The sequence below is a fragment of the Silurus aristotelis genome (genome assembly GCF_946808225.1).
Source record: "Silurus aristotelis genome assembly, chromosome: 16".
Lineage (NCBI taxonomy): Eukaryota > Metazoa > Chordata > Actinopteri > Siluriformes > Siluridae > Silurus > Silurus aristotelis.
The window spans coordinates 17,108,373-17,162,465 of record NC_139589.1 but is presented as its reverse complement, the minus strand read 5'-3'; the positions used below and the strand labels follow the sequence as shown (position 1 = coordinate 17,162,465).

At 36.3% G+C, this 54,093-nt stretch overlaps 2 protein-coding genes and 1 long non-coding RNA gene across 3 annotated transcripts; 1 reads left to right on the top strand and 2 right to left on the bottom strand.

Annotated features, from left to right (window-relative positions):
* Positions 1 to 7,008: 7,008 nt before the first annotated feature.
* Positions 7,009 to 12,447, bottom strand: otpa (orthopedia homeobox a). Its single transcript, XM_083565369.1, has 3 exons — positions 12,002 to 12,447; positions 11,139 to 11,536; positions 7,009 to 8,404 (listed from the first exon to the last, which is right to left on the bottom strand). The coding sequence occupies exons 1-3, from the start codon at positions 12,039 to 12,041 to the stop codon at positions 7,883 to 7,885; spliced, it is 960 nt and encodes a 319-aa protein (XP_083421495.1). The 5' UTR covers positions 12,042 to 12,447; the 3' UTR covers positions 7,009 to 7,882.
* An 8,954-nt stretch (positions 12,448 to 21,401) lies between these two features.
* Positions 21,402 to 41,456, bottom strand: tbca (tubulin cofactor a). The gene is made up of 5 exons (XM_083565318.1): positions 41,250 to 41,456; positions 27,133 to 27,238; positions 24,568 to 24,654; positions 22,225 to 22,538; positions 21,402 to 22,161 (listed from the first exon to the last, which is right to left on the bottom strand). The coding sequence occupies exons 1-4, from the start codon at positions 41,300 to 41,302 to the stop codon at positions 22,458 to 22,460; spliced, it is 327 nt and encodes a 108-aa protein (XP_083421444.1). The 5' UTR covers positions 41,303 to 41,456; the 3' UTR covers positions 21,402 to 22,161; positions 22,225 to 22,457.
* A 9-nt stretch (positions 41,457 to 41,465) lies between these two features.
* On the top strand, positions 41,466 to 47,445 carry LOC310739406. Its single transcript, XR_014537385.1, has 4 exons — positions 41,466 to 41,666; positions 42,635 to 43,102; positions 43,432 to 43,826; positions 45,102 to 47,445. It is a non-coding gene; the product is annotated as an uncharacterized lncRNA (long non-coding RNA).
* Positions 47,446 to 54,093: the final 6,648 nt, after the last annotated feature.

Below are 54,093 nucleotides of genomic sequence, written 5' to 3'. Positions count from 1 at the left end.
TTCCTTTCAGCAAAAATTACACTTTTGGCTCGTCTGGGCTTCTCCAGTTTTGGCACTGATTATATTTCAGTTTTGCACAAATACAAGGCATTCATAAAAGTTAATTTTGTAAGTGAAAAATCAGTATTTGCTTCCAATATCGTCATTTATAAGCAATTAGCCTGACTGATTGTTTCACTGTTTCACTGAAGAGATAAACATATGCATCTGCAAGTCCTGTGCTAATATGATGAAACAATTCTCATGAATCCCAAACTTTAAACATAACAATTGAAAATGGAAACTTTAAATTCTTCTGTGTCTCCTCAAAGTGTCCTCCATTTGGTGTGAGTTTTAAAAGAACCCATTAGCAGTGTTTTTTACAGCAGTGGCGGACAGTAACTGAATGTATTCTGTTTGGGAGACTTTTACTTTAACTTCCCTACATTTCAAAGACAAATATATTAAATTTTACCCAACTGCATTTTGCAAAATCAGTCGTTCCTTTTTGTTTATAAGTGAATACAAATTTTATAATGACTATACATTTTTTTTTACATTTTATCAATAGTGAAGCGAGTGAAGGTTCAAGTCATCGAAGATGTACCGCGGCTTTAAATAAAAGCCGGAAGAAATACCGCGAGAACTGCGCCACGCGATTTGGAGTCGCGGGACAGGAGAGAAAACTCTTTAAGTATGTCTTCTCAAGGGACAATGCTGAAGAAATGAAACGTGAATATATTTTGGCGTAGTCAATGTGCAGCTTGTATAGCAGTATAGATTCACTGTCCTCTGAAAATAACTCAATATAGTAACAGCCATTATTGCCAAAATAGCTGGCAAAGTGAGTTCACCCTGTACGTGATAACAGCTGTATGTCTTGTAACCATGCAAAGCCAGATGTCCTATTCATCATGTTTATATTTTTGTCTGTTTAACAGGACCATGCAAATTTATGTATCTTGTATTTAATCAGTTAAAATGTGGTGCTTTGAGTACAATTCTCTCATAGTGACCACTGGATGTTCAACATGGCAAAAAAACCCTCTGAGGATTTGAGTATTAGAATTGTTGTTCTCCACAAAGATGGCCTAGGCTAGAAGAAGATCAGTAACACCCTGAAACTGTTACGCTACTGTGGCCGGGGTCATACAGAGGTTTAAATTTATGGTCCTGGAACTCAAACTAATGTGTATCATCCTTTAGTAAAAGGATAATGGCTGATGGTCACTCTTTCCTAGGTTAAAGTCAGATAACTGGACTTCTGTAAGTGTCAAATACAAAAGTCTTTTTCTATTTTGTTTGCATTCTGTCTCCAATGAATCTCAAATGTTTCTCCCATTTTGTTTTGCATTTCCTTTACATCCTTGCACCTTCCAAAAAATGCCATTGGGTGCATTGGCTTTTGTAGGGGTGTGTGTGGGTGTGTGGGTGTGTGTTGTGTCCTTGATTGGTTTCTGGTTTCTCTTCCAATGTGTATCCTGGCCTTAGCCCAGGTTTCATTATGCTCCAGATGCACGTGTCTCTGACCAGGATAAATTGGTTACTGATGATCAATGATATTTTTTTAGATTTTACAATTAAATTTGTAATTGAGTTAAATTTGCTTAAATTTGGTTAACACGGTCAAATAAATTGTCCCTTTTCCTTAATAGCAAAACACAAAGGCACACACAGTATAGCAAATATAACTTTAAAACACTCAAGTTAATCAGTCTACCTATAAATACCTTTAAGAGTAGTTAATAGTAATTTATGCTATTTGATGTGAAAAGCCATCCCTGTAGTATTATAAGAACTTTAGGTAAGATGTACTGAACATCTTGGTTAATCTGCCACAGTTCATATTTTACTGTCTCTTACATTTTATAGCAGTTTTCATTATGATCTGAAAACTAGTCAAATAAAATGTCATAAAAGTCATTAATATATATATATATATATATATATATATATATATATATATATATATATATATATATATATATATAGTCCTATTCCTTGAATGATTTTTTAGTAAAAGGATAAGACAGATTAGTTGTTAACTTCCTTGGACCACACATTTGCCTATTTTTCCTGCTTCCAACACGTCATTTTTGAGAACTGATTGTTTATTTGCTGCCTAGTATATCACTTCAGTGTAACAAGGTAATAAATGTTATTCACTTTACTTGTCATTGGTGTTAATGTTATGGCTGATTGTTGTATACAGTCATTGGCTTGAGCCGGTGGTGTCCATACAGGGCCAAAGTGTTTGCAGATTTTCATTACAATTACAGGAGACACACCTGATTCTACCTGTGTAATAAGATGATTCTGGCTTTCAATAAAGTGTAGCTTTTCTTTAATTGGAATGAAAACTTGCACCCAACACAATTAATTTGTTTTGATTGTATTAAATTGGAGCATTGCTGTTTATATAAAACTTGTAACAACTTATTATAACTGCTGATTTTATAAACATTATAAATATACTGTACATTTATAAATTGATTAAAAAGCTTGGATAAATTTTTTCAGAATTATAATACATTTAATTAAAATCAATTATATATATATATATATATATATATATATATATATATATATATATATATATATATATATATATATATATATATATATATATATATATAAAGACCAAAAGTTTGGACACACCTTCTCATTCAAAGAGTTTTCTTTATTTTCATGACTATGAAAATTGTAGAGTCACACTGAAGGCATCAAGGGCTATTTGACCAAGAAGGAGAGTGATGGGGTGCTGCGCCAGATGACCTGGCCTCCACAGTCACCGGATCTGAACCCAATCGAGATGGTTTAGGGGTGAGCTGGACCGCAGAGTGAAGGCAAAAGGGCCAACAAGTGCCAAGCATCTCTCGGGGAACTCCTTCAAGACTGTTGGAAGACCATTTCAGGTGATTACCTCTTGAAGCTCATCAAGAGTGTGCAAAGCAGTAATCAAAGCAAAAGGTGGCTACTTTGAAGAACCTAGAATATGACATTTTTCAGTTGTTTCACACTTTTTTGTTATGTATATAATTCCATATATAATTCCACGTGTTAATTCATAGTTTTGATGCCTTCAGTGTGAATCTACATTTTTCATAGTCATGAAAATAAAAAAAACTCTTTCAATGAGAAGGTGTGTCCAAACTTTTGGTCTGTACTGTATATATATATACACACACACATACATACATACATACATACATACATTGTTGAGTTGGAGTTGAGTACCCATGCTGTGCATCAGGTGCAAAAGCAGCATAAAAAAACATGCATGAGTGCTGCTAGCATTGGTTTAGAGGTTGCAGAAAGGAAAGGTCGCACACTGTAACAAGTCGGTTTGAATGGCTGTCATCCCAGAAATAAGCTTTTTCTAAAGGTGGCTTACAAGAAAGCCTGCCAACAGTTTGCTGAAGACACACTGAGAATTGTACTCAAAGCCTGAAAAACTGCTCAAATACAACATACACAAATTTTTATGGTCCTGTCATGCAGACAAAAACATAAACATAATGAATAGGACATGTGCTTTGCATGGTCATACAACATACAGCTGTTATCACTTAGGGTTTAGTCACTTTTGTTGTGAGCTTTTATAATGGCTGTATGTGTTATTTTCAAAGAACAGTAAATCTGTACTGCTTTAATGTACATGCTGCACATAAAGTATATACTATCATATATACACGTTTAATTTCTATATGTTCCTTGAAAAGATATACTAAAATTATATATATATACAGTACAGACCAAAAGTTTGGACACACCTTCTCATTCAAAGAGTTTTCTTTATTTTCATGACTATGAAAATTGTAGATTGACACTGAAGGCATCAAAACTATGAATTAACACATGTGGAATTATATATGGAATTATATACATAACAAAAAAGTGTGAAACAACTAAAAAATTTCATATTCTAGGTTCTTCAAAGTAGCCACCTTTTGCTTTGATTACTGCTTTGCACACTCTTGGCATTCTCTTGATGAGCTTCAAGAGGTAGTCACCTGAAATGGTCTTCCAACAGTCTTGAAGGAGTTCCCCGAGAGATGTTTGGCACTTGTTGGCCCTTTTGCCTTCACTCTGCGGTCCAGCTCACCCCTAAACCATCTCGATTGGGTTCAGGTCCGGTGACTGTGGAGGCCAGGTCATCTGGCGCAGCACCCCATCACTCTCCTTCTTGGTCAAATAGCCCTTGATGCCTTCAGTGTGACTAGTCATGAAAATAAAGAAAACGCTTTGAATGAGAAGGTGTCCAAACTTTTGGTCTGTACTGTATATATATATATATATATATATATATATATATATATATATATATATATATATATATATATATATATATATATATATATATATATAGTGTGTGTATATATATATATATATATATATATATATATATATATATATATATATATATATATATATATATATATATATATATATATATATATATATATATATATAGTGTGTGTGTGTGTGTGTGTGTGTGTGTGTGTGTGTGTGTGTGTGTGTGTGTGTGTGTGTGTGTGTGTATATAAACTAAGATTAAGATAAAAGATTAAAAGCTTTAAGATTTAGATAAACGTGTTTGGCTCAGAGGAGCAGCAAGAAAATTATGTCTTGCCTACAGTCAAGAATGGTGGTGGTAGCATTATTGTCTGGGGCTGCATAAGTGCTGCTGGTACTTGGGAACTGTGGTCCATTGATGGAAACATGAATTCCAACATATACTGTGACATTCTACAGCAGAACATGACACCATCCCTTCAAAAACTGGGCCAAACGGCAGTTTTTCAACATTATAATGATCCCAAACACATCACCAAGATGACAACTGCCTTGCTGATGAAGCTTAAGGGGAATTCTTTTTTATTTTTTTTATCCATCAATGAACAAGTTTCCAAAGAAGCGAAGCAGGATAAAGTGTTGTTTGTTGTCAAACAATATATAGACTAACAGACAGCCTGTATTAAGTGTATTAATGATTTCAATGTAAGGAACTATTGCTAAAATTGGAATTATATGTAGTGAACACAGTCAAGTGAAGTAATACAAACAATACAATGTAGCAGTGCTGTTACATTAAAATCATCACTCTTGAAAAACTGCTTGTTCAATCAAATTAATAAACCCGAACCAACGGTTATATTTTTTCGTTCACAACCTGCACAGGCACACAAAATTCACTCTTCAGAACAGTGCTAACAAATGTCAATAATTTAGGGAAACAAATTTATTTGGCCAAACAAATTGTAGATAACCAGTCATCACTTCACCTGATCTGCATGGTGCCTCCTGCATTGTCGGTGAAAGGAAAAGTGAGGCAGGGTGGGTCAGTTTTCACCTCGCTCTATAGCATGTGACAAATTAGATAATGAATATTGGCCTTTGCATTTCCAGAAACTAATTAACCCACCAGGTACTGAGACAAATTCTGATATTCATGTAATAACGTCTCACATCTGTTTTGCAGAAAATAATGTCTCATTTTATTGTATTACCTATCTTTTTCTCAAACTCCTGAATCCCTCATAAACATACACACTTTGATTTGAGCTGATTGATTGCCTTTATCCTATATGACTTCTGTCCTCATGGAAGTGGTCTCTCCTAAAATGAAAACATCCCTATATACACTGCATGGGGGTCACTGACTCGTTTAGATGACAATAAAAATAATAGCCTTTTTGATTGCCTGACCTCAACCCAATACAATTCTTGCTAGACAACGGATAAACAACTGACAAAATATATTTTGGACGAATAGTGTTAGTGCATCCCTCCAGGACAGTTCCAGAGATTTTAAGAATATATACTAATATACATTCAACTTTTTCTAATGACTTGTGCAACAGCACCTTACTAAAACCAGTAACCAATTTTGTATGCAACATTTTCTTTAAGGCTTTAATTAAAAGAAAATTCTTCTTTACTACCAAGCAAATAAAATCAGAAACATAATAGTCAGAAATGTTGCTGCATCTCTGTTTTCTAAATGCACATATCAATTAAGTACATTTTATGGAGCTAATAGTCTGAATGGTGTGTATTTTGTGTATGCTGTATATAAATTCTTATTAATAAAGCAACCCTTTTAACAATATTTTCTCAGCATTGTTAAGAAATAGCACGTTTGTACGTCGCTTTGCACAAATTACATTTGTGAAGTTTAAGAACTAAACAATTTTATTAAATTCCCTTCTCTTGTTTTCTTTAAATAGATGCCACCGGGTTAAAAGGCAAATAAAATACAGTATTTACTGCAGCAAAACCTTCCCACAAAAAATATAATAATAGCATTAAAAAATCCACAAATTATACAATGTAAATAGTATATAACTCAAAGTTAATCTTTATTTAAATGCTTAATTAAAAGAGTGAAACATAACATTACTGTATTATTACGATACCATGTGTTTACTTTGGATGTAATATAATTTTGTTTCTCAGGTGGGAATAGGTAAGAGCTTTTTATTTTATCAACGCTATTAACGTATTATTTATTGTTAATGTTTTTTTCTACTGTACAAATTTTAGTCATTTTTCAAATTGAGGTAATTGATTCAGTTATATATATATATATAATAGTATATTTTACAATAGTATAATTTACAATTATTGTGTCTGTTAAAGGTTAAACTAAATGCACAAGCGCTTCCGTAACTATTGAAAATGTATAAACTTTTATCATTTGAAAAGCCATCACCCAGCATCACCTTGTTTACATAAAAATAGGCCGATTGTCTCAACCCAACACACACACACACACACACACACACACACACACACACACACACACACACACACACACACACACACACACACACACACACACACACACACACACACACATATATTGCATGTTCAAATAGTAACTATGCTGATACATTTAAAACTTAAACTATACAAAATGTATTTGTGCCTGTGGACAAATTATAAAGTAGGCTTTACGTTCACGAGATGACATTCAAAATTATTTTATTTGACATTACATTTAATCGATATAAATATGTCCAGGAAAGCATATAACGATTAAGAAATGTAAGAAATCTGTATTGTATACGCACAGACAAACATAGAACATATCACAAATCAAAAGCAATGTAAGAATGCTTTGTCTACACAAAACATCCTGTAGAACAGCATACCCTAAAACAGTAAAATCATTTTTTTTTTTTTATTAAAATAAATAATAAATAGAATAAATGGTCAGTTGGCCCTTATCGGATACTGGCGTCCACACATGCATTCGACGTTTATTATTGTGATTTTTTTTTCTCTTTCTCTCTCTCTTTTTACATCATTTGCCCTTTAAATTCTTCTGTTTATTTACTCTAAAAACAAACAAACAAAAAAGATTCGTGATCCGCAATATGCAAGTATTTGTGTCCATAAATTAAAAACTCACAAGGCAGGTAGCGTCCCGTGAATATTGCAAATATGCGCTTTGCATTCTGTCTGTAATGTGCAGCGTGTTTTGTGTACAAGTCTCAAATAACGGGCCTGATAGATAGATAGATAGATAGATAGATAGATAGATAGATAGATAGATAGATAGATAGATAGATAGATAGATAGATAGATAGATAGATAGATAGATAGATAGATAGATAGATAGATAGATAGATAGATAGATAGATGTGTGTGTGTGTGTGTGTGTGTGTGTGTGTGTGTGTGTGTGTGTGTGTGTGTGTGTTTGTGTGTGTGTGTGTTTGTGTGTGTGTGTGTGTGTGTGTGTGTGTGTGTGTTGTGGAGGGAGGTGTTAAATTAACATCCGGGTCCATATGCTTTAGATTTCAGTAGGTCAACAAATTTAATGTCAGGGCTTTGGGAGAGAAACAAATTGTGTAAAAGAATAAAAAAGAAATCGACAAAGGATCGCTCTCGAAACCCATTAAGTGAAACTCATGGAGACTGTGTGCTCGAGCGCTTTGCGACGCAGTGACGCGATGCTCGTGCCGCGCCACACGTCACTATCTGTCGATGACGAGTTGCACAGTTGCGTGGAGCCACTGGCGCTTGTCGGGCCCGCGAGTGACGCGGGCACCATGCCTGGAAACGTGGGCTGGTATAGATGATGCGACTGCAGGGCCGAGCCGTTAGACGCCATGTTAGACAGACCCATGGAGCCAGGACCCGCCGGGCCCGCGCCTCCCAGGCTGCACTGCGACAGAGACTGCGCCATGCCAGGCTGACGTCCGAGCGCAGGGGGAAGCTGGAGCTGAGAGACACTGGGCATCCCGGCCGCAGCCCAGCGCGTGTCGTTTGCATGAAACGAGCATAGGCTGTCGTTAATAGCCGCAGAAGGAAACTGCGGTAAACCGTGATGAGTCGGGAGTAAGGTTCCTGGCGCGCGGAACACGTTAGTGGTCTTCTTGCGCTTCTTCCACTTGGCACGTCGATTCTGGAACCAAACCTGCGACATTCAAAAACCACACACCTGATATTACTGCTAAGTCCAATACTGTCACATCTGCAACCTTTTATAGATACACACGAAGCAACTTTCTTTCTTTCTTTCTTTCTTTCTTTCTTTCTTTCTTTCTTTCTTTCTTTCTTTCTTTCTTTCTTTCTTTCTTTCTTTCTTTCTTTCTTTCTTTTATTTCTGTAATATTGGAACATTGCGATACCTTTGTGCAATGAGTATGATTTACAGTTTCAGGATTATATTTTTTAGTTGCATGATGTGCTTTTTTAAATTTATATATATATTTAATGGAAAAAGTGTCATTAGGCTTTAGAATAACTTTATAATAATCTTAAATCTTGAATGCGTTATCATAAAGCCTTGTAAAAAAAAAATGTTTGTTAAATACGATTTAATTTGTATTATGTTGGTTATGTAGTATACATTTTTATAGTACATAATATGTATACTGCATAATATACTATACATATATACTACATAATTTCACGAACAAACAAACAAACACACACACACACACACACACACACACACACACACACACACACACACACACACACACACACACACACACACACACACACATTTTCCGGGTTTGAAATGTAGCTTGTTTAATGTATTCATTTATTAGATTAACATTCTGTAAATATTATTATTTTTATTATTTTTATTAAAAAAAAAGTAAAATGTTCGCAAAATGTAATGTGTACAGTGGGCTATATTAAAACAGTGTACGATTTTAAATGTATTAAATTATTAGAGCAATGTAAATTCAGTTATTTGAATTACTTTACCCATAGAGTTAAATAAAACAATTTCCAACCTAAATTGATTTTATGAATTGCTTTTTAATTGGTACAAAGTACCCCCAAAATAAATAAACACTATTCATCCCAAATGTCCTTTATGTGCCCTCGGTATATTTCATAACAACCGACTTTGGAAGTGACAGACTCTTGAATCTCGGACATTATGGACTTGTGAACATGTCCTGAAACATTTTTTGAAAAGCACTTTGGACCATCTGAAGATGTAGATATCCTTTATCCTTTAATATCTGTAGATATCCTTTATGCACCCTGACACCGAGGCCATTCATTTAATGGACGGTCATGAACAGTTTATGATTTTGCTCTGTGTTTATTTCCCAGACACTCGAGGTTTATAGAGACCTCATTCACGAGCAGTGATTAATGGGAGCTTAATGGTTTGGAAAAAGAGAAAATTACAAATTACGTTCAGTGGATTAAAAATGAGTGTGTGTGTAAGGATAAATGTAGGCTATCGGATTAATATGACACTCGCTCAGTGATCCGGTAAATCCGACCTGAGACCTGCTACACATTATTTTAGCGAATGCTGTAGAATCACTGTTTATGGAGATTAAATAATTGAGGTGCATCATAGCTCTTGCAAATAGCTTTCTATTGGGTTAAAAAATTACGTGCACCTTAGAACGTTTTTTGGCGATTTTGATAATAATAATTTGGTAATTCTAAATTTATAGATGTTTATAGAAATTCACAACATTTCAAAATACGCCTGTAATGTATCTGCAAGTTTAAGGATAAACGTTAATTAAAATAAGCAACTCACATCTGTGGAAACGGTTTGGATATATATTATAAAAGCTATTATATGGATGCATGGTCTCACAATCAGATTCATAAGCGCATGCGTAATGAATATTATTGAATTAGTGTATAATACAAGGTTGTGTTTTTATAGTTAACGCGAAGGATTTCACGCCGTACTGCTAATGTCACATTTTAATAAAGCTGTACGAGCGCCTTATTTAACACCACCCTGGGCTAAACGATAACCAAACATAACCGGATTAATAACTCACAGGCATATACAATTTATCATCTCTGGCCTGAGTATTTATTTATTTTATTTTTTTTTATTTATGGAAATGCAATTCAATTCTTAACTTAGAAACAATACAAACAATTGCGGTGTCATATGCAATAAAATAATGCCAAAAGCACAATGTTTTTATAGTGTTTATAGATTGACTCTGAATGTTATGTCCCACAAACGAAGAATAAAAATAACCACGAAGCCTCCAGCCAGTTATTGCAAACTAAATCGCAGAAATATATTGCGAATTACCATAACATATCTTTTTCACCTATTGATAGCAAAGCATCAGTGCATTTCATTTAGACACATTTATTATTATTCAATATTTCCGATTAAATAAGAACCTTGAAAGTGTTGCCACCGGGTACCAAGAAACTTCTGGATAAAATGTCTACAAATATGACCCTTTTCTTTCTTGTGCATTTTGCCCTTTTAAAGCTACTATATAAAATTGCATACATCACGATCTGATTTATAGCTCCCAGCTAGAATATTATCAAAAATGAATTGGAGCGTTTAGAGAAGGCCCGGATTATTGCTGTGTTTTTATGTTAGTTACATTTTGGAAATATTGTGGCGATATTTTCGTATATAATTGATTGATCTTTACTACTACTACTGCTGATAATAATAATAATAATAATAATAATAATAATAATAATAATAATAATAATAATACGACGATGATGTTCTGATAATCAATATTATTATTATTATTATTATTATTATTATTATTATTATTATTATTATTATTATTATTATTATCATTATTGGTGTTGTTATTTTTGTGATATTAGTTATTGCAATTAAATAAAACTTTAAGGTAAAAAAAAAAAGTTATGTCCATTTCTAGACTGACCTGCACGCGCGATTCCGTCAAACCGATGCGTAGCGCGAGCTCCTCTCTCATGAAGATGTCCGGATAGTGCGTTTTAGCAAAACTGCGTTCCAGCTCGTTGAGTTGCGCAGGCGTAAAGCGGGTCCGGTGGCGTTTCTGTTTCTGCGTTTGTTGACTTACGGCCTGCGCTGAGTTTTGGTTTTGTTGCTGCTGCTGCTTGTCTTGCTCTTTGCCGTTCGGAGGATTGGATCCAACGTTGCCGAGCTCGTCCCCGGGAAGATGAGTCGCGCCTTCCAGGGTTTCTGTACTCGGGCGTAGTTCTCCGGTATGTCCGGGCTCAGACACCCCGCCACCGACCCCCAGTCTGCACTTTAGTGCCTCTCTGTGTCCCAGGAGCTCCACCGCAGCATCCTTCATACCTGCAAGATACACACATGGCCCCATACATGCAACCAGGTCAAACTCCTGTTTCTCGCCTGCTCCGAAGATAGAATGATCTCCTCCAATTATATTCAAAGAGACGGGTTACGGTAAAGCTCACAATTTTAGCGCAAAAGTGCACACTGAAGTGTGTCGAAAGCATCCCAATTGCTGCTACGCCGTTGCAGAACAGGAATAATACGAGATGAGCGCACACACACCCCTCAATTACGCATGATAAAAGTGTCTATTCAATGACATCAATATATTTAAATGACTTCGTAATTTAATAATGATGATTACCTTTTTCTTTAAGTAAATTAGATCACTTTAAACCGTATTAGAGTCAGGAACAAATTGTCAGTTCTCACTGACTGGAGTAGACAGAGCGATGGAGAGAGCAAGGTGGAGAGAGAGAACGTCCTGAGCGCTTTCAGTCTGCACACCGAGCGATGGATACTCACCAAGCCGAGCGTCCAGCAGGTCGACGTGCGAGAGCATCATGCTCCGCTCCAAGGTTGATGTTTTATTTTCCTGAAAAAAAAATCACTCTGAGATTTTAACCTATTTAATATATGTATATATATATTGGGGTTTTAAAAAGGAGGTCCCCTGCATTATAATGCCCTTTAGAGCAACGGGGAGGTGCTTAATAGTTGTATAGCCCCGTAAGAGGCTTCAAATGAGAGCCAATCAGCTTTTTGAAGCCGACCCGTGTCAGCCACTCACATGCGTTCATTTCTCATTTCTCACCCAAGGTTATTATTAGGTTTTTATCCCAACTTCCAAATTCCAGAGCGATTTGGGGTTCCGGAAAAGCTTCGACCTCTTTCAAAACACACACCAATTATTGTTACAGTTGTTTCAGACAGAAATAGTAAACAAGTGTCCTTTTCCCTCCGCGTGATTCGTTTGATCTATTATTATTATTATTATTATTATTATTATTATTATTATTATTATTATTATTATTATTATTATTATTATTGGGTTGAAAGAGGCAGATGCAGAGGACAGGGTGGGAATGGAGACGGATGATCCGCTGTGGCGACCCCTAATGGGAGAAGCCGAAAGAAAAAGATTATTATTATTATTATTATTATTATTATTATTATTATTATTATTATTATAATAATAATAATAATAATAATAATAATAATAATAATAATTATTATTATTATTATTATTATTATTATTATTATTATTATTATTATTATTATTATTATTATCATCCTCCTAGTCTGCACATCACGCGCAAATAACACAAGCACATGTTCACAAAACGCGTTCAGTATTTTCAGTTTCTTTCTTTCTTTCTTTCTTTCTTTCTTTCTTTCTTTCTTTCTTTCTTTCTTTCTTTCTTTCTTTCTTTTTTCTTCTTCTTCTTCTTTTTTTTGTTTAATTTCATATAGCCAGATATCCGACATTTCGACACCTCTGGAACTTCCTGGAATGAAGTGATTTCCAAGACCATCAGGCTTTTTATTTCATTAGTGCCCAATCTACTAATTATAATAATGTACTGCGTAAATCAGCTGAGCGCAGTCTAAATGAAAAAGTGGCGAATTATACATAAAATAGCCCACAATTGAAACACACTACTTCACTTATTTTGTTTGCCCCGTTAAATAGACCGAAAATAAAGTTATTCCTTTCATGCAAATCGATGCACTGAGTCTGAAATGTTCTGAGAAATACTATAAAATATAAGCCAAGAAACGCCGAGAGGAACAGAGAGATGCTTTGAATTGCGCCTCTTATTGCAGCACAATGGAGGCGTCCAAGCGTGAATTAGTCTCACAGTTTGTCAGGAGTCATGACACCAAAAACAAACATGGAAAAATGGAGGAGAAAATGAGATACGGTGTGATTATAAAGCAAAATGTCAGCGAAGCAACAGTGACTGTATGTGATGGCAGAGTTGTGGGTATGTGCTTGTTTTCTCTCCCCACAATGTTGCACTCAGTAGAAGGAACGAGGCATAAATACGGCATGCAGGAGCATTTGGTGTTTGTTAAAAGCGCAATAAAGCGAAACGCGAGGTTTTATGCAGATGTTAGCGCGATGGTCTGACATTTTATGTGTTAAAAAGGAATAAAAAAACGCGTTGAGTGATTTTAAATCATCGCATTGTCGAGGCGCCCCCAAATCGTCGCTTGATTGATGGTACACTTGGTTTTTTACGACTTTTCGCGCCTCTTATTTTATTTCTTTATTTTTTTTTCTAAAGCTCTACAAAGTGAATTGCTCTCAGTGCGGGTAATAATTATCCGCGGGGGGCAAAAACACGCGACGACAGACGCTTAACGGCGCACGCGAGAACCGCGCGCACAGAAATATTACACAGAGGACAAAACTATAAATCAGAAACAAACCGCGCCCGACCCCCTCGTGTTGAATTTGCCAGTTTTCTCGACCGTTTTTTCTTTTTTTGTTATCTTTATTCAGCAGTAAAGGATTTTCCGTAGCGGTTCAAGTGATTTTTCCCTAATAAATAGGGTTTAAATGGATGCGCGCAGTCGGGAGCAGGAACACAGCAGCCTCGCGGTGAAAACACTGGCTGCCTCTAATGCAATTCATTTTCTGTGTGTTTACCTCGTGCAAAATTCTACAGATTGGATTTCTGCACACGATGCCAGAACCTGAAAGCTGCACGGAGATTACCGGCTTTCTTTGTAAAGCGCAAAGTAAAAGAAAGGAAAAAAAATCATTAAACGTTTTGTGGGAGAAAAGGGGGGAAAAAATAAACTTTTTATCGCTTTGCACATAATGATATAATAATAGGTCTTCCAAATCCGGCAAATGACTTATTAACGTTCAAAACTGCGATAACATTGGTAGACTCCATACACACTGCAATAAAGAGCCTACGAGGCTATCAAGATTTATTATTATTATTATTATTATTATTATTATTATTATTATTATTATTATTATTATTATTATTTCAACAATAGTTAACGATTTAATAAAGCCGCACATAAATTATATCGCCTTGTGTGTGTGTGTGTGTGTGTGTGTGTGTGTGTGTGTGTGTGTGTGTGTGTGTGTGTGGATAAGGAAAGTGTAATTGGTAGTGAATCAGAGCTGAGTCATACTTCTCCTCGCACAAGAGCACATCAATCTCGCACAGCCTATAAATAATAATAAAAAAACCAAAAACAGACAAACAAACTCGCGGCATGCAAGTCAATGCAGCGCATCTGGGCGGAAAGTAGACATTTTCACGCACCCTAGAGATGACGAATGACTTTTAATAAAGTCGCACAAGTAAAACACAGGACACGCTTCAGAGCTGAGAGAATTTCCGTCTTGCCAGAGCCAAGAAAATAATCAAGGTTTATTTTTTTGCACAAACAATTAAGGGCGAAGAACCTTTTTTAAAATTGTTTATTTATTTGTTTATTGATGTATGTATACATGCATGTATGTATGAATGTATGTGTGTGTATGCATGTGTGCATGCATATATGTATGCATGGATGCATGCATGTGGCACCCTTTTCCCTCCAACTCCCTGCAAGCGCAAGTCATTTGCGAAGCACTCAATTTGAGAATTTCTAAAGAGCAAATCGATCGTGCCCCTGCAGAAACGTCAGTTTAACAAATTAGATTCGCGCGCTCGTGCAGGGGGATTGGGTGGTGGGTGTATGTGTGCGCGCGTGCGTGCGTGCGTGTGTGTGTGTCTCTGTGTGTGCTGAGCTCGTGGGGAAAAGAGAAAGAGTGAGATACAGGTAGCGCATGCTCATGCCTCAATTAGGAGCGCTGCCCTCGGAACGGGGCCTCGATTAGACCGTGATTCGGCCCAAAGCAATATAATTATGATTCCAAATAAAATAATCAGCATTTGAAGAGCTATTTCCTTAACGAGACGCAGAGGCCGGGTGTCACGGAGCGGCGGCGCCTCATTAGCGCCGTAATGAGCCTGTGGGGGTGGACGGGGGTTTGATAAATCATCGAAATCGGGATGGTGAAGAACGAGCCAAAACCGAATTAATCTGCTCCAGAATCTGCAATCTAGCAATCAATTGGAGCTCGTATCACACGCGACGAGCCATAAAGTTACATTTGTAGAAAGGAATTCACGGGTGAATTGATAAATGAATCAATGGCGCTAAATCGTTTGAGATTAATTTCATTAGGACACTTGGAGCTGTTGGACAATCCGCGGACACTCCGGCTTCTGTTTGCGTGCGTTACAGGCCTACAGCAGAACAACAAAAACTAAATCATACTTTGACCTCACAATTATACCATTTAAACCAGTAAAAATAATACCGAAATAAAATACAACTCAAAGTAGGTTATACTATTAATGTAATACAACAGCTGTCATTTGATTCCAGTTGTTTAAGTAAATAAATATAAAGTGTTTTAGTCGGTGTTTAAAAATATTTTCCTCTATAAATCCACAGATGCCCAAACTATTACTCCACCCATCACATTTAGGAGCAGAAAAATATTAGCTTAATACATTCCTCTTTTTTTTTTTAAAAAAGCATTTGTCATATCCATCTAGATTAATGTATTTGTCACATGTACATTAGAGCACAGTAAATTTTTTCTTCACATATTAGGAAGCTAGGGTCAGAGCACATGGTCAGCCATGATACAGCAGGCCTGGAGCAGAGAGGGTTGGGGGCCTTTCTCAAGGGCCCAACAGTGGCAGCTTGGCGGTTTTGGAGCTTAAAGCACCATCTTCCAATCAGAAAACCCAAAGCCTTAACCACTGAGCCTCCAAAGCCTCTACCACTTTTTTATCTATTAGTAAGTTGTTTATGGCATTAAGACAATCATTATCACCAGTTGTGTAATGATTATTCAACAAATTCTTCAAACCAATTTCATTAAAACCACATTGAACTTACTCCCAGTGCATCGTTCAGTTAACAATCCTTTTAGTGGTTGTAAATGTATATTCCTCTCTCTATTGACCCTTCAAAACCACTAAAGACAAAATGTTAACTTTATTTAAGAAATATATTTAACTAAAAAGCATTTCCTAGGATCATATATATATATATATATATACATATACATACAGTGCCTTGCGAAAGTATTCGGCCCCCTTGAACTTTGCGAACTTTTGCCACATTTCAGGCTTCAAACATAAAGATATAAAACTGTAATTTTTTGTGAAGAATCAACAACAAGTGGGACACAATCATGAAGTGGAACGAAATTTATTGGATATTTCAAACTTTTTTAACAAATAAAAAACTGTAAGTCGCTTGGGGTATGTCTCTATCAGTTTTGCACATTGAGAGACTGACATTTTTGCCCATTCCTCCTTGCAAAACAGCTCGAGCTCAGTGAGGTTGGATGGAGAGCATTTGTGAACAGCAGTTTTCAGTTCTTTCCACAGATTCTCGATTGGATTCAGGTCTGGACTTTGACTTGGCCATTCTAACACCTGGATATGTTTATTTGTGAACCATTCCATTGTAGATTTTGCTTTATGTTTTGGATCATTGTCTTGTTGGAAGACAAATCTCCGTCCCAGTCTCAAGTCTTTTGCAGACTCCATCAGGTTTTCTTCCAGAATGGTCCTGTATTTGGCTCCATCCATCTTCCCATCAATTTTAACCATCTTCCCTGTCCCTGCTGAAGAAAAGCAGGCCCAAACCATGATGCTGCCACCACCATGTTTGACAGTGGGGATGGTGTGTTCAGGGTGATGAGCTGTGTTGCTTTTACGCCAAACATAACGTTTTGCATTGTTGCCAAAAATTTCGATTTTGGTTTCATCTGACCAGAGTACCTTCTTCCACATGTTTGGTGTGTCTTCCAGGTGGCTTGTGGCAAACCTTAAACGACACTTTTTATGGATATCTTTAAGAAATGTCTTTCTTCTTGCCACTCTTCCATAAAGGCCAGATTTGTGCAGTATACGACTGATTGTTGTCCCATGGACAGAGTCTCCCACCTCAGCTGTAGATCTCTGCAGTTCATCCAGAGTGATCATGGGCCTCTTGGCTGCATCTCTGATCAGTCTTCTCCTTGTATGAGCTGAAAGTTTAGAGGGATGGCCAGGTCTTGGTAGATTTGCAGTGGTCTGATACTCCTTCCATTTCAATATTATCGCTTGCACAGTGCTCCTTGGGATGTTTAAAGCTTGGGAAATCTTTTTGTATCCAAATCCGGCTTTAAACTTCTCCACAACAGTATCTCAGACCTGCCTGGTGTGTTCCTTGTTCTTCATGATGCTCTCTGTGCTTTAAACGGACCTCTGAGACAATCACAGTGCAGCTGCATTTATACGGAGACTTGATTACACACAGGTGGATTCTATTTATCATCATTAGTCATTTAGGTCAACATTGGATCATTCAGAGATCCTCACTGAACTTCTGGAGAGAGTTTGCTGCACTGAAAGTAAAGGGGCTGAATAATTTTGCACGCCCAATTTTTCAGTTTTTTATTTGTTAAAAAAGTTTGAAATAAATTTCGTTCCACTTCATGATTGTGTCCCACTTGTTGTTGATTCTTCACAAAAAATTACAGTTTCCTATCTTTATGTTTGAAGCCTGAAATGTGGCAAAAGGTTGCAAAGTTCAAGGGGGCCGAATACTTTCACAAGGCACTGTATATGTGTGTGTGTGTATATATATATATATATATATATATATATATATATATATATATATATATATATATATATATATAATGAGAAATAATCATCAAATACTGTCTGAATAAATGTAACAAATGTCTGAATAACTTGTTTTATTAATATTATTATTATTATTGGATTCAGCAACATCTGTCTACAGGTGTATCTCAATCAATTAGAATATCATTAAATTGATTTATTTTAGAAATTCAATAAAAAAAAAATAAAACTTGTATATTATATGAATTCATCACACACACTGATATATTTCAAGTATTTATTGATTTTAATTTTGATGATTATCGCTTATAGCTAATGAAAACCCAAAAATCTCAGAAAATTTGAATATTGTAAAAAAGATCAATGTCCAATGTCATGGTGGAATACTGCTGACTTGACAGTTGTGCAAAAGACGATCAGTAACACCCTGCACATGGAGGGAAAGACACAAAAGGTCATCGCTAAAGAAGCTGCTGTTCACAGAGTGCTGTTTCCAAGCACATTAATGGAAAGTTGATTGAAAGGAAAAAATGTGGTAGAAAAAAGAGAAACGAAGTCCATTTGTGAATTTGGGGGAGATTCACAAAGATTCAACTGCAGCTGGAGTCAGGGTCTACCAGGAACTTATAGAGGACTTCATGCTTCCTTCTGCTGACCAGCTTTATGGAGATGCTGGTTTCATTTTCCAGCATGATTTGGCACCTGCCCACACTGCCAAAAGCACCAAAAGTTGGTTAAATGACCATGGTGTTGGTGTGCTTGACTGGCCAGAAAACTCACCAGACCTGAACCCTATAAAGAATCTATGGGGTATTGTCAAGACCAAAAAATGCAGATGAGCTGAAGGCCACCATCAAAGAAACCTGGGCTTCCACACCACTTCAGCAGTGCTACAGACTGATCACCTGCATGCCACGGCAATTGAGGCAGTAATTAAAGCAAAAGGAGCCCCGCCCAATATTGAGTACATATACAGTAAATTAACATACTTTCCAGAAGGCCAACAATTCACTAAAAATGTTTTTGATTGGGCTTATGAAGTATTAAAATTTTTTTTAGATGGGTTTTTGTTAAATGTAAGCCAAAATGATCAAAATGAAAAGAAATAAACACTTGAAATATATCAGTCTGTGTGTGTGATGAATCTATATAACGAGTTTCACATTTTGTATTGAATAACTAAAATAAATTAACTTTTTAATGATATTCTAATTTATTGAGATGCACCTGCACATGCCAATTTCAAAAGCATTTGTTGATTAGAAATGAGTTTATTAGAGGGGTCATACAGGTAGTATGTTTTGGAGACAATATGAGAGTGGCGTGATTGAGATCGTTTGATAATGTGCGGAGGAAGGAAATGGAGTAGATTGGTAGGAGAATGCTGAGAATAGAGCAGCCAGGTGTGAGGAAAAGAGGAAGGCCAAGGAGGAGGTTTATGGATGTGGTGAGGGAAGACATACAGGTGAGTGGTTTGAAAGGACAGAGTGGACAGAGTGATATGGACACAGATGATCCGTTTAAGATATGGATATGAACATGGATAAACAATGACAAATTAATTTATTTTGACATGCACAGCTGTTTTTTTTTTACTGATAATTAATGTATGATAATTAATGTATAAAATGTATTAATGTATAATGTATAAACATAATTTAATAATATTCCTCTTTATGTGCATTAAAAGCAATCAAACTCAAACATGCGTTCACACAGTCAGCAAAACCCCAAAAAATGTAATAAAAGAAGTGTAACATAATATACCCCATGACATTTATTAAAACAGCCTCTTGATTATATACATTTTATAGTGTATTAAAATAATTGTCACTTTATTATAGTTTCTTATATTGCAGGGTTTGAGGCACCTTCATTAACAAGTAACGGTTCAACCTTTTAAAAAAATCTAATTTACTTTGCTCAGCACAGGGGTCCCCACATAACTTATAATTAATAACAGGTGGTTCATTTAATTACTTAATTGTCTTAGAATTAATTTTGAAGACCGATCTTACATGCTAACATTTTTATAAAAATTGCTTGGGGTTAAATTCAGACTATAGACACATTCAAATGAATAATATTCTGCAGGATAAATTTACACCTGAAAATACAAGTGTAATCAGAAAGAGTAGTTTTAAAAAATGTCATTAAGATGAATGTGGAGTTTCCTCTTGCTTTCTTTCCCTAGATTTCATATAAATTGCTGCACTAACATTACTACCCCCTATTATTTTAATGCAATAATTGCAGTAGATCACGTTCCATAACGAGTAATCAAGGCTTATTACTACCTTACAAATAACTAATATACTAGCCAGAAAGCCAATGCCATCACTCTTTAGCCATAAGAAAAATAAATTATAGCCCAATCAATTTAATGTTTTTATTCATTAGATTAAATTGATTGTGCTAGAATTTATTTTAGGCTATATTTAATTCTACTTTCGTTTTACAAACAAATAAACCTAGGTGGCATCAACAGCAATAACAAAAAACAAAACAAAAAAAAACATTTCCATATGTTCTTTCTTTCGTTCGTTCGTTCGTTCTCTCTAACCTAATTAGGGAGTGTTTGAGAAACATTGTTAGGCATTAAATTAGACAGAACAGATCTTCAGACAGAAATTCCCTGTTCATGAGAGTTCAATGGAAACTGATTTGAGCTGACAGAAAGGCTACAGTAAGTCAGATAACCACTTTGTACACCTGTGGTAGGCAGAAATGCCTTAAGCAAGATCAAAGGGTCATGTTATATTCCACTTCTGTCAGCCAAGCTGGGGGGGCAAAAACTAAATGCTTACCAAAAATTTACACTAGAAGACTGGAAGAAAACATGGTACACAGATGGTTGGGTTAGAATTTGGCACAAACATAATAAATAAATAAATTCACTGACCCAACATCCCTCATATCAAGTCCAATCTGGTGCTAAATATAATATAATTGAATCAGCTTCAAGATGTGGTTGAACAAGAGGTTTGCAGCATGAAAGTGTTCCTTGAAAAACATTTGCGGATTATATTTGTGGTTGCAACAAAAAAATATGAAAATAGAAATTTTGATTCTAAAATTTCTGGCTAAGCTTCAAGTCTAAATGATTTTGAAAAAAGACAATCAACACAGAGAGTTATCAGTTATCAATATCAGCATTTCCAGGAAGGCTTCCAAGATCGTCATGCTTGAATGATTAAATAAGAATAAAGAGATATCACCGTACAAAAAGAACAGGCCATCAGCACTACGAGTCAATATCATTTAATTGTTTATTTTTAACGTTTAATCTAATCTACATTACACACATCAGTGACTAGATCAAACTCGCACGCTGTGTTTCTGGTGCAGAATATTTGATCACTATTAGGGGGGGGGGGGGGAGTGAATAAAAATAAATACAAACAGAATTGAGGACAGGAACATTCCATGGCCACATATCACATATCATGTACATGCACTTCCTGTTAACCCCAGATGTCTCATTGCAAAAAAAAGAAAAAGAAAAAAGAAGGGTGTTTATATGGTTTATAGACAGTGGGTGTGCATGAATTGATAGGGTAAGTAAAAAAAAGAAAGTGAAAGAAGGATGTACATGTGTTTTTACCTCTTTATTTTATTATGTCCCCTTTTATCAAGATGGTAATACTGGGTAAAAGCTACTGTGTGACAACTGTCTAAAAGTTACTCAAACAATACAAGAATGAAACAAGCTGCTGCTTACTTACTCAAATATCAACCAAAAAGCAAACACACATGGCATAAACAAATGTGTCATGTAACCCTTTTTGATACACTAACTGCTATTATAAGTTTACATCAAAATACACAATCATGCTGAAATGCAGATTACAGATTAATATCATTAACGATGTCGTCGAAATCAATTACCAGAGCAACTTGTGTGTTTTTTTATAAGGGGATGCAAAAAGATCAAGCCAAGCCAACCTTTACTGCACATTTACAGCTAGGGCTAGAACTGATTTGTAGAACTTAATCGCAATATCAGGGTGCCTCAGAAACAAGGATACAAATGGAAAAATTTGAGAGAGGGGAAAAAAAAAAAAAAAAAAAAACAAAACAAAAAAAAAAAACACTTAGGGTTGTACAGTAAGATTATATAATTTAGAAAAATTTTCACTTTTCTAAATTATATAATTTTATATAATTCTGTTACTAAACATAAAAAAATAATAAAAAAAACAATCAGATTTATGTCTGTTTCAACTTTTTTTTTTTTTTTTTTTTTTTTTTTTAGAAGTTCTGACTAACGGAATGGAATGGACACTTGCTGCTTATGCGTGTGTACATCAGCCCTCCAGTTTGACAGAGTCCAAAACACTTCTGGCCTCCTTGTATTCCTCTGATTCTTCAAGATCCTGTTCCACATCCTGAAATACAAAAAAATATATATCACCAATAATACTACATCATAGTGTCGTTATAATTCAACCTCTTAATGCAAAAAAAAACAAACAAAAAAAAAACAACAACAAAAAACAAAAAAACAAGCAATGGCAGATTTTACTGCAAAAGTATAAATATCCTCTAAATCAGGGCAGTTTGGCACAAATCCTATATCCTCCTTCCTCAGCATTATTCTTGACCTCTTTTTAAATTTCTGATGTCTGTTTTTTTACATAATGTTTGTTTTCAGAAAATAAAAGTGAAATTTAAAATAGCCTGAAACACCTTATCAAATCTATTTGGACAAGAATTGGTGTAGTGGTGATTATTCAATGACAGTACAAATGGTCATTCTTCATTTTTTTTTTAATTGTTATTGTTTTTTTTTTATATTTCAGTTTTTAATGGGCTAATAATTTGTATGAATGGCCATTTTTACACCAGAAACTACATAATATTAATTAAAAGATCAGGACTGTACGATATTAATCTTACTTCACAGGGACGAAAACGTCTTAGCAAAACTCAAGCGGGACATTTACAGTATGTCAGAAAAGTAAGTACACCCCTCACATTTCGGTATATCTCCTCAAAAGACAATACTATAGAAATGAAACTTGGATATACTTTAGAGTAGTCAATGTGCAGCTTGTATAGCAGTACAGATTTACTGTCCTCTGAAAATAATTTAACATACAGCTATTATTGTCAAAATAGCTGGCAACAAAAGTGAGTACACCTTAAGTGAACGAGTCAAATCTGTGTCCAAAGTGTCAATATTTTGTGTGGGCACTATTGATATCTAGCACTGCCTTAAACCTGCTGGGCATGGAATTCACCAGAGCTGCACAGGTTGTTGCTGGGATCCTCTTCTTGACATATGTTAGACACCTGGTGCTTCTCCACCTTCCACTTGAGGAGCTTCCTCAGCAAGGCAGTTGTTACCTTGGCTGCGTGTTTGGGGTCATTGTAATGTTGGAAAACTGCCATTCGTCCCAGTTTCTGAAGGGAGGGCATCATGTTCTGCTTAAGAATGTCACAGTACATGTTGGGATCCATGTTTACCTCAATGAAATGCAGTTCCACAGTACCAGCAGCACTCATGCAGCCCCAGACCATGATGCTACCACCACCATGCTTGACTATAGGCAAAACACAATTTTCTTGGTACTTTTACAAGGGCATGTCACCACACATGCTGGACACCATCTGAGCCAAACAAGTTTATCTTAGTTTTATCAGACCACAGGACATGGTTCCGGTAATTCATGCTCTTGGACAGGTTGTGTTCAGCAAAATCTTGGCAGGCTTTCTTGTGAACCAGTTTCAAAAGAGTCTTTTTTCTAGGACACCGGTCATGCAAATCGACTTGTTGCAATGTGGTCTAGGCACTGACAATCAAACCTTCCGCTTCTGCAACCTCTAAAATAATGCTTGCAGCACTCGTGCGTATATTTTTTTAAGCCAGCTTCTGCACCTGATGCACAGCACGAAGACTCAACTTCTTTGATTGGCCCATGTGATGCCTGTACTGTAACTCAGTTTCAGGGTGTTACTGATGATCTTATAGCCTTAGTCGCCACGTGATCCCTCAATAAAAAAACACCACGAGTAAAAACAGAGGGCATAATCTGAAAATTTTGGAAAGTCCATAAAAATGGATTGTTGAGGAATTTGGCCCCTATGGCCCCTATTTGGCACTAAGCACTGCCACACAGTATTGTCTGAGATTATAGCAAATGTGTTTCTGCAATAATACAAATGTGTCAATTTTAAATACATAAAACCACACGAGTCTGGTCAATAATAATGTGATTGTAACCTCAGGATATTACACATGCACAGACGTGCACACAACAAATGTGTATTTGTGTCCCAGCATTGGAACAATATTTATTGTTAAAAGCACTATACAAATAAAATATTTTTTAATTAAACTATGTGATTTGGAGAATACACACAAGTGGGTGATTTGGTCGTCAGAGTGAGGAAGCGGTGTTTGTTCATGCTCACCAACAGCTGCTGCAGATCAGCATGAGCCATGGCTAAACGGCGGTGACAGTCTGGAATCATCATTCTCGACTCCTGCAACACCTCCAGCTGTTACACAAGCAGACACCTTGGTTATCATCAGACACACATATCAAAGCCAGGGCATTTTCTGTATTCATTTCAGATGAAACTGAGCTTGAACTTGCTTATAGCCCCTTTCTCTCACTCTAGAAAAAAAATCTAATGAAGGTGTATGAAGCTGCTAAATGCCGCAAATGTGTGTGATAGAATAGCCTTAATTTGTCACATATACATTACAGCACAGTGAAATTCTTTCTTTGCACATTCCAGCCTGTTCGGAACCTGGGCTTAGAGTGCGGGGTCAGTCATGATACAGCGCCCCTGGTGCACAGAGGGTTAAGGGCCTTTCTCAAGTGCCCACGAGTGACAGCTTGCCAATACCAGGGCTTTGTATGTTAAATTAATTTAGTGCGGCATCTAAAGCCACTATTTACCTTATTTATGGCTGTTGCAGCCCATCTATTCCAGGATTTGTCACCTTGTGTGTTTAACAATGCTCTTCTTTTCATCAACACTGTTGTAAAAAAAAATGTTTTTTAGGCTACATTAACCATCCTGTCACAGATGGGGTACAGGTGGTCTACATGAGTAGAGGAGGGAGGGGTAAGATGCTGGTAAATTAGTGCATCTGCACATATGTAGTGGTGGAGCAGTTTATTAGAAGTGCCTGCACTGCCTACCCATTCATGCAATATGCAATTATCTATTGTGTAGCAGCAGTGCAATTAATACAATCATCCAGATATGGTTTGCAGCTGATATGAAAATAATCTACATATCAACCATCAGAATGGGGAATGTGAAATATTATCTCAGTGGTGTTGACATGGCATGATTTTTGTGACAACTGGTATGAGTAATTCTAGAACTGCTGATCTCATGGCATCTTTATGCTTAACAGTCTTTAGAGTAAATTTAGAATCTTACAACAAAATACAAAAGCATCTAACAAAATAAACCAGCTTTAGTTTAAAATCGATTTTTAGAAAGTCAAAAGTCGAAAAAGTTATTACCTTACATACACTATATTGCCAAAAGTATTCAATCACCCATCCAAATCATTGAATTCAGGTGTTCCAATCACTTCCATGGTTACAGGTGTATAAAATCAAGCACCTGGGCTTGTAGACCGCTTCTACAATCATTTGTGAAAGAATGGGTTGCTCTCAGTAGCTCACTGAATTCCAGCGTGGTACCGTGACAGGATGCCACCTGTGCAATAATCCAGTCGTAAAATGTCCTCACTACTAAATATTCCACAGTCAACTGTTTGTGGTATTATAACAAAGTGGAAGCGATTGGGAACGACAGCAACTCAGCCAAGAAGTGTTAGACCACGTAAAATCACAGAGCGGGTCAACGGATGCTGAGACGCGTAGTGCAAAGAGGGTGCCAACCTTCTGCCGAGTCTATAGCTAGAGAACTCCAAACTTCATGTGGCCTTCAGACTGGCTCAATAACAATGTGTAGAGAGCTTTATGGTATAGGTTTCCATGCTTCAGCAGATGCATCGAAGCCTTACAACACCAAGTGCAATTTAAAGCACTGGACTCTAGAGCAGTGGAGACTTGTTTTCTGAAGTGACGAATCACGCTTCACTGTCTAGCAATCCAATGGACAAGTCTGGGTTTGGTGGTTGCCAGGTGAACGGTACTTGTCTGACTGCATGGTGCCAAGTCTAAAGTTTGGGGAAGGGTATGGTATTTCAGTATACCAAGACATTTTGAACAATTTCATGCTCCCAACTTTTTGGGAACAGTTTGGGGATGGCCCATTCATGTTCCAACATGACTGCGGACCAGTGCACAAAGCAAGGTACATTAAGACATGTATGAGTGAGTTTGGTATGGAAGAACTTGACTGGCAGGGACAGAGTCCTGACCTCAACCCGACAGAACACCTTTGGGGAAAAATTAGAGCGGAGACTGCAATCCAGGCCTTTTTGTCCAACATCACACATGCACTTCTGGAAGAATGGTCAAAAATTCCCATTAACACACGCCTACACCTTGTGGAAAGCCTTCCCAGAAGTGTTTTGGCTGCAAAGGGGCCAACATCATATTAAACGCTATGAATTAAGAATCGGATGTTACTCAAGTTCATCTGCAAGTGAAGGCAGATAAGCAAATACTTTTGGCAATATAGTGTATGTAGTATTTGGTAAAGTTGACTGGAAAGCTTAAGGTAGGCTTCCACCAAATTTTCACACGACTTTGCCAGAACTGCTGTTCATTTGTCCTGAAAAAAAAAACACCTAGTCTGGTTTGTGTGTCTACTTGCTCAGACACTTTTTCAGTTAACTTCACAATTAGAATAATAGAATTCGGGCTTTGTGATGGCAAACCAAAATGTTCAATTTACTTCTTTATGGCATTTTGTTACAACTATGAAGGTATGCATTAAAACCAATGTCCCGCTGAAACTTTTATTTGGTCTGGCTGACCATTAAAATAAAGCTTTTTCCCCCCCCATTTTTTTTAATTGCTTTTTGTATTTAGTACTTGCCTGTTTCTTGATCACGTATTCGTCCCCAGCCTCAGCTTTTAGGCGTTCAACTTTCTCCTCCTGTTGTTTTGCCTCCTTTATGTATGACAGCTCTTCCTTAGCCAGCCTTCAAAACAAAAAAGAAAGCAAAAGAGAGGTCACACAATGCAGGAACCCAACAACAAAAGGAGGCTTTAATATATATAATCAGTTTTGCTTAATTCAGTTGGAATCCTAGCTAGCCTTTTTAACTGGATTCAGACCTGTTAATATGTGGGACCTCCGTGGCAAGTGCTAGAATCGACACTACCTAGCTAAATACAAAAGACATATATGTGTCCTCATTTCAGCAAGCTCAATCAGAGAGGCAGTCACCACACATGTTTTCTTCACATGGTGGAGAGCAGTTTGGGGAAAGGGGCCCAGGGGCTCAAAGTGAGATAAAAACATATTAAGTTTCACATAGAAGCATGGCACCATGGCCAATTTTGTCTTTGGACTCCAGGATATGAATGGTGGTGACATAATTTGAACTAGTGTGAGTGGTCAAAGACTACTATTAACAGGTATAAACATTAATAAGTGTAGATGGTGCAAAAATAACCCAAAATATTTCTACAAAAAAAACCAAACCCTGAAATGTTCAGATTTTACATAAGAATAAATTGACATCAATCATCACTGAAACCAGCTATGAGGACACCTGGGTAATATTAGAAATGTTTTTTAAACTGCGGCTAAAAAATTGGTAGCCGATCTGCCTTTACTTAAAAATAAACTTTATAAAAATTATGTTTTTTTTTATTTTGTATATTCATATATTTGATGTGGTGTACAGCCCGAAGATCAATAAATCTTAAATCTCAAATCAGAGATCAACTCAAATAATAAGACCCCCCAAGTTCCGAAAATACGCCAATTTTGGACGCCCCTATGGTACCTTAGTGAATTCATCTAGACATTGTGACACTTTAACACAGCGTTTTTAAAAAATTCATAAAATTTGTTAGTGAAAACATAGTTTAAAATGTTATTCCTAACGTTTCTGAACATTCGGTCCCGCTGCAGATTCCCACAAATTTTAAGATGGTCGCAACTTGCTGTTAGTTAGGTTCCAAATGAGAACCCGCAAATTTTCCGAGCGGCGAATTATCAAGGGTTGACTGATACTTAGCCTCTTAAATCCGATAGAACCAGTAAGGGTGTACAGTCAGATCCTTCTAATTAAATGTCTATAAAAGTTTCTGCAGTTTGCTTGTCTGGAGCATTCAGGTGTGTTCACACAATGCCAATGATGACAGACATTATCTTAGAAAAGCAATTGTTGCCTATAAATCTAGGATGGGTTATAAGGCTATTTCCAAACATTTTAAAGTTATTCTATCTACAGTAAAAGTTCATGACCATACAAATAGAAAAAATACTGAACAAGCATAGTTTGTTTGAAAGGGTGACAAAGTCTTTGTCCTAGCAACGACAGCACAACTTGGTTTGCAAAGTGGCATCTGAGCAAACCACAAGGCTTCTGGCACAATATCTGGACAGAGGAGACCAAAGTGGAGATGTTTGGCCAAAATGATGTAAGAGACTGATAGTCATACAGAACATGATTACTTCAAATTATTGCTGATAATTTTGATTTAGATTTTTGCAAAGTAAAACCTGAGCTTGTACTTAACTAAATCTAAGACATGACAAAAAATGGAGTGTGGTAAACATATATACAATATTTAAACTTGTTCCTCATATTACAATATATACCAGTCAACTTCACAGCATTAAAAAAGTGAGAAAAACAATCCTATATGCCATGACCCAGGTTATTTCCTGGATTTCTTTTGGACTTCTTTCTTTTTATTATTATCATCATTATTATTATTATTATTTTTTAATCACATCTTTTAATGTACAGTTTAAATGTGAATCCAACATTGTTTTACTGATGGGACTTTGAAGGTCAGCTGCTTTATTTTTAGACTGATTATAATTATCCAATAATCCAAACACTATTTATAAAGCCACTAAAAATAAAGTTTTTTTTTTCTAGCATTAAAATAGTCCTTGTCATAACCAAACGTTTCAAAAGTCAGTGCTAAATTCCAAGACACACACACACACACAGCCCTTAATTTAGTGTAAGTCAATTGATAAATATAAAATTTTTACTTGAATGTTACTGAAAACAGGCATTAGGAACACTGATTCTAATTATATATATATTTTTGCCAAAAACGAAAATCTGCAATTCAAGGCTATAGCTTTAATAGAGTTTGAAAACATCACATTGGGAATGATTCCAGCTAATGGGCTTTTTCCATCTGCACAATTAGGCCACTTGTCTGTAATTATGATTCTAAGCTGTATGAGAGGTTCGGTTCTATAAATCAGATCATCAAATGTTGGTAATCACCACATCTCTTACAATTATTTTTTCCATCAATTATACTAGATTACTTTAGATTACACACACACACACACACACACACACACACACACACACACACACACACACACACACACGTCTTTTATACTCAACATATGCTCAGGTAAAATGGTGGGTGTTTCCAGTAACTAGATTGACTAAATGACCATTAAGGCCAGCAAAATGGCCTCCTTCATTTAAAAAAGTAACAGGCATATAAATCTCGTTATCAGTCCATGTCGCATATTGTTTAATGATGTATGAAAAACCAAACGACACTGAACACTGCTGATCATTTAAATCCCCAAACACAATTGTTGTTGGGGCTGATCTTGAGCAGGAACCAAAGCCATCCATATCAAAGATCGGGCCAATTTCTGTTAGTTTCTTGGGGCACAGGGCCTATAGTGGACTACTTAAAAAGAAAATAAGATGGCTGGGGCTGAAAGATGGAGAAAAAGAACAATATGTGATGGATACAAAAATGGACAAGGGGACTGTCTCAAAGGCAAAAGGTGCAAATAATTCCCACAAAGCTGAAAGACAGACTAATGGAAGTGTCATGCTCATGTTAATTTCTCATGGTGGTCCTCAACTTCTTTAAAACGGTGCTGCCAGTGCAATTTTTCCTGAGCTTTAAAAGAAAAACGGATCGAACTGGAAAATCAAGAGGGAAAAAAAAAGAATCGGAGGTGACACACATTCCACTGCCTTTAATACTGTAGTTTTGAGGTGCCGGTGCCCACTGACAAACAGCAAATTACAGTGGTCATTTTATTAAAGTCTATCTACTGAACTAGTCCCAGAAACGAGCAACTGGATTGCAGCAGTCTAACACATACAGACACACAATAAATAAACAAGACTTTTTTTTTTTTTTTTTGAAGTTTCAGGATAAGAAACAAACAAGACAAAATTCATAATAATAAAAAATTTATAATAATACATTTGGCTTTTGCTCACTGCTTCTTTAACTGTTAAAAGTTAAATTATTATTTTTATTAATTAATTAAGTGTTTCATTAATATAAACAATAATTACAAAAAAGAAAATCTAATTACTTTTGCTCCTAAAAGTGCATAATCCTATCCATTGCTGGAGTTATGCTGTGCCTGCATGAAATGTGTTATGCTGCAGAACTTGGAAATTGCTACTGGCTGTGTTTTTAGTACAATTGCATTGACAACCATGGTTACATCAATAATGTATGCTCCATATTCATGTTTTTCCAAATGAAAGCACAAGAATAGCACTTTGTGTTCATTCTTCCTCTCTCACAGTAAGTCACATGGCACACAAGGGACTACATGGCACCTTGCAGTTTGAAACTTACTAAATTGGTAATTTAGTGCTAATGTGTTGAACAGCATTAAAAGCTAAATCTTGGCAAACAGAAGCAACACCCACACTGAGCTGTTGCAGCATGTATTCCTGCTTTTTATACAACATTCCTAATCAAATGACTGATCATGTTCCTCTTAATTTATAGATTATTATGAAAAGAAAAAATTCTTGTGCAAATGGATATACAAATGACTTGTGGAAAACAGCTTAATATCATTTTGTTTAACTGCCAAACATATTTGAAAGCACTGTAATAAGGCTCCAATGAATAAAATGTATGTCTAATGGGTAAACGTTTATACTAAACAATAAGTCCAATTTCATATGGTTTTCTATTTGCCACTGTACTTTAGATGACTAAAGGTATAAAAAGTGTTTTACACAAAACTCAAATAAAACAATAAGTAAAAGTCAGGTGGTGTTGGGTCAGGTGACTGTGGAGGTCCCCGAAGACGTCTTCAAGTAGTGCGATCGAAATGCGAGCTGTATGCGTAGTAGCACCATCTTGTTGAAAATAACCATTCAGTATTTCAGATGAACAGATACAGAATATTAGAAGAGTATTGTCTGAGTTTGTTGTGTTTTAAAAAAATATGGGACCCACAATCTGATGTCTGGAATTGCAATCTACACTCCAATTTTCGCGGAGTAAAGTGGTTCCTCGTGATTAGCATGGGGATTTTCTGTGTGCCACAGATGCGAATTTTGCCCCGTTTATGTATCCTGATAGATGTAACTAAGCTTCATCACTAAAAAAGCTTTCATTAAGCACATAATTTCCATTTTGGTGTACGAAACTATTAAACCACAATACCGCAGTCTTAACGCAATCTGTTACTTTTAATTATTGAAAGACTGTCACTTTGAATGTCCCTTTCCTGCGCCAATTTCCTCAGTGATTTAAACGGACTTATCTTCTTATCAGAAATATCAGGAAGTTTATCCTCACACAAAAGACTAGGCTGACCAGTTCTCGGTGCATCTGCCACAGATTCCGTACTTTAAAATATATGTATTTATGAAACTCACACAGTATCATGATGTGGTTTTCTTGACTCCGGAAGCTGCTTGAAATTTTCCACATGCTAAATCTGTGTATTTATCGCCAGTTTTTAAAAACGTGCTCCAATAGAAAAACACGTTCTTCAAAGGTTAACATTTTAACACAAAATTACACGGCCGACGTTAAGCATAGAGCTCCTCGAATACCTACAACAGACTTGGTGGCGCCAAACAGCGAGTGTCAATGAACTACTACTGTGCGCGGCCGCTGCAGAGAGACTTTTTGAGTGCACTGTACTAAAGCAGATTTTCACAGGAATTTTCAAATGAGGATTTATTATATATTAAAAAATATTATATATAATATATTTATTATATATTTGGGTAACATTCCCCCACATCATTACTTCACCTCCACCAACCTACATTATTGACAAAAAACAGATTGGGTCCATAAATTCATGATGTTGCCACCTGCCTCAGTACAAACTGAAATTTATCACACTTTTCTGCTCACCACAACTACACAGCGTGGTTATCTAGTTAACAGTCTGGCCATTCTGCTTCAATAAGTAGTTAATTAAAGAATTTTTGTACAGCATAATACTTAGTTCATATTGCCCTAGCAATTTTTTTCCTTGCAACTCTTGTCAAATTGGATGGGCATCTCCTGCCTTCAGTTTCTTCAGCTCACAACTGAAGAACTGGATTGAACTAGAGTTATCTCTGGACCAGAAATGGCAAAAGAAAAAAAAAAGAAAAAAAAAAAAGAAAATGTGTTGGTGAAGACATTCATTTGCTGATTTAGAGGTGTGTTTAAATTATTGCTTAACTAAAGAGTGAAACTCTTCTCTACTGCTGATTAATTAAATACTCTACTGTGCATATACCAAGACTCCCATCAACACATCTAGTATAGTCTGCCATTGCTCTTATAAAACTGTTTACTGTAATCTTACAATGAGGTTTACTAAGAGTTGCAGCTTGCAGAGCATTAAGTTTAAATAAACCTGCATTAAAAAGGCACTAGCTAAATCTAAAGTGCAAAAAATGAACATTATCACAACCAGTCAGCCAATTGGCTTAAACAAGGATTGTAAATGATAAAACAAGTAGAAATATAGAAGTAGTAAGAGAAAAATAATATTTTACTTCATCTTGTTCTCCTTTAGAGTGACTCTAATAATAATTCTCTAATACAAAAAAATTGTTACAATTAAACAATTCAAAATAAATTCAAAGGTTAATGTGATCTTCCAGTCTGCAATTTAATTTAAACTGTGCAAAATCCGGTACCTCATCATCATCTTTATTATAACAAGCCTAATTAAAGAAATAAAAAAAATAATAAAAAAAGTTTAATAAAATAAAATATCCTTTATCACTCCTGCAGTAGTTGCCCAATCATCCAGCACCTCTTCACCACCACCAAGCCCCTGTCTGACCTCTCCCCTGAACCTCACACTACAGTCTTCCTCCTTCAGTTTCCACCATCTTATTCTTCTTTCAGTCCTCACTCTCCTCCTCTTCTTTTTTACCTCCAAAACCATCATACAGACCACCATTTGATCCTGTCTAGCTACTGTCCCCTGCCAACACAGTCTCCAATCTCCTTTAGGTTGCATCTCTTACATAGAACAAAAGTCCCCCTGTGTGCACTTTCCTCCACTCGTATAAGTCACTCTATGATCCTCCTTTTTCTTAAAATACGTATTCACCACTGCCATTTCTATCTTTCTAGCAAAATCTACCACCATCTGCCCTTCCACATTCCTCTACCATCACCACCTCAACACCTCTGTTCCCTTCACCTACATGCCCATTAAAGTCTGCCTTCTACCTTCTACCACTCATTCTAACTCACTCCAGAATTCTTCCTTCTCCTCCATCTCACAACCCACTTGTGGAGCATAAGCACTGATGACATGTATCATCACCCTTCAACTTCCAGCTTCACGTACATCACCCTATCAGAAACTCTCTTTGCTTCCACTACACTGTTACTGTACTCTTCCTGCAGAATCACCCCTATATCATTTCTCTTTCCATCCACAACATACAATATCACAGGTATTAAAACAATCAAATCAGTTTGAATAAAAAGGGTTTGTGCACTGTTACTACAAAATCCAAAATTGAAGCACAAGTTCATACATTTGTTTAATATCAGATTTCTCTATTAAATGGAATATCAGTCATAATTACACTGCATGTGGTAGGGGTGTAACAGTACACATATTTGTACAGGACTTTCGGTAGGGTGACAGTTCAAATCTGAGTTTCCTCACCAACATATTAGGTGGCGGACCACAAGTTTGCTTAGTCTCCACCTTACACTTTGAGCACACAAACAGCATGCTTTGCCTAGTTTAGGCTGGTGAACGTCATCACAGGCAAAGTGAATGAGAAGCCAGAGTTTAAAGACCCTCCGTCATCATCAAGGTTTCCTGTTTGGAAACAATTCGGTTTTCAAGTGAAGTACAACAGTGAAGAAAGACAAGTGAAAAAGACAAGTAGTGATGGTGAAGGTGTTTCAGGGTTAGTTAATTTTTTAGAGTTAATTTTACAGAAATCTGAAACGTGACACTGCAGTACAATCTATTTTAGGATAAAAACAAATTTGCCTTTTTTTTTTACTGGCACAAAAGAGTCAAAATAAAAAAATATATATATATATACAAAAAAGGAAATTTTAAGCGAAAGAAAAATCTAAAACCTAAAACCAGTCAATTTTAATACTTTTCACAAATAATTTCAAAGGGAATTTAATTACTTTTGATTTAATGATTACTATTTATGCAGACTGTGAACTAAAGCAGGGATTGTTTTCTTTGCTCTCATGCACCAGTCAGTTCAGAGAAGTTCGGTTTTGATTATTTCAAATACAACACCTGACAAATATGATGTCCTACTCAGAGGCATATTAAATTAAAACAAGAGCCAGTTCATGAGAAGCCAAAAGGCACTGTATCACACTAGTAATTAGCAGTGCCGAAATCCAAAAAATAACATTCGTTTAATGAATTATTCGATTCATAGCATAGTATAATAAGTAAACAAGTATAATGAATAATAATTTTATGGCTCCCAAGCATACTGAGCTGTGTTACTAATTTCCTAGAAAACAATATTTGTGGGGAAAAATAATCTGGCAATATATTCAGCAGTATGAAAATTATAGGTGTGTGTCAAGCAAGGCTAATTGATAAAATCAGTAGTAATTGATAATAAAATTCGTTGTCCACCAATGCAGTTATCGATTAGATGAGCTGCTCAAGTTACAGGTTAGCGTGACGGCAAAATAACACCGCCGCTTGCGAAATTGCAGAGTGCAGTTCGACCGGCAGCTGGAAAAAGTGTGCATCCCAAGTCATCTAAGGCATGGAAGCATGTTATAGAAAAATGCTGCAAGACTGTAAAACCTGCAATTTCTGCAATGCTGAGCTTGTGTAGCATGGAGGAACCACAGTGAAAACACACTGGTGTCATGGATAAAGGTGAAACACCACGGTAAGCAAAAACTGTATAATCCTAATCATGTGAAAATTGTATAATTTAATGACGTGCTATTGTGTAAACTGTTAGTTTGCTAACTTTGGAAAAGTCGCAATGGATCTGTTCTGTCGTGACTCGCGAGCATCAGGTTGTGTAATCGCCTCTCTCACGACGTAGTGATGAATTCTATTAAACCGGTGCGAACAAACACTAAATCTAAATGCAGCAAATAACAGCAGCTGAAAATTATTCAACTTTTTTGTCACTGTTGTGGTTTTCAGCAAATGCTTATGCACTTGTACACCAATGCATCATTTCATATATATATATATATATATATATATATATATATATATATATATATATATATATATATATATATATATATATATATATATATATATATAAGCCTGTTAGCTTGCTGTGTTTCTGTTCCATTCGCTTTTTTTTTTTTTACATTTGTCTGCAACAGTTAACTTCTGATTTCGAATGTGATTTACTGCGGCTTTACTATACGTTCAAATGCTTGTTTTCAATGTTTGTATATTTAATTTATGCAGATATAATTTAATTATTATACAAAATTGTATTCATTATATATTCTAAATGCTTAATCTTTACAAATGAACAAAAATGGTCAAAACAATGTTATTAAATTCTATATTGATTTTTACAAACATGTTTGTCAACTTGCCATCTACAAAACACAATACAGAAAGAAACAACTCAGTATGAGGGAATTTGTTCCAAGGAGAAAGGCCCCATTCAGTCCTCAACAAGCAGCCACTTTAAGTTTTAAAATGTCTAAATTAACTCAATGTGGCTTTTGCATTTTTTTAAAGTACACTTTTATACATAAATACCCTGAATTAGGGGTTTATATAGTTATAGTGTCAAAAATTAAAGTCCTGCAGCAATAACAGGAGGTCACTTGTGTGGTTTGAATGGTTTTATAGGCAAATTCAAACAGTACTAACTGTATTAGCTTCTAGGATTAACTAGTTAATCACATTAAATAATGCACAAATCAGTGAGAAAACTGGATGATTGGTTTAAATGTTTTGCTTCACTGCTGGATTAGAAAATCCTGTATTAGCTATATACAGTCAACAGAGGCACCAAAAAACTTTTCTTTTTCTTGTAAATAAGATTTTTTTGTGCTTTTTAGACATTAAACTGTAAATGGGAAAAGGTTTAAAGCAGGATATTGAATTCAGACACACAAACACTACAGGACTGGTTCAAAGAATCCTCCGAATTTGCAATATCCTTCTCAACTCCGATATCCAATTCCACATCCCTGAAGTGATATCTGATACTTTTGTTGCTATTGGCTGTTGCTGCATTTTTATCTTGTCATGCTTTTTTATTATAAGCATGCAGTGTTTGGGATTAGCACAGGCTGTAGAAACTGTTTATCAGGTAAAGAAAGCTGTGTTTTTTCCCCCTTCATACTGGTTTCAAACAGCATTTATGGATATACTATAATAATAATCATCAATGATTATACTTAATACAAAGGGATTGAACTGCCACACATGCGTTCTGACACAGACATAAAGAGGCACTGTGAACACATTTAAAATGTTTCCTTTTTTTTTTTTTTTTTACATAGTACAAAGCAAATAAAGCAGAAAAGGGTAAAATCACTTCACAAAATACGAGAACGCACGAAATCACTCTGAACACCCCTGAACTAAGCGAGGTCATGCCAGCTAGAGCATCTCTGATACCCACAATGCATGCCTGCCAGGCAAACTTCTTTCCCACACTGTTTGCAGCGTTGTCAAATCCACTTACCGTATGCAGATTTTAAAAGGTTTTCATGGAAAGATTAAGATTTTTTTTTTTTTTTTCATTTGAGGTGACCGTTGTAGCTCCGAAATGTAAGTCGAGTGGTCATAGGTCGAGATCTGACTGTATATGTACATTATAATTTTATATATACAGTGAGGAAAATAAGTATTTGAACACCCTGCTATTTTGCAAGTTCTCCCACTTAGAAATCATGGAGGGGTCTAAAATTCTCATCGTAGGTGCATGTCCACTGTGAGAGACATAATCTAAAAAAAAAATCCAGAAATCACAATATATGATTTTTAAACTATTTATTTGTATGATACAGCTGCAAATAAGTATTTGAACACCTGTCTATCGGCTAGAATTCTGACCCTCAAAGACCTGTTAGTCTGCCTTTAAAATGTCCACCTCCACTACATTTATTATCCTAAATTAGATGCACCTGTTTGAGGTTGTTAGCTGCATAAAGACACCTGTCCACCCCATACAATCAGTAAGAATCCAACTACTAACATGGCCAAGACCAAAGAGCTGTCCAAAGACACTAGAGACAAAATTGTACACCTCCACAAGGCTGGAAAGGGCTACGGGGACATTGCCAAGCAGCTTGGTGAAAAAAGGTCCACTGTTGGAGCAATCATTAGAAAATGGAAGTAGCTAAACATGACTGTCAATCTCCCTCGGACTGGGGCTCCATGCAAGATCTCACCTCGTGGGGTCTCAATGATTCTAAGGAAGGTGAGAAATCAGCCCAGAACTACACGGGAGGAGCTGGTCAATGACCTGAAAAGAGCTGGGACCACCGTTTCCAAGGTTACTGTTGGTAATAGACTAAGACGTCATGGTTTGAAATCATGCATGGCACGGAAGGTTTCCCTGCTTAAACCAGCACATGTCCAGGCACGTCTTAAGTTTGCCAATGACCATTTGGATGATCCAGAGGAGTCATGGGAGAAAGTCATGTGGTCAGATGAGACCAAAATAGAACTTTTGGGTCATAATTCCACTAAACGTGTTTGGAGGAAGAAGATTGATGAGTACCATCCCAAGAACACCATCCCTACTGTGAAGCATGGGGGTGGTAGCATCATGCTTTGGGGGTGTTTTTCTGCACATGGGACAGGGCGACTGCACTGTATTAAGGAGAGGATGACCGGGGCCATGTATTGCGAGATTTTGGGGAACAACCTTCTTCCCTCAGTTAGAGCATTGAAGATGGGTCGAGGCTGGGTCTTCCAACATGACAATGACCCGAAGCACACAGCCAGGATAACCAAGGAGTGGCTCTGTAAGAAGCATATCAAGGATCTGGCATGGCCTAGCCAGTCTCCAGACCTAAACCCAATAGAGAATCTTTGGAGGGAGCTCAAACTCCGTGTTTCTCAGCGACAGGCCAGAAACCTGACTGATCTAAAGAAGATCTGTGTGGAGGAGTGGGCCAAAATCCCTCCTGCAGTGTGTGCAAACCTGGTGAAAAACTACAGAAAACGTTTGACCTCTGTAATTGCAAACAAAGGCGACTGTACCAAATATTAACATTGACTTTCTCAGGTGTTCAAATACTTATTTGCAGCTGTATCATACAAAAAAATTGTTAAAAAAAATCATACATTGTGATTTCTGGATTTTTTTTTTAGATTATGTCTCTCACAGTGGACATGCACCTACGATGACAATTTCAGACCCCTCCATGCTTTCTAAGTGGGAGAACTTGCAAAATAGCAGAGTGTTCAAATACTTATTTTCCTCACTGTATATATAATTATATGGACAAGTCATTTGCACTTTTCGATTTTCCTGTTTTGTAGTCTGGTATATTTTCCCCCTAAAACAATTAATGAAAGCTCTGGGACTTTGTTTGTGTTCCTGGTTTGCTGAGTCATCATCTGCAACATGACGAATTCTGGTTGATGTCCCTTTTTTCCACCTTCAAACATTTCCATGATAGTACCATTATTACCTTCTCACCCCTTTCAACTAACTGGACAATCACTGCACTATTATTATCAGTTTCTGTTATGGGCCAGTGTAATGTCTTCTATGCTTGGTCAGTTACTTCTAGTATCTAGTTGTGTTATGTTAATCTTGCTTGTATTAGATCTTGTCTTGAACGATCATATCGTTGTGCAGTATGACTTTTTTAACGAACTTGACATTTACGAAACTGTTATACCATGTTCTGTCCCAGGCCAATGTGTTTTGGCTTCTATGTGTGGTCAAGTAAACTGCTATTTGTTAATGTTACATTGGCCTGGTTTCAGTCCAACACTGGTGTACAGGACCTGTATGTTAATTGTGCACTGTTGGTTTACACAAAACCAGAAACAAATTCTTATGTATGCTCATCAAATAAAGCTGATGCTGATTAGTACAGTGAGGATCTAATCAATATTGGTTATTAGACATTAGTCCAAGATGGCGGCACAGCAGAAGCTCGCAGCGGCTGCTCTGGACACAAAATGGTGCTACTTTCACTTTGTAGCCCGCCTTACGCAGCACCACCCAAATTATATCACCTCATTAATACAAACTGTTTACGTGCTGTTTTGCACATCTTTTTGACTGCATTTGCTTTTTTTGCACAAACCATTTTGTTTAATTACATGTACACTCCTGTACTCAGTTCTCATTTACACACCGCACTGTGCAATATACAGTAGGTTTACTGGCGGCTCTACTTTGTCTACTTTATGTTGTGAAAGTATCACCAGGGTTCTGGAGGAACATTGTTTCTGGAGGAACATTTCACTGTGTATTGAGTCAGCTATATATGGTTAAAATGACAATAAAATCTTCATGACTTGACACTGTTGAAATGACAGTAAAGGCCTACTTGACTTGACTAATTGCTCATACCTCCATTGTTCTAGATGGACAGGTAATGATGAGATTTTTTTCTCCACTGTTAATTGTTCAGAACCATGTAAATGACACAAATACTCTTCATCTTTTATCTTACTGCCTTTAAAGTCACTGATTGCTTCTTTTTAGTACCAAACAACAGGAATATACTGAATAATGGCTCGCTGTATTAATGTCAACCTGGGATTAGATCCTCACTACTAATCAGAATCAGCTTTTTTGATGAGCATACATGGAATTTGTTTCTGGTTTTGTGTAAACCAACAGTGCACAATTAACATACAGGTCCTGTACACCAGTGTTGGACTGAAACCAGGCCAATGTAACATTAACAAATAGCAGTTTACTTGACCACACATAGAAGCCAAAACACATTGGCCTGGGACAGAACATGGTATAACAGTTTCGTAAATGTCAAGTTCGTTAAAAAAGTCATACTGCACAACGATATGATCGTTCAAGACAAGATCTAATACATGCAAGATTAACATAACACAACTAGATACTAGAAGTAACTGACAAAGCATAGAAGACATTACACTGGCCCATAACAGAAACTGACATTATAGTGCAGTGATTGTCCAGTTAGTTGAAAGGGGTGAGAAGGTAATAATGGTACTATCATGGAAATGTTTGAAGGTGGAAAGAAGGGACATCAGCCAGAATTCATAGTCATGTTGCAGATGATGACTCAGCAAACCAGGAACACAAACAAAGTCTCAGAGCTTTTGTTGCCTTCATCTTTCATTAATCGTTTTTAGGGGAAAATATACCCGACAACAAAACAGGAAAATCACCAAAAACTATTATTTATTTTTGTTTGATTATTTTACCTATAGGTTATTTCATATAATGTCTTATATCTGACAAGGAAAACGGAGATTAATTTACACTGCATCATATAATCACAAAAATTGACAATGTGATGACGTTTTCTCACGTCCACTTTACTGTTTTGTCATTCCTGTCCACTGTAGGTTTTGAATGCTAGTGACAAAAAAACAACAACGTGGACAACAAGAAATAGACTAAGTGGTAAAAAGTACAAAAATAAATCCAAAATTACACTGAAAACTAAATAGATAAAGCCGGCAAATTGTATGGCTGAATACAAGTGCGACATAAGTCCCACAATGCAGCTGTGTAGCCGCCACCTAGCTACCATGCTACCGGTAAAATCAAACCCCAAATGTTGTTCTTTTCGTACACTTACCGTTTGACGACTCCAGTCTTTATTTTGATCTGGCGTATTCTTGGATCAGCCATGATAGATGAGATTTCTGTAAAAGGGAAAAGGCAAAGAGTCGTAAATAAGAATGGAAACACAACCAAAATTTGCTGATATCCAAAATGCCAGACTGCGCATGCGTGAACTTCATGCGGTCAGCGCGCTACGTAAGCTGCGTCACCTGACCAGAGCGTGACAAAACGCAGTATTGGGGACGGACGCAGGTTGGCGCTGTGTTAGAATGGCTATTAAAAGAGCCCAAAAAGGTTTGGTACATGCGCGAAAGTACTGTAATGTGGAATAAAAACATTTAAGCCCTCAACAATATGGAACATTATATAAATAGATGTATGCATACAAATAATTTAAGTTATATGCCTATTTAAATAAATAGGGAGAAGAGTAACATGACTAACTATACATCATTCTAAAGCTCCAAGTCTCAAGCAGCGATTTCAGATCACTGTTTTTCAATGGAAAACGTATAACGAATGTATTTGCTGAATTTGTGTGAGCAGTACACAACAACAACATGCATTAAAAAACGCACTACTTACATTAATATTGTAATAACGAGTCACAAACACATCCACTGCTGCTAATCCCGGTTTGTTAGGAAAGATCAGGGTCCGGTGAACAATATAAGCCGTAAAGCATTTCTGCTCCAAACAAACAATAGTGTTGTAATTAAGATGTGTATTCATTTGTTAACGTCAAAGAACTTCGGCTGGTGTTTGTGTTTATATATTTCCGAATAACTTTCACATAAAAAACGACATCTTGCTGAAATAATGTTCAATGCAGGAAATGTATATCTATAGTACTTCATCATCTATAACTTAATATCTTTTTGAGCAATATCAACTTTGATGATGGACAGTAAAGCTTAAAGTGTCTTCTTTCCAAAGATATTTAAATTGTGTAGGTAGCACATTTTTTTTTATCAGGAACTGTTAACATTTAAAGTTAGGTAGAGCATTTCAGCTGTAAGTCCTAAAATTTGGGTGGGGAGGGGCGAAACAGACAAAGTATCAGATAAATGTTTGTAGGAATCTCATTTTTAATGATATCTTCATTCAATTTAAAATATAAACTCATGAGACATGTGGCTTTTAACCCATTACTTTTCTGGATTGCTATAGGACAGATTTCATGTATTTACAGTATCTATGAAGGAAAAAAAAATATTTAAGGAATTTTTTTTCTACAGTACTTAATCGTCTGTAACTTATTATTTTTTTGAACAATATCAACAGTGAATAATGGACAGTAAAGCTCAAAGTGTCTTCTTTTTAGAAATATTTAAATTGTGTATGAAGCCCACTTTTATCAGGAACTGTTAATATTAAAATTTAGGTAGGGCATTTCAGCTGTGAGTCCCAAAATCTGTGTCGAAGGCTAACAAATTTATGAATAGTTTATATCAAAACCGTTTCAGATTGCATATAAAATGTATCATAAAGGTCTGTTAGATAGATATATATGTTATATACATATATATCCATCACATCTATGTTATTGTTACTAATATGTTCTACCAAAACCCATTGGTAGAAGAATGCTGACGATGGAGCCACCAGGAAAGAGGAAAAGAGGAAGGCCAAAGAGGAGGTGAATGGATGTGGTGAAGGAAGACATGCAAGAAGGTTTTTAACACTCTAATCAACATTGACATGGACAAATATGGATGCTTATGCAAATGTATGTTTATTATTAATGAAACCATACTAAACATAGAGCATGAATTCAAAAATATTCGTAAATTACGTAAATCATCAGAACACCAAACAGAACTTTTGCTATGTTTCCACACGGATGGTTTTAATTGCCAGATGTGTGTATATTGTCAGATTTTGGCGCTTGATTTGAGGTTTTTCGTTGGAGAATAATATATATATATATATATATATATATATATATATATATATATATATATATATATATATATATATATATATATATATATATATATATATATATAGTGTTTGTGTAGGAATCTCCTGTCCCTACAGACTCACATTATTTTTTTGGGATCAAGTGCTTGAGCATAATCTTACAATGGCAATTAATACACAGCAGAAAATACCCCCTTAAGCTCATTTACAATCACAAGTCAACTTATGCCACAGTAATAAACTTTAAAAATAAGTTGGGTAAACAGCGATAGATAGATAGATAGATAGATAGATAGATAGATAGATAGATAGATAGATAGATAGATAGATAGATAGATAGATAGATAGATAGATAGATAGATAGATAGATAGATAGATAGATAGATAGATTTTTTGTAATGGGAAATTTACTAGGTATAGCAGTATCTACCAATGTTAGGAAGGTTTCCTATCTGGCTCGAAGGACCAAATAAGAGAGTTTCACTATCTGGTGTGGGCTGATCAGGAGATTGTACTCGCCCCGTGTCAGTAAGAACACAATACAGGATTTAGAACACTCAAACTGGGTTTAGAATTGATTCTTGCTGTTAGTTCCTAGCTGCTGTTCAGTAGGTTGCTTGATGCCGAATGCTCTGTTTTTAGGCCTTTTATACTCTTAATTACGGTGGCCGAGAAGTGCAAAACACATTAACAAATCCGAAAACAAATTAACAAATCCAAAAACAAAACAACAAATCCAAAAACAAATTACCAAATCCAAAAACAAATTAACAAACCCAAAAACAAATTAACAAATCCAAAAACAAATTAACAAACCCAAAAACAAATTAACAAATCCATAAACAAATTAACAAATCCAAAAACAAAACAACAAATCCGAAAACAAATTAACAAATTCAAAAACAAAACAACAAATCCAAAATCACACTAACAAATCCGAAAAAAAAATTAACAAATTAGAAAACACTAACAAATCCAAAAACAAAATAACAAATCCGAAAACAAATTAACAAATTCAAAAACAAATTAACAAATCCGAAAACAAATTAACAAATTCAAAAACACATTAACAAATCCAAAAAACACAACGACAAGCCAGACAAACCGGAAAAGATAGGTATAGTTTGCGAATGGAAACTTACAGATCATTGGACAAGACACCTGTCAGTCAAGATATACAGGTGAGTGACAGGTGTCTCGTCCAATGATCTGTAAGTTTCCAATCGCAAACTATACCTACCTTTTCCGGTTTGTCTGGCTTGTCGTTGTGTTTTTTGGATTTGTTAATGTGTTTCGTGCAACGATTCAGACAAACCGGAAAAGGTAGGTAGTTTGTAAATAGAAACTTACAGATTATTGGACAAGACACCTGTCACTCACCTGTATATCTTGACTGACAGGTGTCTTGTCCAATGATCTGTAAGTTTCCATTCGCAAACTATACCTACCTTTTCCGGTTTGTCTGGCTTGTCGTTGTGTTTTTTGGATTTGTTAATGTGTTTTTGAATTTGTTAATTTGTTTTCGGATTTGTTAATTTTTTTTGAATTTGGTAATTTGTTTTCGGATTAGTTAATTTGTTTTTAAATTTGTTAATTTGTTTTTGGATTTGTTATTTTGTTTTTGGATTTGTTAGTGTTTTCTAATTTGTTAATTTGTTTTCGGATTTGTTAATGTGTTTTTGGATTTGTTGTTTTGTTTTTGAATTTGTTAATTTGTTTTCGGATTTGTTGATTTGTTTTTGGATTTGTTGATTTGTTTTTGGATTTGTAAATTTGTTTTTGGATTTGTTAATTTGTTTTTGGATTTGTTAATTTGTTTTTGGATTTGGTAATTTGTTTTCAGGTTTGTTAATTTGTTTTTGGATTTGTTAATTTGTTTTTGGATTTGTTAATTAGATTTTGGATTTGTTAATGCACTTCTCGGCCACCGTACTTAATGGAGAACTGTGATGTTATAGGTAACTTGTCATGCTTGGTAAACTGTATGTCTGCCTCTAATGGTGAAGCGTGGAAATACAACTGAATGGGAATCCTTCTTACAACCAACCTAGGCAATAAGGCATGCAATAAATACTAGCATTTAGAGTAAAAAAGAGTAATGAACTTAAGTTAAAAACCCAAACCAATTATTAAAAGCTAAATTACCTCTTTTCACAGTGTTGGTGTTTAACCACAAATAGAACAAATATCATAAGCTGCTGTGGCTGATGATAGGTGTGAATGTTCTCCATGGCATTGACAGATGGCCAGATCTATATATATCAGTAAAGTCAGCAACAGAACCTGACTATTGTTTTGTTCACAGTTTTTGCTTTGTGCTTCGCTTTGATCCTATTGTAAAGTGTCTCATTATTGTAAAACATGTAGTTGTCTTCATAGCTATTTACACACACTGCTCTTAGCTTGCAAGGGTACTCGATTGTCTCCAGCCATTTTGGGTTAGGTTAAGATTTACCCATGTTGATGATTCCTGCCTACATTCACATTTGCTGAACTGCACATGGTGACATTGTATAGTTTTAACATAAAAAAAAAAACACTTAAAACATAAAACATAAAAAACACAAATTAATTATAGAAATCTGTCTAAAGCATAAAAAGATCATGCCATTTCGAATCCAAGACACTTTAATACTTAAAGTAATTCCATACATTTGTAAAATATTAGACAACTAATGATTTTGTGGGAACCCTGCGCAAAAGCCGTTTCGTGCAGTTTGTCACAAGAAATTAACAATCCTAGAATATCTGTCTGTGACTAAAGATTTGCACAGAATTTTAAAAAGTTAAATAGAAGAAGTAGAAACTAGTGAACAGCAGAGATGAAACTTCATTTAAGTTTATTTAAGCTTTCAGGTAACCTGAAATATCGTCTCTAGGTTACGTATGTAACCCTGCGTAGACGCTGCGTAGACGCTGCGTCGCAACGCTTTGGGAATGCTTTTGCGCTGTTCCCGCTCAGAATCTCGTGTTTAATCTGTCCAATGGAAGGCGTGGCATCACCGCCGGGGTGACGTCAGGACCAGGAAGCTATAAAAAGCACATGGAGTAAAGCAGTCGCTAGCTTCTGTTTGTTCGTGAAGCGCTAAATTTGTGTATTTATGTCTATTGTTTGGCAGTGTGGCATATAGATGCAGCGTCTCCTTCTCTCGGGGAACTGGGGTTACATACTTAACCTAAAAACGTTCCCTTTCAGGAACTCAAGCTGCATCGCAACGCTTTGGGAATGAGAATCCAATACCGCCAGACTGACTAGTCCCTGACTAGTGTGTATGAGCATAGCTAGGTTGAAAGGATGGAGGGACCAGGAGTGGCACTGAGGTCAAAGTTACAGAACCTGACAAAGGTCAGTGGGATGGACCAGCCCGCAGCATTGCAGATGTCTTAGAGGGACACTCCAGAGGACCAAGCCTTAGAGGCTGCCACACTCCAGGTAGAGTGCGCTATGACCCCGAAAGGAGCGGGGAGACCAGAGGACTCATAAGAAGATGCAATAGCATTAAGGACCCATCTGCTCAAGGTCTGCATGTTAGCAGGGAGGCCTCTCCTCTAAGGACCGTAGCAGACGAGCATCTTATCTGACTACCTACAAGAACTTGTCCTGTGTACGTAAATTCTAACGATGACAGTGCAGTGGGCAGTGGTCTCACTGAAGCATGTTATCAAGCCAGGAATGTCCTCACTTCACAGACTGCATATAACAAACAACAAAAAGAAAAGATATGCAGATCCTGAAACAACTGCTTCACTCCAAACCATGAGAACAGCACTTCAGCAGCATGCCAGGCTGACAAACTATGTGCAGACTTTCAAACTTTTTCATCACAATGTAAAAAGACTGCCGTCTCACGTTAAGGATATCAGATCCCACCATAAAATGCTGCTCTCTGATATCCTGTGCATAACAGAAAGGCACTTGTCTGGTTTGCTCTTTCCACTGCATCTCCAGTTCAAAGGATACAGTACATGATCTTTGCCTGCAACTGACACATATCCTATGCAACATATTCAGAGATTTTAAAGAAAGTCACAAATGGTGTGGCAATATAGTCTAAAGAACTAATTTAAGCCCAAGCCAGACAGTGCCTGACACTATACACAGTGTTATTGACCTTGAGTTTGTCCTCCTTAAGACTGATGCTCCACTAACATTGATAACTTCGACTGTATCTCATCCACCAAATTAGTGTAGATAATTTTTTCAACCAAATCTTCAAAGCTTGCTTGACACCATGGATATAAGATACTTAAGAGACTTGAGAGTCTCTAGGGACTTAAGAAAAAAAGACTTGCTTTGTGCTGGCAAGAAACTGATGGGTATCTGATTCAATCATAAGGTTAGACCTAAGTGATTTCAGCTGCCACAGCAAAAAATACACATATATTTATTTCTCCATGCGGAATGCTTGCACAACCCAAGACAGTACATAAAATATTACAAAACAACGTGAATTAGGAAATATAAAGCAAAAAGTTAGGTTTGGTCTTCTATCTGGTGTTCTTGGATAGCAAGCTAACTTACTAGTGAATTCAAGGGAGGATGAGCATCACTGATGCTAATGCTTGTCTGTCTTTGTGTTTCACTACACACGCATTAAGCATTAAAAACTCTCATCAGAATACAGTCTGGTGTGAATGTTTCATTCTTAAACATCTCAAATATAAATTCACAATGCAAAAGAACAACCAGCACAATTGCATTGTTGTGCTAAACAATCAGAAATGTCCAGGCCCCAGTTTCATTTCTGTACAATAATAAATTGAGTCTGAGGTAGTAAATTTAGGAATGTCACATTAATAATCAAATTAGCTGCTTAGTATGCTTTGCCTTGGAATATTTAGCACAATAATGGATAATAAAAAAAAAAACACTGCACTTAATATACTGCAGTACAGTCCTGAAGAGCACTTAGTTAGGGAGAAAATAAATTGCAATTCTACTTATACACTTTGTTAATCTGCATATTAGTGGGCCTTTTGAGTGATTTAGGTTTTAGGTTTCTCACATTTATTATTGCTTGGTCACTTCAAATCTACGAGACGTGGGAGACAAATCGCCAGATTATTCGTGGGATCTCTCTAATTAAATAAATAAATAAAATCACTTGCCATTAACTTCAAGGCTAAAGAGGTTAGAGAGGGAGAAAATGTTCAGTCCCATCGCTAACTGGAACGACCTAATGATGTAGGATTTCAGATTTGTCAAGGCTTAATGTGATTCATTAGAGCCAATAGCGAATGTAAAAAGCCAAAGATAATGCATTTTCTTACTCGCTGACACACCAAATAACAGTGGGCTACATAAGACATTCTGGTGTGATTTAAGGGCCATTATTATTATTAAGCTAACGTTGTACATCTACTGCACACATCTCACTGTAATAGATTAGTTAAATGCTAATAACTAGGAGAGAAAACCGTATCCTTAGCCATTCACCCACTTTGTGTCTTTTATCCCCCTGACTGTTGATTATTGGTATTTTCCTAGTTTTCCAAGCTAATAAGTAGCACTATCAAGCATTTGGATAGCGTTCCCAAGAGCGCACACAAGCTGCTCGCCTTAATTGATATTGAGCGAAGCGCACGAGGGCCGCCGCTGGCTAATTTGCAGTTTAATCAGCGTCAGTAATGAGTGTGGCTGATTAGCGCCCGGTGGAGAGAAAAAGAGAGAGACAGTTACAAGGAACGTCTGTCAGACCCCCGTGATAATTTAGGACTAATTGTAGTGATTAGAACAAAATTGGATGACTTTGGAATTTTTCTAATGTGATGTGCCTGGTTGTGCAAATGTGTAGGTGGCGTTTTTCAAGGGCCTTATCCTAATATTCAAAGAAATGTTTAACATGATCATTTCAATGCTTAGCCGCAACACGTTTGCCTATTCCTATTTAAAAATAGCCTGCTTTTAATGACTGTGCAGGTGCAGACTTTTCCCTTGTGTGCGTGTGAATGTGTGATAGAGAGAGATTGCACAAATCAAGGCTGAACCACCTTATTATCAAACAATCTGGTTTTTAATAGTGAATGAGAGGACATGTCTGTCCGTCGAAACACACCTGACTATTCCAATAGCAAATCCAAAATGAGTTTGTGTCTGCGTTATGATTTGCATCCTCACTGTCAAACCTGCATCTCGTTCCTTTGCTCTCTCTCCATTTAAAAAGTAAACAGAGTTAAATGTGTAATACATGAAATTTTAAATGCTCAAGGCAAACATATAAAAATGTTCATGGCTGTGGTAACAGTATTCATGCATCTATTACATTCCTTCATTATTTTTGCCCTTATTCTGTTTTTAAACATACCATGCCATTGGAGAATTTGTGGAAACTTTAAAAATTAATATATTCTCAACATAGGTTCAAGCAACTTTGTGCTTATTTGGTTCCTATCGTTTATCTTTTGTATAGATTAGTCCTGGCAATTAAATAAGCAAATAAGGAAAAACCTATCCAAAGTTATTCCATGTTATTTTTCCTGTATCCTAAATTTTGTTGTGGTCAATCTCCTTAGATGGTGTCACGAATTAAGCCATGTTATATGCATCAACCTAATGTCCCAATACACCTGAATTGACCTTATTAAATGTTGAATATAAAGTGTCAGAGTTAGAGTCAGAGTTGTTCCATGCCTGTCTGAGGAGTTCCATGATTCTCTAATAGGGCTACCTAGAGTGGTATCTTCATGCCTCTTTTTTATTCCAACGGTGCACAAAAAATTATTTTAGCTGTCTGTGTGCCACCGGTTTAGTGGACCCCGATCAATAGCTGTCGCTAAAGGTTATCCACACCAAATTATTCTAATGTCAGCAGGAACGTGGCTAAATTGATAGTGATAAATATTTTACTGGAAGATTATGGGAAGGGGAGCGTGTTGCGTGGCCTATTGTAACCTCCAGCTCGTTGAGCGTGCTGGATTCAGCTTATTCATTGAGCATCAATAGGCCTGTCTCCTCGGGAGGAATCGGTGAGTCAACATTGGAGGCGTGTTTGGGGGTGTGTGTGTGTGTGTGTGTGTGTGTGTGTATGTTTGAATTTTGACTGTTCATACAAATGGAACACAGACGGCTCCCTCCCATCTCGCAAGGCCTATTTCCATGTTGCTGACAGTGCTCAGTTGCTCCACCCACCAGAAACACTTTGTATCCTGCTGTTTCTGCACTGTCCTCCATCAATTATTACCATTGTGTCGTGGATGTAACTATTACCGCATCTACTTCCTAATCCAGTGGGCAAGAGGGAAAGAAATGTGTGGCTATATATATATATATATATATATATATATATATATATATATATATATATATATATATATATATATATATAAACGTATAGGACTTGTTTTCATGGAGTTTGTTGAAATAATGTAATGTATTAATAAAAATATAATTATTAAAATGGTTTACAGTACTGTATACATAAAATAGCATTATTGAAGTAGCGACTGTTTTTCACGGTTTTTCGTTTATCGGAACATAACAACCACGATAAATGAGGATTACTGTATGTGTATATACAGTGTGCGTATATATACAGTGAGGAAAATAAGTATTTGAACACCCTGCTATTTTGCAAGTTCTCCCACTTAGAAATCATGGAGGGGTCTGAAATTGTCATCGTAGGTGGATGTCCACTGTGAGAGACATAATCTAAAAAAAAAAAATCCAGAAATCACAATATATTATTTTTAAACTATTTATTTGTATGAAACAGCTGCAAATAAGTATTTGAACACCTGTCTATCAGCTAGAATTCTGACCCTCAAAGACCTGTTAGTCTGCCTTTAAAATGTCCACCTCCACTACATTTATTATCCTAAATTAGATGCACCTGTTTGAGGTCGTTAGCTGCATAAAAACACCTGTCCACCCCATACAATCAATAAGAATCCAACTACTAACATGGCCAAGACCAAAGAGCTGTCCAAAGACACTAGAGACAAAATTGTACACCTCCACAAGGCTGGAAAGGGCTACGGGGAAATTGCCAAGCAGCTTGGTGAAAAAAGGTCCACTGTTGGAGCAATCATTAGAAAATGGAAGAAGCTAAACATGACTGTCAATCTCCCTCGGACTGGGGCTTCATGCAAGATCTCACCTCGTGGGGTCTCAATGATCCTAAGGAAGGTGAGAAATCAGCCCAGAACTACACGGGAGGAGCTGGTCAATGACCTGAAAAGAGCTGGGACCACCATTTCCAAGGTTACTGTTGGTAATACACTAAGACGTCATGGTTTGAAATCATGCATGGCACGGAAGGTTCCCCTGCTTAAACCAGCACATGTCCAGGCACGTCTTAAGTTTGCTAATGACCATTTGGATGATCCAGAGGAGTCATGGGAGAAAGTCATGTGGTCAGATGAGACCAAAATAGAACTTTTGGGTCATAATTCCACTAAACGTGTTTGGAGGAAGAAGAATGATGAGTACCATCCCAAGAACACCATCCCTACTGTGAAGCATGGGGGTGGTAGCATCATGCTTTGGGGGTGTTTTTCTGCACATGGGACAGGGTGACTGCACTGTATTAAGGAGAGGATGACCGGGGCCATGTATTGCGAGATTTTGGGGAACAACCTCCTTCCCTCAGTTAGAGCATTGAAGATGGGTCGAGGCTGGGTCTTCCAACATGACAATGACCCGAAGCACACAGCCAGAATAACCAAGGAGTGGCTCTGTAAGAAGCATATCAAGGTTCTGGTGTGGCCTAGCCAGTCTCCAGAACTAAACCCAATAGAGAATCTTTGGAGGGAGCTCAAACTCCGTGTTTCTCAGCGACAGGCCAGAAACCTGACTGATCTAGAGAAGATCTGTGTGGAGGAGTGGGCCAAAATCCCTCCTGCAGTGTGTGCAAACCTGGTGAAAAACTACAGGAAACGTTTGAACTCTGTAATTGCAAACAAAGGCTCCTGTACCAAATATTAACATTGACTTTCTCAGATGTTCAAATACTTATTTGCAGCTGTATCATACAAATAAATAGTTAAAAAAATCATACATTGTGATTTCTGGATTTTTTTTTTAGATTATGTCTCTCACAGTGGACATGCACCTACGAAGACAATTTCAGACCCCTCCATGATTTCTAAGTGGGAGAACTTGCAAAATAGCAGGGTGTTCAAATACTTATTTTCCTCACTGTATATATATATATATATATATATATATATATATATATATATATATATATATATATATATATATATATATATATATTCAACAGTGTGTGTGTGTGTGTGTGTGTGTGCGTGTGCGTGTAAAAAGCCTGACATTACAGAATATGTAGGTATATATATATATATATATATATATATATATATATATATATATATATATATATATATATATACCTACATATTCTGTAATGTCAGGCTTTTTACACGCACACGCACACACACACACACACACACACACACACACACACACACACACACACACACACACACACACACACACTGTTGAATGTAACACCTTTTGCCTACTTGACAGTCTGCAGTTCTATAATATAGAATATAAAAATTAAAAAAATCTGAAAAAAACAATAAAAAAATTAGTTTATTTAGTTCATAAATAGTTCATAAATCCAAATAAATTACAAATGAATCAAAATGTGTACATATCTATTTGCTAAAGCAGTTATTTGTTTAGTCAGTTATTTAGTTATGTTATAAACTTTTCATTTTTGTCTCCTCATGGTGTCATCATACAATATAAAATGCAACATACACGTACTTCTCACTTTAATAAGAACACCTTTACAATTGCTCATTTTATGCTGTTAACTTGCCATGATGTCTGACCTTTCAAGTTTCTCCTATCTCCAAACATGATCTCACTGTACTCCTGTGAACTTTCATTGCATCTTTTTTTTGAAGATCTTATCTTATATACCTAATACCGGATATACTATAAATATAGATATAGCTTTAGACCAAGTTGTACTATGGTTTATGGCAGTAGGATATTGGCAGCAAAGCCTATAAGTTCTGAAAGTAGCAGGTGGGAGCACTATAGATCAGATTTGTTTATCCACTACAATCCTCAGATAAGATCTGGGGAATTTTTTTGGCCAAATGACCACCTTGTACTTTTCTGTCAACTTTCCACCAACTATTTATTGAAATTTTGCAGGGTGACAAGGCATATTATCGTGTTTTTAGGCAATATTGTTCCCTTGAAGGGCTGTACTTAATTTGCAATAATGTTCAGTCAGGTAGTATGTTTCAAAATAACATCCACATCAATGCTAGGACCCAAAGTTTCACAGCAGAATATTGCCCAGAGCAATGCCCCTTCTCAGTAATTTGTCCTTCAGTAGCCTTTTCGTAAAAAATACGGGAACATGGCACATACTTTTGCCACTAAATGTGAAGCAGGTGAGATGAGGATGGGTACCCCCAAATCTGTGGCAGTATTTCTCACTTGGGAAAGAATTGAAAGCTCCTTTAAAGAAAAAGAATAAACTTTGGCATCATGTTCAATGGTGATGGAACAATTGTTCAGTAGTTGGAAAACAGTTGTTTTTTGGACAAGGAACTCTGCAGTTAGAAAAGCCATGTTATAGTGGTTCTATTATTGAGAGTAGACAATTGAAGCGGTTAAGGCACTTTGTAATAAATGCTCCCTGCTGTATCTGGCATGTCTCACAGGACGTAGACCTTGAGGCAGATTCAAGACTTACAGTAGGGATGGCAATATAAAGAGAAGAATTGGAGGTAAGAGGGAAATGAGAAAGCTGTAGAGAGGAGATAGAAAGATGCAATGGAAGAGAGTGGTGGAAAGAGAATATAGAGAGGATCCAAAAGACAGGCCAAAAAGGACGAGATAAAAAAGGAGAAAAGAGAGAATGCAAAATAAAAACATAGATCTGTAAAGACCCATGAAATAAGAGATGAAGGAAAGAGACTTTAAAAGAGGAGATAAAGAGATGGAGAGA

Bases quoted from the DNA above. Each gene is read 5' to 3' on its own strand.
- otpa (XM_083565369.1), bottom strand. From the start codon at position 12,041: ATGATGCTCTCGCACGTCGACCTGCTGGACGCTCGGCTTG. The intron at 11,537-12,001 runs GTGAGTATCCAT...TGTATCTTGCAG, and splicing joins CCTGCTGGACGCTCGGCTTG to GTATGAAGGATGCTGCGGTG. The intron at 8,405-11,138 runs GTCAGTCTAGAA...TGAATGTCGCAG, and splicing joins TGACGGAATCGCGCGTGCAG to GTTTGGTTCCAGAATCGACG.
- tbca (XM_083565318.1), bottom strand. From the start codon at position 41,302: ATGGCTGATCCAAGAATACGCCAGATCAAAATAAAGACTGGAGTCGTC. The intron at 24,655-27,132 runs GCAAGTACTAAA...CTTGTGTAACAG, and splicing joins AATACGTGATCAAGAAACAG to CTGGAGGTGTTGCAGGAGTC. The intron at 22,539-24,567 runs GTGAGCATGAAC...TTTGTATTTCAG, and splicing joins CTGATCTGCAGCAGCTGTTG to GATGTGGAACAGGATCTTGA.